The sequence below is a fragment of the Bos indicus genome, chromosome 8 (genome assembly GCF_029378745.1).
Source record: "Bos indicus isolate NIAB-ARS_2022 breed Sahiwal x Tharparkar chromosome 8, NIAB-ARS_B.indTharparkar_mat_pri_1.0, whole genome shotgun sequence".
NCBI classification, from domain to species: Eukaryota; Metazoa; Chordata; class Mammalia; order Artiodactyla; family Bovidae; genus Bos; species Bos indicus.
Window position 1 is genome coordinate 82,793,951 of NC_091767.1, and position 72,089 is coordinate 82,866,039.

Sequence of the window (72,089 nt, forward strand, 5' to 3'; positions counted from 1 at the left end):
AGATGGATTCTTTACCACTGCTGCTGCTGCTGCTGCTGTGTCACTTCAGTCGTGTCCGACTCTGTGCGACCCCACAGATGGCAGCCCACCAGGCTCCCCCATCCCCGGGATTCTCCAGGCAAGAACACTGGAGTGGGTTGCCATTTCCTTCTCCAATGCATGAAAGTGAAAAGTGAAAGTGAAGTCGCTCAGTCGTGTCCGACTCTTAGCGACCCCATGGACTGCAGCCTACCAGGGTCCTCCGTCCATGGGATTTGCCAGGCAAGAGTACTGGAGTGGGGTGCCATTTACCACTAGCAACACAAATTTACCATTTTAAAGTTAAGTAGTATGAAGTACATTCACATTATTGAACAACCATCCCCAACATCCGGAACTTATCTTGCCAAATTGAAACCTGATACCCATTACACAGTAATTCCCACTTCTCCTGCCCCAGCTTCCGGTAACCACTGTCCTCCTTGATGACTTTGCCTCCTCTAGGTACCTCACACAAATGGAATCATACAGTATTTGTCCTCTGTGTCCAGTTTTTTAGCATAATGTCTTCAAGATTCATCCATGTTGTAGCGTATGTCAGAATTTCATTTCTTTTTAAGGCTAAATTCATTGTGTGTATATACAACATTTTATTTATCTATTTACCTGTCAACAGATATTTGAATTGTTTTCATTTTTTGGCTATTGGGAATAATGCCTCTATGACCGTGGGTATACAAATACCTGTTCAGGCCCTTGCTTTTAATTCTTGAGGGTACATACCCAGAAGTGAAATTGCTGAATCATATGATAATTCTGTTTAATTTTGGCGTTTTCTTTGAACTAACCATACCATTTTCCACAGAGCCTGCACTATTTTATATTATACCAGCAAAGCACAAGTTTCCAATTTTATCTTTTGTTTTGTTTTTTCTTAGTAAAAACCTTAATGAGTGTGAAGTGGTATCACAATGTGGTTTTGATTTGCGTTTGATTAATGATTAGTGATGTTGAGCATCTTTTCATGTACTTTTTGGTCATTTGCATATTTTCTTTGGTGAAATGTCTATTCAAGTTCTTTGTGCTTTTTTTTTTAAAAAGAAGAACTTGGTTATTAGGGTTTTTTGCTGTTAAGTTGTAGGAGTTATTTATAGATTATGGATATTCATTCATTATCAGGTATCTGATAAATATTTTCTCCCATTCTGTGGGTTACCTTTTCACTCTGTTTTCCTTTGACACACAAAACTTTTTAACTTTGATGAAGTCCAATTTATCTATTTTACTGCCTCTGGTTTTGGTGTCATAGTCAAGAAATCATTGCCAAATGAAGCTTTTCTATATGTTTTCTACTAAGAGTTTGATAATTTTAACTCTTAAACACTTAGATCTTGGATCCATTTTGAGCTAATTTTTTACATATGACATAAGGGAAGGCTCTAACTTCAGCCTTTTCCATGTAGATTTCCTGAGCACCATTTGTTGAAAAGAATATACTTTCCCCATTGAATGGTCTTGACACCCTTGTCAAAAATCATTTGACTATATGTGAGAGAGTTTATTTCTGGGCTATCTCTTCTATATAATGTTAGCCTTTTAAGGTGACTAACAATTATACTGAAGACCCAAAGATGGTGCATGCTACTCCAAAAGAGAAAAATTAAATTGCTTTCTGAGTAATTATAATGAATTTCCAATGAGAGAAAGTGCATTCCTTATATATTTATTTTTCTATTCAAGAATTTTTTTAAACTAAGTATAGGTTCACGAGAGATTGCAAAAATCGTACTGAAGTCCTGTGTATCCTCCACCCAACTTCACCCGATACATCTTACCTATGTGTAGTACAGTATCAAAACCAAGAAATTTACATTAGTACAATCCCAGATCTTATTCTGATTTCATCAGTTTTACATGCATTCATCTGCATGTATATGTAGCTCTTTACACTTGTATTATTACATGTGTAGATTTGTGTAATCACCATTACAATCATGGGCTTCCCAGGTGGCTCAGTGGTAAAGAATATGCCTGACAATGTAGGAGCCTCAGGAGATGCGGGTTTGATTCCTGAGTCAGGAAGATCCCCTGGAGAAGGAAACAGCAACCTACTCTAGTATTCTTGCCTGGAAAACCAGATGGACAGAGGAGTCTGACAGACTACAGTCCATAGGGTTGCAAGTTGTCAGACACGACTGATTGACTAAGCACACACACTATAACCACTAATCTCCTCTCCATCTCTATGATTTTTGTCATTTCAAAAATATTATATTATATAAGTGGAATCATATAGTATGAAACACTTTGAGATTGCTTTTTTTTAACTATTAATAATGGATCTCATTATTACCTTGAGATCCATCCTACTTGTTGCATGTATTAATAGTTGACCAACATTTTCACTTTGTATTCCGTGGCGTCAACTACAAACTGGCACTTGCCATGGGTGCTCGCCATGTATCCTTACAAGGATTAAATCAAACCTGCTGTCATGGCTGCTGATCTTCAACAAGCCCTGCTGGGAGTTCAGGGTGGAGATCAGGAATGAGGCACTCTGTGTTCCAGAAAACTGGCAGAACAGGTCTTCAGATAGTTACATATTTTCAGGAGATACTTTTATAAGCCCAGTTCTTGCATCTCTTCATATCAAGAAAAGCACCACATTCCTTCATGGCTGCAAAAATATGTGCTTGATTGCATGTACTCCCCCTCTCCCAAAATCACATATATCCTGAACTTCCCCTACCTCTTTGGAGCAATTTCTCAGAGCTCTCAGAAATGCTGTCTCCCGGGCTATCATCCTCATTTTGCCCCAAATAAATCTTAACTCAGAACTCTTACATTGTACATTTTTAAAGTCAGCAATGGTTTGAATATTCTAGTATGTTTACAGATTTATCCATTGATGATATTTGGGTTGTTTACAATTTTTGGTTACAACAAATAAAGCTAGTATAAAGACTCCTGTACATGTTTTTGTGTGGACATAAATTTTATTTTCTCTGAGAGAAATGCCCAGGAGTGCAATGGCTGGCTTATAAGGTATGTTTAGTTTTGTAAGAAATTGCTAAACTATTTTTCAGAATGGCTATGCCATTTTACATTCCCATAAGTAATATCTGAAAGACATCCAGTTTTTCTGAATTATCAACAGCATTTAATATTGTCAGTTTTTTATACTCACTCTTCTAACAGATATGTAATTCTATCTCATTGTGATTTTTCACACATATGACTTGTAATTTGCTACGTAGCAGATCAACTACTTTGCATTGCTGTCTTCTTCCTCTTATTCTCACATTCCCTTCCCTTTCCTTGCTTCATTATTCCTCACAGAATTAAAAAATGTAAAAAAAAAAACCACTTCTCATTTTCTCTTGGGTTATACTGTCCTAATGAAGTCTCAGTTTTATCATCCTTTATTTGCTTTAACTATTGGCTTTGTAGTCAGGAGGGAATAAAAGAAAGAAGCAGCTGGCCAGAGGGCTAAGAGAAGGAGGTCTGTTCTTTGTGCCTGTGTATATTCATTTTCTAGTCACAGCTCAAGCTGTTTTGCTTTCCACTGCTCAGGGAAAGAGGGAAATGGAAATGTACTCTCTGTTGTTTAAACCTCCTGGACAGTAAAACAAAGGCAGCTGTACTGCCTTTTTCCTAGATAATGTCACATAACCCCTCTGAGAGCTCTTCAAAAATGATCTACACATTTCAAATCTACACTTTTAAAATTAGAAAGAGTGCTGGACAAGGCCCTCAATAAACATTGATTATATGCCTACTGTATGCCCTGCTCTAAGAAAAGTCCTAGGTTAGAGATGTGAATCCTAGTAAGTCAGGCTCTCCATCCAGTGTCAGCAGCTATGAGTGGGATGGGTGAAGTGCTTATGCAGAGAGGTGAGCAAGCAGCTGCTGGATTCCTAAGGGCCCAAAGCTCATGGCCTGGGAGTCAGGAAACTCAGTGAGCAACTTACCCAGAGCTTCTCAAGCCTGAGTGAGCCTGAGACTCATGTAGTGTAGCTGCTAAAAAAAATTTCTGTATACTGCCCAAAACAGACCAAATTAGAACCTCTGGAGGAAAGACCCAGGAAGCTGTACTTTACAGAAACTATTCATATGTGTGATGGACTGAAATGTGTCCCCCCATCTCAAATTCATATGTTGAAGCCCTAAACCCAATGTGATGATGCATGCGTGCGTGCATGCTAAGCCACTTCATTCGTGCCCAACTCTTTGTGACCCTGTGGACTGTAGCCCACCAGGCTCCTCTGTCCATGGGTATTCTCCAGGCAAAAATACTGGATTGGGTTGCCGTACTCTCCTCCAAGGGATTTTCCTGACCAAGGAATCAAACCCACATCTCTTATGTCTTCCTGCATTGGCAGGCAGGTTCTTTATCCCTGGCACTGCCTGGAAAGCCTGTGATGATGCACTGAGGTGAGCTTTTTGAAGGTAATTGGGTTTAGGTGAAGCCATGAGGGTGGGACCCACATGGTGGGATTTGTGCCCATTTAAAAAGAGACACAAGACATGCATATACACAGATAAACAACCATGTGAGGACAGAGAGAAGGTGGCTGTCTGCCAGTCAAACAGAGAGGCCTCAGAAGAAACCAAACCTGCTGACAATCTTGATCTCAGACTTCTTGCCCCCAGAACTGACATGGCAAGAAGTCACTGTCTGCCAGGCAAGAAGAAAGTTGCCACCGGGGACCGAATCAGCCAACACCTTGATCTTGGAATTCCAGCCTCCAGAAGGGTGAGAAATAAATTTCTGTTGTTTGTCACCCAGCCTATGGCATTTTTTCATGGCAACCTGAGCAAACTAATACAATAATACAATGTGATTCTTAGAGTAATCCCAATTGAGAACCATTGACCCAGTTCAGCCCTCTCATTTGACAGGTGAGGAAACTTGTTTTTTTAATTTTAAAATGAATTTATCGAAGAATGCTTTTAGAAAGGCAACAACATTTGATTCATCATTTTTAAAATGTTCTGTTTCTTTGTGCTGTATCATAAAGGTAATGTAAGAGGGTTTGGAGTTATAAACTTCTTTCTACTGAAATTCTCTGATATTATAGCACAGGGCAAAACAAATTTTTTAAAAAGTCTCTTCTATGCTTCTCTTTTAAGAGAGGTGAATAACAGACAATGATATAAAAAACTATTTTTTCCTAGTCATTCTGGAACCAGTATTTTTACCATCACAGGCTACAATTTTCACTTTATCCACTTTAATAAGTTCTGTCACCTCTCTGAATTCAACATCATACAATACAAAAGGCCTCATATTATTGCAGAATTTGTACATATTTAGGCAGGTTAAAGAATCTCATCTGGTGCCCCCACATCTAGTTAATAGCCTAAAAGTGAAAGTCGCTCAGTTGTGTCCAGCTCTTTGTAATCCTATGGACCGTAGCCTGCCAGGCTCCTCTGTCCATGGCATTCTCCAGGCAAGAATACTGGAGTAGGTTGCCATTCCCTTCTCTGAGGGATCTTCCCGATCCAGGGATCAAGCCCAGGTCTCCCACATTGCAGGCAGATTCTTTACCAACTGAGCCATCAGGGAAGCCAGTTTATGGCCTGGTCATTAAGGCCAGGTTCTCTGGATTTTAGACCAGTGCCCATTCCACCAACTCAAAGATGACAGATAACATTATATGTATATATTGTGCATGTGTGTGTGTGCATGCTGAGTCACTTTACAACCCTATGGACTGTAGCCCTCCAGGTTTCTGTCTCTGTGGAATTCTCCAGGCAAGAATACTGGAGTGGGTTGCCATGCCATTCTCCAGGGGATCTTCCTGACCCAGGGATTGAACCTGTGTCTCTTATGTCTCCTACACTGGTGGGTGAGTTCTTTACCACCAACACCACTAACTCTGGTTAGTTGTTTGTGGCTGCTAAGAAGGCCTGGCCAGGATGGATTCTGAGTACAAGTCGAGGCTCAACTGATGTGGGCACCATGACTGGCAGGGGGAGCATGTGAGGAGTAAGAAGCATCATGACATTGGTGGGAAACCTGGACTTAGAGTCCAGCTACCCTGGTTGAATAAAGGCTCTTGTTACGGAAGCTCACTGAGAACAGTAGGGTTCAAAGGTGTGGTCCACGATCAGCAGCATCAGCATCACCTGAGAGCTTGTTAGAGATGTACATTCTTGAGTCCTATCCAGACCAACTAGATCAGGAACTCTGGAAGTAGGCCCGCTGAACCTGTCCTGCTTTTGCACACTACAGTTTAAGAAGCACTGCATTAGAATAGAAAGACGATAATGTCAGTGTCTCTGGATGGTGACCATGAAAAGATGTCATAAACTACAAAGCAGTTCACAGGCGTAAACTAGCGTCCCTCTTCCTAGCTGGAGTCTTGTTTCCATGGGCTTGCTCTGTATGTTGTATAGATCATAGTATTTAGCATAGCACCTCTCACATCTACTCCTCTGGTTGTGGGTGGAACAAATGGAAGCCCTCAGGGACCTCCTGACAATGTCAGGAAGCTTCTTCCAGCTCTCATCCCTTATAACCAATGAAAAAATGCCAGGGTTATGCATTTTTAGTTGAGGACATCTACATTTGCCAGCCCCAAGCCCGCCTTCTAACCATGTGGGCAGCATTGTGCAACTACTACACTCCTTTATGACAAAACCTTCCATTTTCTGTTAAGTAATGTGTTTGGAAGCTTGAGTGAATCAGAGACAGTAAGCATTTGATTGCTTACATTATTTTGGTTCAAACATGGCTCACAGCCCAGGAGTAATTTATTTATTTTTATATGGTACATTTCTATTTCACTTGGGAATTTGCCACCCCCCATTCCCTCTTCCAGCTGCTCTCCCTTCACCCACCCACCCCCTCTTGCCACCCTTCTTCCCAGGCCTGCCTCTCCGGTCGGGTGGAAAGTTTGTGAAAGATGCCCCCATCAGCAGCCTCCATGCCACAGACTCTGTTCTCTGCCACTGCGGTTCGCTCGCACGTTCCGCTGCCCACCCACAGCCTCAGACCTGACAGGCAGAGACCACCTACTGCTGGCCCAACAAAGGCCCACATTTTCCACAAGCAAGTCAGCCTTCTCCGTCTGAGTGCACCGCTAACCATGTGGGTGTGGGTCTGGGCTCATTTTTCCAGGAGCCACCAAGCCCAGACACAAAGATTGTAGAAGGTTTTTGCTCAGAGTCACCCTGGGAAGGAATGCCAGCAACCTGGACACGACAGAATCCATATCCTATGACAGGTCCCTTGAATCAAGCTGTCCCCTGCCTACCCCACCCCCATCTGCTAAAGCAGCCTGTTCTGCATATGTGATGGAAATTGTGTCCTGGCAAAACACAAAAAGTAAATATTTAAAGGGAAAAAAGCACACACAAGGAAACAAAATGCCTTGCGTTTATGTTTCCATGGTCTGCCGCCAAGTACCTCCCAGCCTCTCCCGGCTTGAGTTCAGCATGCCATATGGTTTGAGACCAGTGGATTAAACCCTCCACGGTTGTGAAAAACATCAGTCCATTTGGTCTGGCCTTTCTCTCCCTGCATTTGTTGTTCATTTGCAAGTTTCTCACATCCCTCAGCTGACTGCTGTCAGTGTGTTTACAGGTTTTAGATTTCTGATGGAATCTAAAACACCACACCACCCAGAGCCTGCTGCAGACCATCTCCAGAAGGAAGGGAGGTGGCCCTGGGGTGTTCAAATGGACATTTGCAAACAGGGCCCTGGGACATGTGTGACCCAACAAAACACACATTTTAATGTATCAGTGATACTTCCCCCCTGAAACTCAGGCCAAATAAAGAGTGATATTGTGCTTTAGTTCCCACTTGGCATCCTCCTGAGACATTGATGAACCAGGGCTGGAAGGATAAGTCCTTGCCAGGAGTAGAAAACTGGCTGGCACTGGAGGGAAAGGTGGCTGCACCAGGATCAGCTGGAACAAAGCCTTGTCCACTTTTCACTTAGGTAAGGAACCAGACCTCTAATTCTTCACACGGAGGGTATAGCATTAAATAGTCATAAGAAATATTCTATACAACGTCTGACACTTCCCTACTACAACTGTGGGAGTGAAAGCACAGCACTGATGTGATGATTGGGAAGGACAAGCAGATATAAGGGGATGTCTTTCCTATTAAAGAAGTTCAGATAAGTGGCTAGAGCATGATATGCAAGCCCGGATCAGACTTCCAAGCCTTGTGCCCACAACCTTTCCCTACCACCCATCATTTTTTGCCTTCATTTCTAGAGACAGAACCATATGGAGTAAATTCCAATCTTATTTCTCACTCAGTTCTATCCAATTCACATTGGGATTCTGTTTGATTCAGGCCCTGCAACACATTTAGTTGGTTGTGGGAGATTGTTTAGCAAGATTCATAGGCGACTTTCAGCTGTGGATGTACGGGTGGGCTAAGGGGCCAACAGATGTGTGCTCATCTTTGAAGACAGAGGAAGACATAATATAAACTCATTGCCTTTATTTTTTTGCAGCTTCTAGCCTGGGTTCACAGAGAGGCTATCACTATCCTGATTTGGAAGAATATGAACTACACTTTTTCATTGTAATAAATCATGCCCTGAAGTTGCATAATTATTGGAGCAAAAGGCTTTAGGGACCTTAAGAAGTATTTTGCCCACCCCTGACTCCATCCTCACCTCTGTTCCTTTGAGTACTAACTTTCAGCTTGGAGTTTTATAGGACCCTTTTTTGATAAAATGCCCTAGAGTTGCTCAGATAATGAGTGCTGTTTGTGAGACCAGAGTGATTGGACATTAACACTTGGATATGCCCTGGTAGAGAGGCACAAACTCTTAGCAGGTAACTTCATGAGCCAATACCACCAATGTTGCTACAAAAGGGTAGAACCACATGGCACAAGACAAAGTAAACCCCAGAATAGGCATAAGAGACAAGTAAAGGAAAGCACATAAAGGAAGTACCCTGGAAAGGCCCCCCTTCAATCAAAGCCAGAAAGCACCCATCCTCCTGAGGTCACAAAGAGACTAGCAATCTTAACTATAAGACATATAAAATAGAAATGGAGTACAACATTCTTTTGAAAAACATTAATATCTTTTGAAGACTATAAATGTTGCTCAGCACACAGCCCTGACCATAATTCATAGTTTTTGATATAAAGTATCCTTCTTTTCTTTAATTTCTAGATAATTTGTCATTTTAAATTTGTCCTTTTTTTCATTTTAATAGGTACCACCAAATTATTTTCCCAAAATGTGTGCCAGTCCAGGCCCCACTGGCATGATAAGACATGAGAGAGAAGTTTCCCACACCTTTACTGGCATTGAACATTACCACTAATTTTTGCCAACCTAATCGGCAAACTATTGGGTCTCTTTATTGTTATATAACAGTCTGCCTGCTAGTAATGTTGGGCATATTTTCAATTGTTTGATACTTATTCATTGAACTGCTCACTGTCTTATTTTTTTCTGCTTAATAATTTATGAAGCTATCAGTAGTATTAGGGAGATTAATATTCTATCATCTGTGTTCCAAATATTTTCTCTAGTCCCATCATATTTCTGTCAATATTTTTGTATTATCTTTGGCCACACAAAAATATTGAATTTTTGTGGAGTTAGACTTGTCAGATTTTTCCCTTAAGACTTTTTAGTTTCCTGCCTTGCTTAAAAGGGTGACCCCTCTGAAAGGCTGAACAACATTATCCTAAATTCCTGATTAGAACTGCATTAAATGAGGCATTAATTTAGGAAGTTTTATGTTTATGATATTTTCTTCCTCCATAGCAGGGGTCAGCAAATCACAGCCTGTGGGCTGGCTCCAACCCATTGCCAGCTTCCCTAAATAATGTTTTATTGGAACCCAGCCACGTTCATTCATTTACATATTGCCTGTGTCTGCTTTTGCACTGCAATGGTAGAGTTCTGTAGTTGTAACAGAGACCCTAGAGCCTTCATAGACTAAAATATATGTTATCCGATAGTTTATTTTAATGCCGAAACAAAAGAGTTGCAATAGGCGGTAAGACATAATTCTTGCCATTCTGAATTTCTTGATTACCTGTAGATTTTCTTTAAAATCATCTGCTGACTTATTAGAATTGTTTTTCTGGACTGTAAAACTAATACAATTCATTCTAGAAATTAAAATTAAAATCTCCCCTGACCTTCTTACCTAGAGAAACTACCATCACTCTGTTGATCTGTATATAGTGTGGTTTCGTCTGTACATACTACCTGTCACATGATAACAATTCCTTGACATTTGGCTTGTAGAGATGTCACATTTCTTTTTCTAAAGCAAATTCTCATTCTGGCTGAGCCTGGTGAGATGGCCAAGATCAGTCCCTTGGGGTCTCTGTCTTATGCCTTATAATGGGATCAACTAAGAACTCTAGGCTATTTTGCTTTTGGAGAGAAGGGCAGGTACGGTCCTTGCTTCAGGGTGGTCACTGCTGTTACTAAGAACCGTCAACTAAAAGCACTAAAGTTGCCAATGGACAGAATTTCTTCACCACGGGTAGGCACTGCTGCCCCAGATAGCTCCAGGAAGGTCCTCCCCACTGACTACTACTGAGCCCTGAAGACCCTGGCTGCTGTTCCAAAGCCACGGCTTAGTGACCAACCCTCACAGGTACCCAGGCAGCCATAAAGACTTTACTACTGAAAATTGTTTTCAGTAGATGAAGACAAAGGACTTTGTGATTTACTCAAGTGATTAGGTACAAAGTTCCTTCCAGGAAACATAATGTTAAAAAGCTCTTTTTCCTGAATTATATTCTGCTGTGTGCATGAAGCATAATGGTGTTATTAAACATGCTACTTTTGTACTTTTTACAAGAGTTGACAGCATGGTGGATTAGTGATGAAGTCAAGTGCATTTCATCTTTATTTTGGTGCCAAGAGGTTCTGCTTCTTCCCAGCATAGTGAATCAGATTGAAGAAATATTTATGAAATGAAAAATCCATCAAGAAAAGTGTTGGGCAATTGTCTCTGACAATGGAACAAACACAGTGAAGGCTACGAGTGATTTAAGGATCACAAGCACCCCACGTTGTTCACACTCTTCAGCTGCATGTTGAAAAAGCTATTATGGCACAGAATTGCTGCCTGTAGTCACCAGGGATGGGCCCCCTTTCATCGTTCTTTTTCATCCAAAGATAAACTACATGATATAGAAGAGATTTTGGAACTGTCTTATCACATAAATTTACAAAACGTTCCAACGAACTAGAACAGCAGCTATTGTGTGTTCAAAGGCTACTTGTACCAAAAAACCTTGAAATTGTACCTTGCAGCATGCCAGTTCAGCATGGGTACTAATAGTGAAATGTTGCTTCCAGAGAAAGTAGTTCATTTGTGAAACATGCTGAAGAAGTAAATCACCTAATGGATTTTAAGAAGGCAAGTATTTCATTCTTGAACTTGCTTTAAGGGCCTCTTATGTTCCTACTGCTGTAAAGGTGCTGGACTTAGCACGGGAAGCTGAGGAGCAGGTGGAAATTCCCGGATGATAGTGTTATCTTGAAAGCCAATTACAAGTTTCCCCCGCTATCCAAAAGTAGAGCATTCCTATGAAATCTTTTATAGCATGAAGCTAAGAAGTAATTACCCCAGGACATATCACACTAATGCAGACATAGAATAACTAGAGATAAAGCACAGAGACTCACAACACAGCTCAAAGCTATAGCAACTTGAGGCTGAGATGCAGAGTGCAGTTCCCTGGGGAGGAGCGTGGCGTACCCGCCGACTATAACAACTCACTGCAAAACAAACACTGACACCACTTTGCAGTTTTACTTTTTTCCATAAAATTGAAAATCCTCTTCAAATCTCTCTCGGTTGGCTAAAGGAGGTACTAATGCAGGTCTTCCATAAAAGCAAAGTGGTGAGAAGTGAACTCTGGAAGAGCTGGGGTTACTTACACATTGTTCCATTTTTAGATTGAACATTTAAGGACAAAATTTTCCTGAAGTCCAAGCAGAAACAAAGATGACCAAGTGAAGGCAACAGTCAAAGTTCTGCTTCTGAAATACTCAGAAACTCTCTTTAAGAAGTGCATACAGCTTTGGTTTGAGTGTTGCTTCAGCTCCCTAAGCCAAATCTGCAAGCCCAGGAGATGAAGAGGCGGAAAGACTTGACTTTAGTTGGTTATTAATGTCTAGAGCAAGTTTTCTTAACATCTGCACTATTGATATTGTAAATCAGTAATTCTTTGCGTGAGCTGCTGGCTGTCCTGGGTGCTGTAGCATGTTTACCAGCATCCCTGGCCTCTATTCACTAGATGTCAGTAACACGTCTCCCTTGATTATTACAACCAAGATTGTCTCTAGACATTTCCTAATGTCTCCTAGGGGGTAAAACCTAAAATCACCCTGAAAACCACTGGTTTACAGGAAAGAAGTCTTAACAACAGTACAGATGTTTCTAAAGGTACATGATAACCCTTCATAAAGATGCTGCCATTAATTCTCCTCAGGCCCTAGCGACTTCTTCAGAACACAGCACTGACAAAGCTGCCAAATACACCACACTCCCCACTGATTTCAGTTGGAAACAGGCTTCTGTTTTGCTCACATGTGTGAGCACTGCACCAAGGGGCCTTCTGCCGGTTGATAGTGCTGGGACATCATTGATACTCTACTGTACTATCCAACTTAAAAAATTTAACTCCTGGATGTCCCTGGTGGTATGGTGGTTAGGAATCTGCCTGCCATTGCAGAGGACACAGGTTCGATCCCTGGTCCAGGAAGATTCCACATGTCATGGGGTACCTAAGCAGGTGCACCACAACTCCTGAGCTCATGGGCTACAATTATTGAAGCCCACACACCTAGAGCCTGTGCTCCACAAGAGAAGCCACCACAGTGAGAGCCCACGCACCATAATGAAGGGTAGCCCCCGCTCTCTGTAACTAGAGAAAACCCAGCACAGACAAACGTAATTAATTGATCTTAAAAATTAAAAAAAAATTTTTAACTGCTAAAAAATTTAACTACTAAAGTTCTTAAGTGAATATCGAAATGTTATTTTCATTTTTAAATAAAATTTCAGATGTATCTATGTAACCTGGAAGTTCTAAAATGGCAATATGTGGCCTTGACAGAATATCCATTTACAAATGTGTGCGTTCAACATTGGGTCACAATTCACAGTCAGGCCACATGTCTGAGAAGAAGCTGCCTGAAGCAGGACCAGGGCTGGAACAGCAGTGGGCACTGTGGTGGGGTGTTCAACAAATGATTCGCTTGGCCAATCCTACGTGGATGAGCATTGAAGTCATTTGCAGTATTTTGGCCTTAACATTACTTTGTGATGAACTTTCCTATTTAGAAAACAGTGAGGTCCTATTTAATTATCCCCTCAGAAATATTCCTGTAAGTAAAATTATGGCATCAAAAGGCCAGAACCCTTTTACGCTTTTTTATACCTATTATTGTGTCCTCCAGAGAAATCCCATTTGCACTATCAGCAGTAAGGGTCTTGGCAGACCCTAAATGTTATCATTTTTTCAAAGAACTTTATTATTATGACAGGGGAAGATCATAACTTCTTTTAATTATTTCACAATTCTCTGGTTTAAGGAAAAAAAAACAAAAATTACACAGTGTCAAAATGACCATTGATTACTGTTTCTTTAATTAAGCCCCTGATGACACAGTTGAATTACAGAAAGGGCACATGAGATATGAAATGTACACAGCTTTAAACTCTAGAGTGACACTTGGCATGGTAAGACGCTTACACCGAGGGGGATGTGGGAACTGAGCTCTGTTAGGGAATAGCAGACGCTTATCCCCCAAATACAAGTTCATTGAGTGAAAGAGCAAATAAACTCAGGAGATTTTCAAGCTGCCTTGTTTGAACAAGATTTTTACACAAACTGCAACTACTCATGTTATTTTAACTTATTCCACACTCTTTCTTTGCCAAGTATGAGCAGTTGAATTTGCAAAGTTCTAACTCACATGTGATATGACTGATTTGTAATACTTATTGAGTTGCTGCCATGTCTCATAGATGTCAATTAATCCCATTCAGTCTTTGAAACAGTTTTGCCAGGTAGATAACATGTCTATGATGTGAATAAGGGACTTGAAGTTTTAAAACTGGGCCTGAGGTTCAAGGCTATTGAGTGGCAGAGCTGGAATTCACACCCAGTTCTGCCTGATTCCAAAATTTGTATTCTTTTATTTCCCATACCATATAGTGTACCAATATCAGTCTCAAATATTCATGTTTCCTCATGAACCCTCCCTCCCCTTAAGAATGAAAAATACATGATTCTCTCCAACTTGACTTCAGAGAGAACTATTGAACTTATTTAATTATTTTGATGACTATTATAGAACACCATCATGTACAGATATGAGAGTTGGACCATAAAGAAAGCTGAGTGCTGAAAAATTCATGCTTTTGAACTGTGGTGCTGGAGAAGACTTTTGAGAGTCCCTTGGAAAACAAGGAGATCAAACCAGGCAAGCCTAAACGAAATCAACCCTGAATATTCCTTTGGAAGGACTGATGCTGAAGCTCCAATTCTTTGGCCACCTGATGCCACGAGCCGACTCACTGGAGCACAGGAGAAGGGGGCGGCAGAGGATGAGACAGTTAAATAGCATCACCAACTCAACGGACATGAATTTGAGCAAACTCCAGAAGATAGAGGCTTCTCTGGTGGCTTAGATGGTAAAGAATCTGCCCACAGTGTGGGAGACCGTGGTTCTATCACTGAGTCAGGAAGATCCCTGGAGAAGGAAATGGCAACCCACTCCCATATACTTGCCTGGAGAATTCTGTGGACAGAGGACTCTGGTAGACTACAGTCCGTGAGGTCACAAAGAGTCAGACAGGACTAAGCAACTAACACTTTCACTTTCCTGGAGATAGTGAAAGACAGAGCAGCTTGGTGTGCTATAGTCCATGAGGTCACAAAGAGTCAGACACAATTTAGTGACTGAACAACAATGCAACATCTGGGTCTCTTTTTGCCCCTGTTTTATAGTGGGGGGGAAATAAGTAGGAATAAAAGGGGAATTGGAGAAGGCAACGGCACCCCACTCCAGTACTCTTGCCTGGAAAAATCCCATGGACAGAGGAGCCTGGTGGGCTGCAATCCATGGGGTCGCTAAGAGTTGGACACGACTGAGCGACTTCACTTTCACTTTTCACTTTCATGCATTGGAGAAGGAAATAGCACCACTCCAGGGTTCTTGCCTGGAGAATCCCTGGTGGGCTGCCATCTATGGGGTCGCACAGAGTCGGACACAACTGAAGCGACTTAGCAGCAGCAGCAGCAGTGCAAGGAAGCACAGCATATTACAACAGCAAGCACGCAGTCCCTTGTTGTCTTAAAAGCCCTCTTGTTTTCAGTTTGTGTCACAGCAACATGACATGGCAGAGCCTGGCCTAGGCTGTCATTTCACATTCCCCCTCTGAAAACATTTGAAAAAGTGTAATCATTTGTTCCCTCCCCAATAGGACTCTTTCTGGCTGAAGGGCAGACTCTGCCTCCTGGGTGCTGTTGCTCTGATGCCATCCTTCTGTGGTTATTTCTGCTTAGCCCTCACGGGCCCTTGCAACTAAAGTCAGCATTACTGAATGACCCTAAAATTCAAGTCTCCAGTGAGTACTAAGAAAAGACAGGCATTTGAATTTCTGTAGTTAAGTTTTATAGAAGGGGAGGACACTGAGCATCCCGTGACATGCATTCTAATTCCAGAAAAGTCACTTTTACTCATGTGAACCTGAGGGATTTCTGTGATATTCCAGGCAGTTTACTCTTGTGAAAATCACATAGAATATACACGTCCTGGCCCATGGAAATGAAGTCGTCTCATGTAAAAGCATTTTAGTGCTACTCATAATAGCACTTTTCACCATTTATTAATAACAGACTCTATATTTGACTCACTTTTGTTTCTTTTCTAGCCTCACGTTTTCTAAATTCTTCCCTCCCCCCATTTAGAATGTAAGACCCATGAAGGCTGGGATTGGGGCACTTAATTAATTATTATATCCCCAGAGCTCAGAAAAAGACCAGGCACAAAGTGCACATTTGATAAATATTTGTTGAATGAATTTATGATAATCCCTCTCGGGAATTAACAGTGTAGCTTGTAAATTTTTATTTCCTGGAAAGCTTTAAGAGAAGGGCAGGCAGGGACTTATCCAAATGAGTTTAGCGATAATACTACTTGGAAGACAAGACTAGGACCAAGGAACTCAGTTACTTAGGGTCCTGATTCTGTGGTTTTATGGCTCTTTGTCTAGTGCTGGTTTCATTGAGCCTGCCCACTCACCATGTTCAAGTCACGGGTCAAAGTTTTCCATTAAAATGTGTAAAACTCTGGCTCAGTGAATCTTAAAAACTTGGCATAGACTGATCCCCTCCTCATTATCCCTAGGGAAAAACTGCTGTTATTGATCATACATTTAGCTACTGGCCACTCGGATACTCATGAGGCACTGATGCTGCCCAGGACTTTCCTAAATAGCCTTCAACTTGACAGACTGGCTAAGGTCTTTCCAGGATCCTAGTGACGAGCTGCCAATGGAATCCAGGGCTGCAATATTTAGTTAGCATTCAGCTTGTACATTCTGTCCCCTCCTTCTTCCCTCCAGGAAAACATATGGTGAGAGATGCTTTTTTTGGAGCAAACTCTTAAGGGAAAACAAGCTTTTCATCTTAAAAAAAGGTTCCAGGAAACCCTCCTTACTGATTTCTAAGGAAATCACTCCAGAGCTTAATTTTGCATTTCCCATCAGAGTAATCACTTCTGTTACTGGAGAAAGTGCTAACTGACAAGGATTGTGAGACAGCACTGGGTGGGCTTTAGTGCCTACCTGCAGGTGTGTGCACACATACTTGTGTATACAAACCAGTGTACATGGTACACTTAGTGATCACTGCTCAAGAATAGTCTGTTTCCTTTTCCAAAAATGTTAAAACCATGACATTGCTGACAGGACAGCTGGGCAAAATCTGATGAAATTCTTGGCCCTGGAAATGCCAGGTGTTGATGCCTCCAGCCTCCATCAGCACCTCTGAATATGAAAGGGTCTCAGTGTGCGTGTGTCAGTGTGGAGGGGCAGGAAGTGCACAAGCAGGAACAGGGGGAAGACAAGTGTGGGTTCTGTGGGTCTTTACTTCCTTTGCTTCTCCTAACAAAGGCAGGAGTCAAATGCCAAGGCCAGAGCTGGGGGCAGCCAAGCCTAGCATCAGTCCTGAAGACAGGAATGCATTGTAATTAGTGCAAATGTTAATTATGTTGAAACAGAATCGGGCCAAATTTGCCCTGGGTATGTGGATCATGTCCCATAGGAAAGCCCTGTTTCTCTTTTTATTTGCAGTGTTTAGTGTAGGATTTTGTTTTTCTTAAAAAGTAGATGGAAGTATAAAGAACACAGTTTTCTTTTTCTTTCCCCAGATGCCTGCAATATTAGCTCTATTAATACAAGAGCAGATACAATACAAGTAAAAGAAAGTATTCTTCACTTTCTAAGAGCTAAGACATCTCTGCCTGGGCCCAGGGGTGCCAGCTCTGAGAGGTTGCCAGGTGTCATCTCTCAGTCATTACCTGAAGGGGAGCTCAGTCCTGGTTCTCACTGGAGCCCGGAGCTGTTCAGAAGTACAGCTCTTCAGGAAGGGAGAAGCATGTATCTATCATTGAGCAGGTAGACTCTGTAAGGCTGTGTGGAAGAAGCGGTATCAGGCGCCGCAAACTGCAGGAAATGGAGAGAAAGGCCCATGTGGAGAATTTCACAACATGTCTTAGGAGCAAAGAAGAAGCACTGAGCATTTGAGAGCTCCAGTTTTTATCAGAAGGTATTACACACTTTGGCTTTTATCATAGTTCTCCCTGAGATAAAAACCTTGATGCCTTTCCAAATAATAAAACAGAGCCAGAAGTCAGAGAAGGGAAAGCGTGTGTCTGTGTGTGTTCTCAGCGCAGCTTTTGAGAAAACCCAGGAATATTCAGGTCTCCACTTACAGTTTTCTGCCTCAGGTGACACACAGATATCATCTGCTTCTTTATTTCCCTGTCCAGTGTTTTCTAGGTAGCTGGCTAACAGGAAACTTCAGTGAATCAAATTCAAAGTCACTAACCTGTGGCGTCCCTCTGGGAGAATGAGAAAAAGTGCACCCTATGAGCAGACCCAGACCCTCACAGAGCACACGGCTTTGCAAACAGCCGCCGAAGTCTAGCCCTGCTCCTCTGGGGGCCCTTTGTATCATGCTTCAGGTGTAGACAGAGGCAGAGCAACACTCACCAACTTGAAATTGGGGCTAAGAGAGGGGGAGGGTATGACTTTTCTTTCAGCTTGGGATGCTACCAGCTCGGGATGGCCCCTTCAAAGAATTCCAAAGCACGGAAAACTGTTCTTCAGTTACCACCACAGCTGTGGTCTTCAGTTTCCTAGCTCGGTGGTCAGACTCCACCTGGCTTTCTCTTTGCCTTCTACCCATTGCTTGCAAACAGTCTTACACAGCTCTGGTATCCAAAAGATGCTCCATAAATATTTGGAGTTGGCTGATGGCCTGGCTACCAAGCACCCTCCGAGGATATAAGCATTTCCTTTGGCAAGCCTTCTTCCCACTGCTGGCTTCATTGACCCCTTTGTTTCAGAGGATTGCATGCAGGGGATGGCTCTCTGAGATGCATCCCAGGTTTCATGAAAATCCACAAATAACAACAGATGAGGTCTTAACGTAATTAGCACAATTCATATCATTCAGACTCCCAAAGAACAGAAAAAGAATTCTACTAAAATAAGAGACCAAGAGAAATTTGAGTTTGTTTCACCCTGGCAAGACTTAAGATCAAGTTAGAAGAGAATTAAATGTCTCTAAGGCAAGAAGTCGGAGAAGGCAATGGCACCCCACTCCAGTACTCTTGCCTGGAAAATCCCATGGACAGAGGACCCTGGTAGGTTGCAGTCCATGGGGTCGCTAAGAGTCGGACACAACTGAGCGACTTCACTTTCACTTTTCACTTCCATGCATTGGAGAAGGAAATGGCAACCCACTCCAGTGTTCTTGCCTGGAGAATCCCAGGGGCGGGGGAGCCCGGTGGGCTGCCATCTGTGGGGTCGCACAGAGTCAAACACGACTGAAGCGACTTAGCAGCAGCAGCAGCAGCAGCAAGGCAAGAAGTGCTAGTGACCTCTCACTGGTCCTGGAGGTAATTCAATCACAGCTCCACAAGAACCCTTCCTCCACCACAACTCCTAGCAGTTGCCTCAAGAGCCTTCAGCACAACTATAGTAGGTATTTTTTGTGGTTTCCCCTGAAAAAAATTAAGCTCAGATATGATGGGACAAACGGCAAAGATATTTATTGGCTACAGAGAATCTTTTCCTTTTCTGCCTAGAGCAACTCCTCTAAATATTAAGTTGTTGATAGAAATCACTTCAATAAATGTAGTTTTTAAAACAAGACCAACTCTGCAAACACAAGCTCAGACCTTAGTACTATGCCATATTAACCCCTGAGCCCACTGCTTATTATAGCTTTAAATTTTAAGCCATATTGAAATCTGGCTAATCATCTCAAGGTTATACAAAATTATGAACATTGTTATGAATAAAGAAGCGACAAATCTACTCTTCCCTTGGGAACCAAACATTATTTTCACAGCATGTTTAAGGATTTAAGCATCAAACAGATTGATTTACTTTTTAAGATAAAAGTGGTTCAATAACCATCTCTTGATACACTGTCTAGTCTCCCCCAAATTTGCCTTCCCTCTGGTGTTAGCATTGGTGTGTGAAGTTGTTCTCTACAATAAGTCACCTGAGAAATAAAAGTTTCCTATATATCTTTTGAGGTAGAATTCTCCCAGAGAAACACAATTAGGCTGGTGACTCTATAAAGACTGTTGCCAAGGTGATGGACAAGCACCTCTGGATGTGAGAGACTTCCTCACGGGGCACTGGGGAGAGGCAAGGGCCACAGAGCACAGGCATGCTTCCAAGAAGAGAGAGGAACTTGCTGAGACATCCAGGATGGAGGGAAAACAAAATGAAACAGGGAGAAGATGCAAGCATGCCCATTTCTCAGGTAGGAAGATCTACCCTCAAGGACTTGTGAACAATAGGGAGAAAGAAGGTAGGAAGGAAGGAAGGGAGGGAGACAAACAGGAAACAGGAGGTGAGTAATCCCACTTTCTCTGTCTCATGTTATCTTTATACAACCTGCATTCCAAAAGGTGATGTCTCTCTTTCTCCATCTTCCTGTTCCTAATGGAGTTTTTAGATACACCTTTTAGGTGGTTCTTGAACTAAACCTTACATTATTGGATCCAAGGCCCCACCTACACAGAGTTGGGCAGATCCATTTCAAGATAAGAATTAGAAGAAATCAAGAGGCACAGCTAACTAGGAAGTCAGAGAAGAAGATAAAATAAAAAATAAAAATTAGCCTTCATTGCACATAAATGGAGGCCAGAAATATAGATTTCTTGGGAATCTGTAATGTTCTCATTGTTTATTATTTTTGTTAATATCTGTCTATTCCCTATAAGTACAAGCAGTAACAAATCTTGAAACAAAACAAAATTGGCAAAAGGGTTATGGGATTTATTTTGGAGGTCAAAAAAGATATATCTTATCTCACTGCTCTTTTGTACAATCAGGAGAGAGAATCCTGAGAGGAAAGCAGATGAAAAGAGATTAGAAAGAAAGGTAACCCCTTAAGTTCTCTGGGACAAAAATAAACAGAGGAAATGTAAATTCAGCTTGGGGAGAACTGTTTCTAGGGAATTAACCTCCACAATAGTCACTTTCCTCCTGATGTCAAGTCATAGAAACTTGCTATGCTAAGCATATGATCACTCAACTAGAGCCAGACATCCTGGAATGTGAAGTCAAGTGGGCCTTAGGAAGCATCACTACGAACAAAGCTAGTGGAGGTGATGGAATTCCAGTTGAGCTATTTCAAATCCTAAAAGATGATGCTGTGAAAGTGCTACACTCAATATGCCAGCAAATTTGGAAAACTCAGCAGTGGCCACAGGACTGGAAATGGTCAGTTTTCATTCCAATCCCAAAGAAAGGCAATGCCAAAGAATGCTCAGACTACCGCACAATTGCACTCATTTCACACCCTAGTAAAGTAATGCTCAAAATTCTCCAAGCCAGGCCTCAGCAATACATGAACCCTGAACTTCCAAACGTTCAAGCTGGTTTTAGAAAAGGCAGAGAAACCAGAGATCAAATGGCCAACATCCACTGGATCATTGAAAAAGCAAGAGAGTTCCAGAAAAATACCTATTTCTGCTTTATTGACTATGCCAAAGCCTTTGACTGTGTGGATCACAACAAACTGTTGAAAATTCTTCAAGAGATGGCAATACCAGACCACCTGATCTGCCTGTTGAGAAATCTGTATGCAGGTCAGGAAGCAACAGTTAGAACTGGACATGGAACAACAGACTGGTTCCAAATAGGGAAAGGAGTACGTCAAGGCTGTATATTGTCACCCTGCTTATTTAACTTATATGCAGAGTACATCATGAGAAACGCTGGGCTGGAGGAAGCACAAGCTGGAATCAAGATTGCCAGGAGAAATACCAATAACCTCAGATATGCAGATGACACCATCCTTATGGCAGAAAGTGAAGAAGAACTAAAGAGCCTCTTGATGAAAGTGAAAGAGGAGAGTGAAAAAGTTGGCTTAAAGCTCAACACTCAGAAAACTAAGATCATGGCATCTGGTCCCATCACTTCATGGCAAATAGATGGGGAAACAGTAGAAACAGTGCCTGAGTTTATTTGGTGGGGGGGAGCTCCAAAATCACTGCAGATGGTCACTGCAGCCATGAAATTAAAAGACGCTTACTCCTTGGAAGGAAAGTTATGACCAACCTAGACAGCATATTAAAAAGCAGAGACATTACTTTGTCAACAAAGGTCCATCTAGTCAAGGCTATGGTTTTTCCCGTAGTCATGTACAGATGTGAGAGTTGGAGTATAAAAAAAGCTGAGCACTGAAGAATTGATGCTTTTTAACTGTGGTGTTGGAAAAGACTCTTGAGAGTCCCTTGGACTACAAGGAGATCCAACCAGTCTATCCTAAAGGAGATCAGTCCTGGGTGTTCATTGAAAGGACTGATGTTGAAGCTGAAACTCCAATACTTTGGCCACCTGATGCGAAGAGCTGACTCATTTGAAAATACCTTGATGCGGGGAAAGATTGAGGGCAGGAGGAGAAGGGGACGACAGAGGATGAGATGGTTGGCTGGCATCACCAACTCAATGGACATGAGTTTGGGTAAACTCTGGGAGTTGGTGATAGACAGGGAGGCCTGGTGTGCTGCAATTCATGGGGTCACAAAGAGTCGGACACCACTGAGCAACTGAACTGAAGCATATGTTGGATTATGCAGAGCTGAGCTATAGTAGTTTTCCATCATACTTCAGGTTTTCGGGATAGCTTGTTAGTTATCACTGAAGTAACATCAATAATACCCAAGTTCACCGGAAGTAGAATTAATTTCCAGTGAAAAATTTCAGCGAACATTACAAATTTCTAACTGCCACTCTCAACCAGTTTCTGTCTTTCGTTCTACATCTGTCAACATTAGCTATTAAGCTCCTGCAAATGTCATCCTTATATGAAAATTATAAATGTAAGGATGGTAATAACAGCAATAACAATAACATTAACATTTATTGAACATTTAATATGTGCAAGGCAGTATTTTGTGTGCTCTGCATATAGTAACTCATGCCTCACCAAATCCCCTTAAAGAAAAAAACCACTCTCATTTTACAGATGAGAAAACTGAGGCTTAAAATAACTCAGCTAGTTAGCCAGGAAGCCAGATGTGTTTGTACAACTCCTAACCTCATAAACAAAGAACATCTAAACACTAAGCATCCTCCATCAAATACAGACTCTCCCAGACCACCCACACTCCTGTGGCTTTTGAAACATTTAACCCCACGCACTCCTTTCTTCAAGTAAAACCTTGCACAGAAACCCCAAGTCTACATTAAACGGATAAAATTGAGGTTTGCTGATTAAATCAGGTGGAGAAACAAAGACCATTGCCTGTCCCATCTCCACTCAGCCCTTCCTGCTGCCTCAGAAGGTTCTGCAGAGCCTTGGAGCTTCTGTGAAACACAGAAAACCCTTAACAGTCTTTAGCTGATCTCCTTCCACCTGTAAAATTGCCAACTCAAGAGCTGCTTTCCAATCTGCTTTCAAAATTTCAAGGTTTTTGTTGCTTCTAGGATAAGTTTTGAAATTCTGCATTCCCATGCACCCAGACACTCCCTCTGTATCCCCATTCCATCCAGCTGGCCTGACCTCCTTGTCATCCCCTAAAAGGCATCATTCTTTGAACCATTTGAAGTGACTTCTGCTTTCTCTTCCACTCTTGCAAATTCCAGCATCAGAAACTGAGTCAAGTGTGAATTCTCCGTAAAATCTCTGACTGCTGTAGTCCTGTTCACCTTGTCACCATGTTTAGCGCTCACTCAGGCCCTGCCCCTTCCTGTAGTACCTAGTAGATGGGTTCCACTGCCAGAAAGAGACCAAAACAATGACTTAAGATACAAGTTTCTTTCTCTTGCAAGAATTGTCTGAGGTGTGCACACTGGGCTAACACAACACCCCACAGGCTGGGACCCAGGCTCCTTCCGTATTGTCACTCTGCCTGACTCTATGATGGCTCACCACTGTATCCCCATCAGAATGAGGAAAAGGGAAGGAAGGACATATTCTTTCCTTTTAAAGACTTCTCCCTCTACTTTGAGCATCACTTTTCGCCTTCATGCATTAGAGAAGGAAATGGCAACCCACTCCAGTGTTCTTGCCTGGAGAGTCCCAGGGACGGCGGAGCCAGGTGGGCTGCCGTCTATGGGGTCACACAGAGTTGGACACGACTGAAGTGACTTAGCAGTAGCAGCAGCAGTAGCAATCTCTTCCACTTAACTATTTCAAGGAGAAATTAGGAAACAGCATTTTGTCTCAGCTCTCATACACTCCTGAAATAAAGAGACTTTGTCTCACACATTGCATCCCCAACAATACCTATCTAACCTGGGCATCTTAAAAGTACTCAATATTAAAAGTAAATTATTAAAGAATTAATATATAGATATAGGCTTCCCTGGTGGCTCAGACGGTAAAGTGTCTGCCTACAATGTGGGAGACCCAGGTTTGATCCCTGGGTTGGGAAGATCCCCTAGAGAAGGAAATGGCAACCCACTCCAGTATTCTTGCCTGGAAAATCCCACGGACGGAGGAGCTTGGTTGGCTACTGTCCATGGGGTCGCAAAGAGTCGGACACGACTGAGCAATTTCACTATCACTATGACGATCACTATTAGTGCACGAGAAAACAGATGTGCAGACATTTTTGGAAACCACTTTGGAAACCAAAGATAATGTTGACTTTCTTTACATCAGTGATGAATTAAGTTTCTGATTACTGGGTCCTAAATCTGAAGGGGTTTTAACTTTTAGAAAAGTTACCCAAAGAGATTATTTAAATGGGTGATACTCTTCCCAACTATCTTCTTCACACACACACACACACACACACACACACATCCAGCTTATTAAAATACAAATTCTAAGAAACTGCTTCACTGATACTCATATTTTTTCCCCAAGATAGTTAATACAAAGTCAATGAAAGGTTTGGAAAGCTAGACTTTAAAACATTAAAGTATAAAGATAAAATTACCTTTTCAGATACAAATCTATTGTGATAACATCTTAGATAATTCACTGAGCTCTTTACCAAGCGATGAAAACTTTGGCAATACTTTGAGCCAGGTGATGTTACTATATTTAGGAGTATGAGTTTCATTGTACCTCCTTTTCAAAGACAATTTATTTTTAAGTATGTATTGAACTACAAACTATCATATTCTTTTATTTTAGGCAATAATTGGGTTTATGTGTTGATTAATTCATCTGTACACATATATTACCAATACTACTAAAAATTTTAAGAAGCTTTAAAGCAAATATAGTTAAGGAACAGTGACTAACTACAGGAACCCTACTGGCCAGTTGCAAAAACACTGTGTCAGTTCAGACTTCCCCAGCCTTGAATGAAGCCTGAGAAATAATAACAGTAATAAAAGCAGCTTCCTTGTGTACCCGGTAGTTTGGGCCAGATAATGTACTAACTGTGTCGCATGAATTCTTTCCATCCTCTAACAATACTGTAAGAAATTTAAGATAAGAAATCTAAGGCTCAGAAAAGTGTAATGATCTTAGAGTATTAGAAGCCCTTCAGAACTGGGTTCAAATTGAGCACATTTATTTCCAAAGACCTTTGTTTTTTCAAATGTAGATAAATCAGATTAGCAGTTGTCACTCTGCTGCTCCATGCATGCGTGGTACAGAGTTCTATGCAACTATCTACAAGAAGGCGCCAGCTTGTGTCACTGGTACTTGTTCTCACGTCTCATGGCAGGATTAAAGGGATTAGTTAGAATGTGTCCACAGATGCCCCACCAATGAGCTCACACAGAAAAACCCCCTTGCTGGCTGGGAACCTCAGGAGACTCTGGATAGAATGGGCAAAGGCAGTCTAAGGATCTGACCCAGACTAGACATAGAAGGAGGCACTTCCCTCAGAGGAGGCCCCCTGGTCTTTCCCTTGCTCATGTAGACTAACCCTCCCTCGATGAGGCATTCTCCCATCTGCCTTGCCCCTGAAATCCCCAGTTCTTGTGGCTGGAAATCTGGGCTTCTGGCACCGCCTGAGTAAAGACAGACCAGTCTACTTTATCCCTGGCTATCACTGCAGTACAGTTACCATTAGGGGCACTGAGAGAGCTAGTTTGTGCTTTGAATACGATGTTTCCAGCAAACGAAGGCCTGATCCTCAAGGCCTCTAGGTCTAGCCACACTCAGCAGGAGTCTGGCAGCATTCCAGCTAACATATTCTTCCAGGTCCCTCAAGGAAGTAGTGGGGATTTTCACTTCCCTTCAGTATAGAAAATCATCCAATACTTCTTCAAAAGACCTGGCTGGGAGACCCTGGCTCAGAATCACATATGCATGAAAATATTCTAGGATTTAGCTCTCCCCTGATGCTAAATTTGCAGAGTAGGACACAGGCCAGCACATCTCAAGCAGATTCGGGTGGCTTGTGTCTGCAGTGCTTTCCTCAGTGGAATGGAATCTTGCATAGACCTCCTGCATCATTCTGGCTCTCCCACATGAACCTTGTCTTCAAGTGTTTCTCAAGAAGCTCTCTCTCCCTGTTCTAGCCCAGAGTTGCTCAAGAGCAGTACAACTGACATGTTAGGTTGGATAATTCTTCATCATGCAATTTTCCTGTGGATTGCAGGAAACCTAGCAGTGTCCCTGGCTTCTACCTACTAGTTGCCAGTAGCACCCACCTCCCCATTTGTGACAACCAACTGTGTCTCCAGACATCGCCCAATGTCATCTGGGAAGCAAAATCACCCTGTATGAGGACCACTGGTCTAGCCAGTTGAAACCCAGCCAGTTCTGATGGTCTCACGCTGCTTCTTCCCAGGGCAGCAGGCACACTCATCCCACCAGAATCTCTCAACACAATCTTCAGATACTAAAACTCTTGCATGTTTGAAAACACCTGTAAAACAGATGTCCCAGACCTTTCTAGCAATTCAAGTTTGCTCTTCCCCACTAAAGTTCAAATTATTGTAATCTGAGTACCTTTCCTGAGGAATTACAAGAATATCCTTTCCTGGGCATTTCTGCAGTCCCACTCTCCCCCAGCCCTCTCATCACTACCTTGCTGCTCCAGAATGCCACTCAGTCCAACCACAGGGCCAGGGTCTTCTCTAAGCCATAACAGAATGAGATGGTCATGCTTAATGATGTTAACCAGCAACCTTGAGAAATTACAAAGTAAAAGGGGAAATAGGCATTAGATATTAGCCCTCACAGCTCCCGAGCACCAGTGGCCATGTCTTTTGCACGGGCTCATCTCCCCACCACCCTCCCCGGCCCACCCCCCCCACCCTCCCCGCCCCACCCCACCATCCCTCCAGCCCCCAGACTCTCCTAGACCACAAGCCTAGCACATTTCTCCCCACCCCTGCCACTCCCCACTCCAGAGGGTCAATAATTCCTGCAGAGATGCAGCCAGCCCAGTGAAGGCCAGCATTTGCCCTTCATTACACAGAACACTGCATATTCTAGCCTGAGGTGTGAACCAACCGCATTTGGACTCTTCATCTTCGGGACTCCCACAGAGGAAAATGAGCAGGTGCTTCAGGTGCAGCTGCATGACCAAAGACCAAGTCTCACGCGATAAGCTGCATGAAGAAATGGTTACAAAGCCAGTCCACCCTGCCCAGTCTTTCAGGACTTTGTTCCTTCTCAGCATCACACTAGGGACCAGAATCAATGTTGATGCACCCTTAAAACATGACTTCCCTTTTTAATCACTTCTATGATGTAGGGCTAAGAAGCCAGGAAATTTCTAGTTTTAGAACCATCCTGGTAAGGGACACTAGTCATATGAGTGGCAGTTACTCATCACCATTCCAGGAATATCCCTACTCTGCCACTTTCAAAGAGCCAAGTTAGAGTCAAAGGATTGCTAGTGGTGGTTTTCAAACTTCTCTCATTGTCAAGATCCTTCTGACACATGAGTCTGGCTAAGGCCTCAGGTGGAGCCATACTGGCTGATGTGGGATGGACCTAGAGACCCTGAACACACCTTAAGGACTGATGACCTGAAGTATGATCAGAATAAAGATGACCTGGGAATTTGGTATCTAGAAATCTGGTCTCAAAGGCTAAAGAAAATGAGGTGTGAGTCCATGTCCCCTTCTACCTAAGCCAGGTCAGATTTTATTGTCACAAATAAGGAAAAGGAATGACATGTCTGGAAGGCAGAGGAAGAGCTGTGCTGGCTGGTGGACGAAGAGGAAGGAGGAGAGCCCTGCAGTTTTGCTGGGCTGTTAGCTTCCTTGGTTTCCCAGGCACTAGCTTGTTAATCGGAGAAGGCAATGGCACCCCACTCCAGCACTCTTGCCTGGAAAATCCGATGGACAGAGGAGCCTGGTGGGCTGTAGTCCATGGGGTCACTAAGAGTCGGACACGACTGAGTGACTTCACTTTCACTCTTCACTTCCATGCATTGGAGAAGGAAATGGCAACCCACTCCAGTGTTCTTGCCTTGAGAATCCCAGGAACGGGGGAGCCTGATGGGCTGCCGTCTATGGGGTCGCACAGAGTCGGACACGACTGAAGCGACTTAGCAGCAGTAGCAGCAGCAGCTTGTTAAGAGGAGGGTGTTGCAGGGAGAATCCAAAGGGTTTCCCTAGACCAGGCTTCTCAGCCCCACACCATTGACATTTGGGGCTGGGTAATTCTGTATTTGGAGAAGGCAATGGCACCCCACTCCAGTACTCTTGCCTGGAAAATCCCATGGACAGAGGAGCCTGGAAGGCTGCAGTCCATGGGGTCACTGAGGGCCGGACAGGACTGAGCGACTTCACTTTCACTTTTCACTTTCATGCATTGGAGAAGGAAATGGCAACCCACTCCAGCGTTCTTGCCTGGAGAATCTCAGGGACAAGGGAGCCTGGTGGGCTGCTGTCTATGGGGTCGAACAGAGTCGGACACGACTAAAGTGACTTAGCAGCAGCAGCAATTCTGTATTGGGGGTGGAGGCTGTCCCGTGCACTGTTGGATGTCAGCAACATCCTTGACCTCCACCAACTAGATGTCGATAGGACCTTGTTCCCAATTTGTGCAAGTTGTAACAACCAAAAATGTCTCCAGATGCTGCTCCAGCAACATTACCCCAGCTAGAATCAATGATATGTACACAAAGCCTACCAGGCTAAGAGGAGATAAAAGGATGTAAGACATTATTCTTATCCTCCAGAAACTTAACATCCAGCTGGAAAGACAAGAAGTAAACATGTTAAATTAGTGAAATAGGTAAATAATAACAGATCAAGATAACAAGAGATGTCACAAGTTGGTATGTAATTAGAAGGATCTTAAATAACACTGTTGACTGAAAGGAAATCAAAACAGTCCATCCTAAAGGAAATCAATCCTGAATATTCACTGCAAAGACTGATGCTGAAGCTGAAGCTCAATACTTTGGCCACCTGATGCGAAGAACTGAGTCATTAGAAAAGATCCTGATGCTGGGAAAGATTGAAGGCAGGAGGAAAAGGGGACAACAGAGGACAAGATGGTTGGATGGCATCACCGGCTCAATGGACATGAGTCTGAGCAATCTCAAGGAGATGGTGATGGACAGGGAAGCCTGGCGTGCTGCAGTCCATGGGGTCGCAAAGATTCGGACATGACTGAGTGACTGAACAACAAAATAATACTCTCCTAACACTTGTTACATTGTATTTTATTGAAATTACTTATCTATCTTCCTTGATGTGAAATGAAAATACCATGAGCACAGATTCTGACTCAATTTTCTTGACCACAGACATCCTCCCTCAGGGTCTGGCACATAGTAAGTGCTCAATACTTACCAGGGACAGTCTTGTACAGGATCAGACCTGACAGAAGAAAAAGGGCACTGAAGGGGATCCTCTCCAGGTTTCACGCACTACGCGATAACCAAGTGAACTGGGCCAACCTGAATGCTTGACCATCCAAAGACATCTCTCTCTCTATGTGTGTATATATGTGTGTGTGTGTGTGTGTGTGTGTATAGTTGCTGTTTAGTAGCTAAGTTGTGTCCAACTCTTCTGCAACCCCATGGACTGTAGCCTGCCAGGCCCATCTGTCCATGGGATTTCCCAGGCAAGAAAACTGGAGTGGGGTGCCATTTCCTTTTCCAAGGGATCTTCCTGACCCAGGGATTAAACTCATGTCTCCTGCATTGACAAGCCTATTATTCACCAATGAGCCACATACTCCTATATATATATATATGGTCAACAAAATAAGAGGCAGAGTCTATGCTCATGGCAGTCTTGGAAGAGAGGTTTTCCTCTACCCCATAGCCCTCCCATCCCTCCATCACTGAACTTGTCTGTGGCATAATCCTCTCAAAAAGTTAAGTGGATGGAAAAACCCAGTGAAAAACCCTGGGCCTTCTGCTGAGATATACTGTGAAGGGCCGGGGCAGAGGTGAACTCGTGGGAAGGAAAAAAGGAAAACACCAATCCAAATCAGCTAGCTGGCCCTCCCCTCTGCAACACCTGTTCGTTTGTAAAATGCACATTGAGCACCTGCTCAGGGCTGGACAGCCCTTGGGGCCTGAGGACCCAGCCACACAGAACAGATCAAAGTCGAGCTCGTGGGCAGCCAGCAGCCAGGCTCCTTGGTTCATATGCTTGGGTGTGCATGGAGTCACCTGGATGGAGAAGCTGTAGAAAAGTCGGCTGGGCCCCTTTCCCAGCGTTTCTGATTCAGCAGGCCCGGAGCAGGGCCTGAGAACTGCATTCCTGGCCAGCTTCCAGCTGAGGCCGCGCTCCCAGCCCGGGACCACCCTTTGAGCCTCCCTGGACTCCAGCTTCCGCGCAGAAGATGCTAACTGGCCGCGGGGAAGTGTCTGGGGCAGGAGGTGGGCCAGGAAGAGAACCCAAGGGAACATCTGAAAAAACAAGATTGAACGGGCCCAAGTGCCTCCCGGTGGCCCGGGACAAAGATAGAGCTTCTCTGTTTACTGGAAAGTCCAGGGACTGCCCGCGGTCCCGCCTGCGCGGTGGGTGGCGGCGGTGGCTCCGGCCCGGGGGTGGGGCGGTGGGGGTGGGCATGGGGGTGGGGAGGCCTGCCCGGTATGGGCCGGCGGGAGAGGGCGGGGGCCGGCCAGCCCGGCCTCCGACCCGTTTATTTACTTAAACAACACAGAGCCCGCCCTCCGCGGGGCCAGGCCCGGGGCAGTTCCTGAATGGGACTGGACGCCGCGTCTTTGCAGCAGCCCACCCACGTCGCCGGAGGCGTCCTCGGCTGGGCCTCCGTCCGAGGAAATGACGGGCTGCGCTGGGGCGTCGCCGGCGGCCCGGGAACGTGGGTGAGGCCGCGCCGCCGCAGTGTCCCGGGGCGGCGCCCCCCTCCACAGAGCGCCCTTCTCCGCCCGGCTTTAAATCTCCCTTTATTTTGCTTCAGAGCTTTTCACTCTTTTCGATGGCGATAAAGAAAAGCAGATAATATTTTTTAAAGAAGAAGGGGAAAAAATGTTAAGCTGTCTTCCTCAGAAGGAAAAAAGGGGGCTGAATAAACAGAATGTCACTGAAAAGACAACAAACAAGACTGTTTCTGAAAGAACCAGATGGACTTGGAAATAGCCTTCGATTGCGGCCACAGGGCTGCTTCGGGAGCGGCCCGGGGACAGGGGACGGCTGGGACTGGGGACGGGGGCGGAGGGGCGGGGAGGCGGCTGATTTAGTAATTTAGTTCGGGAATCGAAAGCCTACAGGTCTGCCTGTGAAAAAAGAGCCGATTTTGGAAACCTCAAACTTCACTGCAGTGAAATCAAACGAAGCCACTATTACCTTCCCTTTCTTCTGACAGATCACCTATGTCTTGAATAAGAAATTGCTGACTAGATGTTTTTCCTTTCCTTTTCTTTGCAAAGTTGAGGGAGGATTAGGTGTTTGTTTTTTCATTTTTCTAAAGCTTTCTCAACTTAGCTAAATGGACACGTGCAGAGTTAGATGGGCTAGTTTGGCCTTTTCTGCTTATCTATTTAACTTATCCTTTACCCACTAAATCAACTATATTTCAAAAAATGATACCAGACTGATATCCAAATTCCTGTAATAATTTCTCAGCTGCTGGATGGTGTGTACCACATAGATGGAAGGGGAAAACATTTGTCATAAGAATCAGGTTTCCATTCTCTAAGGATAAATTCAACTTTTTAAATACACTATTTTTACAGCAATTTCAGGTTCACAGCAAAATTATGCAAAAGGTACAGAGATTACTCATGTACCCCCTGTCCCCACATATGCAGAACAAGCTCTCCTTGGGTACAAAGGAAAATAAGCCAAGCAAATGTGCAACTGTGGTGAAACCTAGGGGGCACACATGAGGTTAGAAGGCAGAAATTCTGAACAATATATAGACTCTGGTTCCATTGCCATTAATCAACTGGATCGTGGACAGGTCACTCTCTCTCTCCAAACCTTGGTGTCCTATCTGCAAAGGGAAATAGTTACAAGGCATAGCTTGTTGTGGTGATGTAGAAAGCAAGTACCTATAAAGGTTTCTTCACTATGATGTGTATTTTCTTTTAATGAATGTTTATATAACAGACCTATTCCTTTTGTTGCTTCTTTTCCAGAAAAGGAACAGGTAGGTGAGATAAATTTAGATGAGTGCTGGAGGAGGGAGACGTCTCATCAGATTTAAAATTGCTGATATAAAATAGGGAAAGCAGGAAGGGAGGGAGGGAGGAAACAAAACATAACAGGTCATGCTTTTTTAAAAGCACTGATGGAAGAGTTTTTCAGCTATAGCCTCAGTTTTCAAGTGGAGACAATCCTAAGAAGTATTATTTTCTAGTATCAAAACTGCGTTATAGGCTACAGTTAAGGACCAGCAGAAAGAGGAAAAATACTCATCAAGGCTCTTAAACTTGTTCACAGCAAAATTACAACATTGTATCATGGCTAAACAATTTCAGAATTTCCTAATATGTGGCATAGCTTCAGAGGACATGGTGACATTTTACCAAAACATAAATTCTTCATCAATGTGGACTCCTTTTCTTTGGTTGGCAACCTTAATGAATTCTTTCTGAGCAGCAGTTTGTCAGGAACATTTTATGATCTTTACCACACAGGAACAAAGCCACTGAAGTCATGCCGGGCAGTGTTGCTACTTTGGCCATGTCCCACCACCAGAACATTCTCCATTTTTAGGGTTACTCCAGAATCACCTGAAGGACTTATTAGGATACAGACACTGGGTACCACTCCTAGGGCTTCTGATCTAGCAGGTTATGGATGGGCCTGAGAGTTTGGGTTTCTTATAAGTGGGTAATGTTAAGGCTGCTCGTCTGGAGGCCACATTTGATATCCACTGGCATAGAATAGGGCTTCTGCATACCAGGTCCTTAATAAATGTGTGCTGGTTGGAGGAAAAGGCAGTGTCTTGGATTATATCTGCCAGTGAAGGGTGGAGAAGGCTGAGTGCTTTGGGTTGCTTTGCAGGGTTTCTGAAACTTAGGGAAAATCTTAAAGGTCATTAGTCCAACCACACCCAAGGTAGACATTTTTGTAGGGCCAGGCTTTATTGATCAAATCTATTCAGTGCCTAAAATAAAAGCAAGAGCATCAGGATATCAGAAATCTGTTGCATTTCTTTACACTAATGATGAATTATCAGAAAGAGAAAATGGGAGGGGAGGGGAATCTCGTTTAAAATTGCATCTAAGAAAAACACCCTTAGAATAAACCTAACCAAGGAGGTGAAAGACCAATACACTGAGAACTATAGGACATTGATAGAGGAAATTAAAGATGATTCAAAGAAATGGAAAGATATTCCATGCTCTTGGATTAGGAGAATGAATATTGTTAAAATGTTCTTATTACTCAAAACAGTCTACAGATTTAATGCAATTTCTATCAAATTACCCATGACATTTTTCACAAAAGTAGAATAATCCTAAAATTTATATGGAAAAACAAAAGACCCAGCATTGCCAAAGCAATCCTGAGAAAAAAAGCACAAAGCTGGAGGCATAATCCTCCCACACTTCAGATAATACTACCAAGTTATAGTAATCAAGACAGCATGGTATTGGTACAGACATATGGAACAAAGTAACTCAGAAATAAACTCACTACATTCAGTTAATCTTTGACAAAAGAGGCAAGAATGTACAATGGAGAGAAGACAGTCTCTGCAGCAGCTGGTGTTGGGAAAGCTGTATAGCTACATGCCAATCAATGAAATTAGAACATTCCCTCATACTATATTAAAAATAAACTCAAAATGGTTTAAAGACCTAAGTAAAAGATATGACCCCATTTAACTCTGAGAAGAGAACATAGGCAAAACTTTCTCTGACATAAATCACAGCAATATTTTCTTAGATCAGTATCCTGAGGCAAAAGAAATAAAAGCAAAAATAAGCAAATGAGCCTAATGCACAGCAAAGGAAACCATCAAAAAAAAAAAAGGAAAGAAAGAAAGAAAAGACAATTTATTTCCAAAATACACACAGCTCATATAACTCAATATCTAAAAAACAAACAACCTAATAAAAAAGTGGGCAGAAGACCTAAATAGACATTTTGCCAAAGAAGACATATAGATGGCCACCAAACACATGAGAAGACACTCAGCATTGCTAATTATCAGAGAAATGCAAATAAAAATTACAATGAGGCTATCACCTCATACCAGTCAGAATGACTATCATGAAAACATCTACAAATAATAAATGCTGGAGGAGGTATGGAGAAGATATAACCCTCCTATGCCGTTGGTAGAAATGTAAATTGGTGACATCACTATGGACGACTAGGTGACTCCAACTAAATAGTATGGAGTTTCGTTAAAAAACCTAAAATATGAGCTACCATATGACCCAGCAATCCCACTCCTGGGCATATATCCAGAAAAAATAAAAACTCTAATTCAAAAAGATACATGCACCCCAATATTCATAGCAGCACTATTTACAATAGCCAAGAGATGGAGGCAAACTAAGTATCCATCAACAGATGAATGGATAAAATTTTGATACCAAATATGGAGCTTCCCCATTGGCTCAGTGGTAAAGAATCTGCCTGCAACGCAGGAGACGTGGGTTCAATTCCTGGGTCGGAAAGATCCCCTGGAGAAGGGCATGGCAACGCACTCCAGTATTCTTGCCTGGAGAATGCCATGGACAGAGAAGCCCAGTGACCTACAGTCATAGGGTCACAAAGAGTCAGACACAATTGAAGCAACTGAGCACACGCACTCATACCAAGTACAAAATGAAATATTACTCAACCATAAAGAAAAAATGAAATATTGCCAACTGCAGTGACATGGACAGACCTAGACAATATCATACTAAGTAAAATAAGTCACACAAAAACAAATATTATCTAAAAACAAATATTATCTAAAAAATAAATATTATCTAAAAAATAATACAAACAAATTTATCTACAAAATAGAAACATACTCACAGACATAGAAAGCAAATTTATGGTTACCAAAGGGAAAAGGGAAAGGGAGGGAGGGATAAATAAGGAATAGGGAATTAAAGGATACACACCGCTATATAACTGGTTAACAACAAGGACTTACTGTGTAGCAAAGGGAATTATATTCAATATCTTGTAATAATCTACAATGGAAAAAAAATCCTTAAAAGTATATATACTTATATCTGAATCATTCTGCTGCACACCAGAAATTAACACAGTACTGTAAATCAGCTACACTTCAATGTTTTTAAAAAGCAGGAGCATCCAGTGTTTAAAGCAATTTACTCCACCTTCTCCTTCCCCAGTGTTAGTTGACCCTGAGTTCTTAACCAGAATTGTCATCCTGTTGCTCTATTTCTACAACCAAGAACTACTTCTGTTATCAGGCCTTATGTGTCTTCACAGACAACCTTGAATTCATTTCTGATCTTAGGCAAGTTTCTTTGGCTCCTCTTGTTTTAAGGATAAAGGGACTAAGGCAGTCAACTGAGATTTGGAGATTTATCCTAAGAACTGGTTCCTCACATGTCTGTGGTAGGATTATCCGCCTCTCCCTGACCAACAGCCCTCCCAACAGTTGGCCTGATGCTCATAGGTTACGTACAGGTTTGGTTACCTGATAAGCACAACTCAGCATACTCTTTTTCTTATGAAATATAGGGTGCCCCATTCAGACCTCTACGTGGTAGAGGTCCAACCATAATATTCTTCTGGATGATAAGATAGAGGTGCTATATCTCCACCTGCCCAGGCAAGATGAGAGCTGTACTATCTCTCAAGATATGTTTGTATTAAGCATATTAACCCTGATCATTGGGTTGAACCATTTCCATTGAGGAAATAGCGCTGAACTATTGATTTTCCAACCAATTCAACCTTGATTGAATCCAGCTGTGCTTTTCAAGGAGCAAATCTTTGACATTGAGCCTGAAAGCTTTTAAGGGCAAGAGGAGAGAACAAGTGAAAGCTTGATAGTAAGCCAAAGAATTGATCCTACACCAGGCCAAAGAGAAATACTTGCAACAGCTTGGGAGGATAAAAAGGGAAAGAGGAAAAGAAAAATTAGGTTAAGTCCTATAAAATTACTACTTTTGTAGGTCAAAAGTGGTGCATTATGGACAATTTCATGTGGTTCAACTTAATAGGTAAGAGAAGTCCTGACTTATTACCCACCTGGTATACACAGCTTCCCTTTCCCAAAGTCCGGGCAGTTCTACTTTCAGCCACTTCCTTTCAGCCATGTGAACCCTATCTCCTCAGTGGAATAAGAGCAAGAAGTGTAATGGCCCTGGATCAGCTAACTCAGAGCATAGGCAGGAAGCAACATATGCTAACTCCAAGCACTTTTAGCTTTTCCCTTTCCTTTGCCCTCTAAAAAATCAACCGAGGTAGATAGAACATCTCTTTTGGTTAATTCTCAAGTCACTAGCATTGTCCATTAAGATAAGCCAACTCAAAATCAGTCATGAGCTGAGCAGTAAAGTGTCCTTCATGGAATAAAGCCTGAAACTTTTGTATTTGGTAGACATTTTACACTAGTGAAGTTAATATTCTACAACTATAACTGTAATAGAGTAACACGATAAGGACCCATAAAATAAGGGATTGTAGTATTGAGAACATCATTCTTTTTATGTAGACTAAGAGGAGACTAAAGCTGGAGCTTTGTGCCCATGGGAGTTCATTTCACCTCTCTGAGCCTCAGATCCCTCAGCTATCAAAGAAGGGGGTTGGGATTTAGATCATTTAAAGCTGAACCTCCCCTGTTTACTGAACCTCACTGGAGTCTATGACTTTCTGGAGCTATGGATACAGCATGACTCTCCTGAAGGACAATATGAAATAGTGAGAAGGTACATAAGGGGGTTGGGCAATAACAACATAAGTGACAACAAACCTCACCATTTAATTTATGCTGTTTCAAAATAATTAATTCCAGCCTGGATGAAGGAAACTTCCCAGACTTCCAGTTTAAGGTGCTTATCTGAAAGAAGCAAAGGCAAAAGGTAACCATCCCCATTGGGGTGACAGGTTTTCCTCTATCGCACACATCCAGTGTTTTTCTGTTTTATAGGGATGATCAGTCCAGTTTGGTGCAGCAGAAGATCATCAGTAGAGAGCAGAGACTGGGGACCTCAGCTGATGGGATAAACTGACACTGATGATAAAGGTGCATGTTATGAAAAGTTTCCTTTCAAACTTGAATAACTTAGGTCTTGGCTATGATGATAATCACCTCTTACTGACAATTGAAAACAAATGCACGGCGTGTCAAAGCTGTCTTACAATTGAAGTTAAAATGTGATAGTGAGTTTCGGTGTTGTAGGCTCAGTCCCTGCATGGCTGAACGCTGTTGACAGCACAGGGCAGGGCCTAAGTCTCTGCCCTTCCTGTTTTGTCCACCACTGTGTAGCTAGCCTGAAGAGCAAATCCTCCTCAACATACACCTGTGGAATGAATGTGCTACCTATGTTTACAAGATTGTACACAGTGCACAGGACTCATGCACATGACTCTCCAAAGCTTTAGAAATAAGATAACTTGAGTGGCTAGCAGAGTCAAAATCTTTCTTAACTATGAGAACAAAATTCAACTGATACTTGAACAACACTTTCTACGCCATTTGCAGACTAAATTTTTACAATTTAAAAAATTATGTAATAGCTGAAAGTAGATTCAATTTCAAAACAAGTAAGTAGGTTGTAAGTAGGTTTGGAAAAGATGACTAGCCTATGCTTTCACTTTTGCTACCTTGTCCCAAAGGATGCAAATAATAAAGTTAAGCATTAAGTAAGGAGAAAACTTTTGGCCCTGTGTTTAATATCATTTTACTGTTTTGCTTAAGTCTATTTTTAACAGAGTACTCATAAGGTTGGGGTTTTCCTAATTCCAAACTCTTTAACAGAAAACAGAAACCAGTTAAGAATAGAAGGCTCTATTTGTCCTGCTTAAGGGGAAAAAAAAATACTTTTGAGGAAACAGATGGTATGTAGCTAACCCTAACCACGAAAGAGAAGTGTTGCCGAACCTCAGCCTTGGTTCATCAAAGTCGAATAGAAACTCGGAGACAGAGTTTTGGGTGAAGTAGAAAAGAGTCAGGAAGCAACAGTTAGAACTGGACATGGAACAACAGACTGGTTCCCAATAGGAAAAGGAGTTCGTCAAGGCTGTATATTGTCACCCTGCTTATTTCACTTCTATGCAGAGTACATCATGAGAAATCCTGGACTGGAAGAAACACAAGCTGGAATCAAGATTGCCGGGAGAAATATCAATAACCTCAGATATGCAGATGTCACCACCCTTATGGCAGAAAGTGAAGAGGAACTCAAAAGCCTCTTGATGAAAGTGAAAGTAGAGAGTGAAAAAGTTGGCTTAAAGCTCAACATTCAGAAAACGAAGATTATGGCATCTGGTCCCATCACTTCATGGGAAATAGATGGGGAAACGATGGAAACAGTGTCAGACTTTATTTTTCTGGGTTCCAAAATCACTGCAGACAGTGACTGCAGCCATGAAATTAAAAGACGCTTACTCCTTGGAAGGAAAGTTATGACCAACCTAGATAGCATATTCAAAAGCAGAGACATTACTTTGCCAACAAAGGTCCATCTAGTCAAGGCTATGGATTTTCCTGTGGTCATGTATGGATATGAGAGTTGGACTGTGAAGAAGGCTGAGCGCTGAAGAATTGATGCTTTTGAACTGTGGTGTTGGAGAAGACTCTTGAGAGTCCCTTGGACTGCAAGGAGATCCAACCAGTCCATTCTGAAGGAGATCAGCCCTGGGATTTCTTTGGAAGGAATGATGCTGAAGCTGAAACTCCAGTACTTTGGCCACCTCATGCGAAGAGTTGACTCATTATAAAAGACTCTGATGCTGGGAGGGATTGGGGGCAGGAAGAGAAGGGGACGACAGAGGATGAGATGGCTGGATGGCATCACTGACTTGATGGACATGAGTCTGGATGAACTCCAGGAGTTGGTGTTGGACAGGGAGGCCTGACGTGCTGCGATTCATGGGGTCGCAAAGAGTCGGACACGACTGAGGGACTGAACTGAACTGAACTGAACTGAGAAAAGAGTAGCCTTCATTGCTTTGTCAGGCAAAGGGGCCATAGAAGGCTAATGCTCTCAAGACTGTGTGACCCACAGGAGGGTACTTGGAGAGGGTAGCAAGGAGTTCTATAGTGTTCAAAGAGCAGGGCGTGATCAGTTCAGGGACAATTTGGGGGTTGGTTGGCATCATGATGAAGTTTCAAGCATCATCAACCTTCCGGTTCCAACCAGTCTAGGGTCTGTGTTCTTGTGGTCAACTGTTTTCATCTGGGGGTGAGGTGGAGGTCTGCTTCCTGTAAAAACAATTTAGGAATGAGTGTCAGGTCTTTATCTGTATCTGTCAGGGAACTGGGAGTTCAGTGATTCTGCTCTGTGGCAGAATCCTGGTGTAAATTGTTTCCAGTTCCCCAGCCCAACAGCTATTCTTTGTTTCTAGAGCTCAGCATTTCCCATCATTAACTCTTAAGTCAGCCTTTTGCTTCAAAACAAGGACACAGAGACTCTTACATGGTTTCAAAAAGAATCCTTGTACTTCTTGGAATTTAGAGATAACTAATTCTTTTCTAAAATTAGCAGAAAGCAGTCAGGGAAAGATTATCCAAGGACATTTGAAGATCCCAAGGGAACTTTCAAGAGATGAAGAGCTGCAAGATTTACAGATCTACTGCATTGAAAGTGAGAGAAAGAACTAAAAAGTATTTTAAACAACATAAGAAAGGGAGGAGAAAAAGTAGTAACTCTCAAATTTTAATTTTAGATTTACACCAAAGTGCTTGTATTCCTTTACATTTTTCTCTACAATACATTATACTTTAAAATTAAAAAGTTTTAAAAATTCTAAGTACAAATATTAGTAAATATTATGTTTTGATTTTAATAAGTTTCACTCGATTAAGGGAAAAAAGTTTAACTAAATAGGAAAATGCTTTATATTCTAACATCTCAGTCAAACATGACTATGGAAAGTCACTTCATTGGATAACAAAGCTTAATGCAGAAACACCCACTCACCTGCATCAATACACACAAGAAAATAGTTTCCCTTAAGCATGTCTCATAAAACTAGGAATGATGAGAAACATCTTCTGTGCTATCAACATGGCTTTGAAATTTCCTAGTCTTCCTAGCTAAGGACATGAGTCATAATTCTGAAGGCAAATATAAAATGTGATTCAAATGAACATCTACTGAGTTTCTAGCATTAAGTTTTATCTAATACTTATTGAATGTCTACTATATACAAGAGACTTGCTGACCATTTCCAGGGAAACAAAGTTGACCAAGACATAGATCTTCATCTTCAGGGAAGTTACATGCTACCAGAAAAGAAAAATGTATGCACAAATAATATCAAACACAGAAGTATTTTCTGTAAAATACTTAAAACATAAACATTTCCCTTAAAGAAAATACTTATGTGTTCAGAGCCATTTTTTTAGTGTTCAGAAGATAACTTTTAGATGGACAGCTCTGGGATGAAACATGGAGAAACTATCATTTAAGCTAGATTTTGAGGGGAGGAGGGCATTTAGAGAAAGAAACAATAACACAAAGCAATGGAGTTTATTGGCTGAAACTAGAAATTACAAACTGGCAGCCCATGGCCAAATTTAGCCAGCAGATGTGGATTTTATTTTATTTTTTGGCCTGAGCAATGTCTTTAAAAATGTTTGAATCTGTTGCCAGTGTTTAAAAACTGAGATTTTACATAAAATTCTGGATTTTGCAGCTGCTCTTAAAGAAATCAGAAGATGTTAGCACTGGGCCTGCAGCCCACCTAATACAAAGAGTTTTGTGGCCGTTGCTCACTTTAGCAAGGTCACAAAGCCCACACTGTGAGCCCCCTCAGCCAGCCTCATTCTTGGTGTGTCCCACAAGTACCCTGCAGGAGATTACATCATGACTTCCAATTTAAAGTGAACACAGGTCAGACCAGTGCTAGATATGCTAGTAAATGTTTAACAGACTCTCTAAGGGGGGTGGGGGAAAGCCCCAACAGTAGTATTTGGCAATTTCTGTGGTATAAATACTCTTACCATGGTCAATTTCAAGCTACTAACTTTATGGCACTGAAAGCGGAGTCGGGAAGAGATGAACCCAAAGGGTTCTCCCAGGTGACGCAAACCAGCCCCAGCATGCTGCTGCGTAGAACAGATCCGAGGTGCCCTCCTGAGAAGGTTTCCTAACTCTTCCTGTGTTAACAAGGACAAACAATTGCCTGCCTTGAAGTGTCACTGTAGGTTTCCTGATTTCCCCATGTCTGCCTCTCATTCATCAGCTCATGCCGAAGGTTAGCCTCCTGTTTAATCCTTATCCTTCTATGAATATCACTGTTTTTAATCTCATAATTTTCATTTAGTCCTTTTTATAAATTTTCCTGTTATTTTAAAATGAAATCTCAGTTTTGCCTTATACAGGGTTGTTACTGCTCTCATCTCCCTAAGCAAGGGGCTCAAGATGTCCTACTATTTGCATTTTTAGGGTGCGAAATCTCTGTACATTATTGCACTGAGAGCTTGTTTTCTATGCAACTGGAAGTTTCTTGTGAGGGATCATCTTCAGGAAGAGTTTTGCAGGAGAACAATTGTCTCTGTAACAATATGATACAGTTATGCAGGTCTAGCCTACCGTTTTATATTAACTTATGGGCTCAGGATTCCCACAGTGCATGAATAATGTGGACACCCAACTGCACATGGGCAGCCTGGGGTTTACATTTTTGCTGAAGGTTTTTTTATTCCCCCATATTGAATGAGCAACCCTTCCTTGACACAGCCTTGAGCCAAAGAGTGGAATTTTCCTCTAGTGGTGGAGGCACAATGCTTAGAGATCCCTGGCTTTGTGTAGAGGGCACTTCTAGCTTCCCAACCCTGCCTGGACCTAAGGTCCCCTATGGGACATTCTGAGTTCCAGTCCTCTCACTGACTCTGGATTTAGCTCTTGCTCACCTCTCTGGAGTTGCTTCTAGCATCTTGGATTTCTCTTTCTGACTTTCGTGCTCACTATAAATTTTTTGTGTTACATTTGTTCCATTTTAGGCAGTAAAAAGGGACTGACTGGTTGTCTGTAAGAAGTAAATGAAATCGTGTAGGTGAGGTACCTAGGACAGCTCCCAACACACACTAGGTGCTCCTTAACTAGGATTATCTTCATGGAGACAGGACAGGCGGCAGGACAGCTTGGTTTGCAGGAACACAGGGCCATAAAGGGAGGCCAGGGATGAGGGTGAAAGGAGGAGTTTCATCCATATCATGGGATGTTGGAAGTCAGAGCCCATGCTCAGGACTTCAGATGAGAGCCTCGGACAACAGGGCTCACTGAAGAGTTTCGGAAAGGAAAAGGATTTGAGTTCTGCCTTTAGAATTTGATTCCACAAGCAGAATCAAAAAGGTTAATTAAGAGGCTTTTGACACAGTGAAAGGATGAGGCCATGGGAATCTGAGCTGGGTACTCAGTGTGGGGATGAAACTGAAGGATGGAATGCAGGATCAATACATTCCAAAGCCTGACTAGCTATGTGTTATTAACAGAAGTACATATATATAGGAGGATACAAAAGTGAGGACCTTAAAATTGACTTAGACATATTTAGCTGAAGTTGGATCTTCTTTATTCTGGATAGAAGAAAAAAGGAGGGAACTGATGCTGCTGAGGAAGCTAATACCACCTGAGTTCACTCACAGTGGACTTAGAGATAGTAGGTGGCAGGGCTAATGGGCACGAGCCCGTCCACGTGCACCTCTAGGTCTATTCACTACCCTTACCCAACCTGTTCTGTGCCCTGAAGTTGACCTATGGCAACTACAAGATTTCCTCACCTTTAGAGTTCCTGTTGGGTTTGGGTAACAGGGAGCCCCAGAGGGACCTGAAGGAGTCGAGGAGAGTGAGCTTTGGTGTTTATTCTCACCTTCTCCCCTTCAATCCCAAGGAGGTTGCTTCAGGATCTCTGCTCCCCACAAAGCAGCTTCCTGTCAGGAAGGGCCCCTCATGAGCACTCTCTGGTTGGTCGTTATGGTTCCTGCCCTCAACCATTCAGGTCTCTGTTACCAGGCTCAGATCCTGCACTGTGTCTTATGGTTTCCACATCTTTGTAAATAGTCCCCTGTAAGCTTTTCAAATAGAAAAGAGCCACAGAAATAATTTGACTAGCTTCTAAATTTTATCAAAGAGGAAACTGGAGCCAGTACAGTGACTCGCACAAAAAAGGTTGATGGCAAATGAGGAATTAAGTAGAACACAGGTGTCCTGCATCTCCATTCAGAAGTCTCCGTTCTGACCGTGATCACTGGACTCCACAGTGGTGGCATCATTCTTCCAAAGCCATAGGTGAGGCCATTGTGTGTCTGCTCTTACATATACATACACAAGACCATAACCTTGACCATACGGACCTTTATTGGGAAAGTGAAGTCTCTGCTTTTTAACACACTAGGTTTGTCATAGCTTTCTGCCAAGAAGCGACTGTCTCCTGATTTCATGGCTGCAGTCACCATCCTCCGTGATTTCCTACCAAAAGGGGCCTATTCATTTAACATTCCAATTATTGAAAATCTTTTATTTCGTTTCAGGAATTCGTGGCAGTATTCTGAAAAGAAATAAGTGAAATGAAAGAAATACTGTATCTATAGATTTCTGAGATAGATCTCAGAAAATATTTTCAAGTGAAGTGTCAGATTTAGACAAAACTCCAATCACACATAGGCTGTGATAGTTGGGGTATAGGATTGGTAGGAAATGTGCTCTTAGACACAGGTGCAGGTACCTGGAGGTTCATCAGAATGCACTAAATGTTTTCAGAACAATGGACATGACAGGGAGAGCATTTAGCACACAGAATACTAGCACATCAGGGGCTTCCCTGGTGGCTCGGACAGTAAAGAGGCTGCCTGCAATACAGGAGACCCAGATTCAATCCCTGGGATGGGAAGATCCCCTGGAGAAGGAAATGGCAATCCACTCCAGTGTTCTTGCCTGAAAAAATCCCATGAAAGGAGGGGCCTGGCAGGCTACAGTCCATGGAGTTGCAAAGAGTCAGACACGACTGAGTGACTAACACACCAACCACAGCACAGACAGCATTTATCTCAAAAGACACGTCTTTAACTAGAAGTTATAAAAATCAGTTTTCCTGTAGTCTTCCTAATGGACATGAAAAAGGAAGGGACAAAGAGGGGGATAATATTGTTGAGACCAAATGGGAAGCTGCAGAGGACATGGAACAGAAGGGACTCACAGCAAAGCACTCATTCAGCACTCATTGCTCCTGAGGGAGCACTGGAGCTCAGAGGGGAAGTACTGACAGAAGCCTCCTTTTGTGTGAAAAACCATCGTTCAGTAACATTTTCTGGCTTCTCGACTTTTTAACAAGAGAAATTTTAACAAGGGACATTCCCTTCAAGCTTTCTTTATAAACCAGGGGAGCTAAGTTCACTATTTCTCCCTGAGATTAAGCTCTGTTCTAAGAGGCTTTCTTATCATCTTTCATATTCTTGTGTGTGTGTGACTTGTTTATACATATATCTTTTTATTGGAATGTAGTTGATTTACAATGTTGTCTTAGTTTCAGGTATGCAGCAAAGTAAATCAGTTATACATGTTTCCATCCTTTTTTAGATTCTTTTCCCATATTGGTCATTACAAGAGTATTGAGTAGAGTTTCCTGTACTATATAGTCACCTTTCATATTCTAAAAAAAAAGAAAAAGAAATAATTGAGTTGATTTACTTGGAGATAATTTTAAAGAGAGGGGAGAAAGAGAGCGAAATTGCATTTAAGGACTGGTATCTTCCCTGAGATTGGTCTTCCCAAGACTAATATCCCGGAAGCAGAGGCAACACAGCTCCCACAGTATGAGAGGGGCCCAGTAGCTTTTCCACGTCTCTAGCTGTGGGAGCTACTTATTATTTTTCCTCATTTAAGTTTTTTCTGAGGAAATGATTGGAAAAACCAGTAATGTTGTCCTCAGAATTATATCAGGAAATCCAAGTCACTTCAGTAGTACAAAGCAAAAAAACCAGACTCACCAAAGCAATGCCATTTCAGAGGTGGCCATTTTGCAAATGACTGTCACTCTGACTTGGTGCTTCATTGAAATTCTGGACCAGAGACAATCTATTAGCAGTCACCTCCCTTGAGAATCTAGCCTGTCCATTGGGTGGTTTGATGATAGAAGCCAAATTTTGTCTTGGATTTTTGGTTTCGATGTGATCAAAAGCAAGCCATGGCCTTTCTGCCGAACTTCACGTTCCTCCCTTGTCAGTGAAGTCATGGTTCTGAGTCCATCTCAATACACTGTGAAAAGAGATAGGGAAGAAAAATGCCTAGTAAAACTCCTTACCTAGTAAGGAACTGACAGCTACTCACCCAGTGATGGTTTTCAGGCTCACTGAAGAATTGCAGAATCACTCCAAATGAGAAATTGTCCTGTATAGTTGAATCCTTCTTTTAAATCTTACTTCTGATCACCAAGTCTGTACAGTTATTGCGGGCTCACCAGCAATATGCAGATCATTGTGACAGGACTGTGGGAAGTACAAAAAGAGTAGAGACACAGTTGTGCCATCCCCACTTGGGTGGGGAACCTTTCCCACTCGTACCTACTCGTTGTTCTCAGGGTCCTTACACCCTCTGTTTCCCACTTTCTCATACCACAACCTGCTTTCCACCAAAAGAAAAAAGGAACCCAGTGCTCATTCACAAGATTCACAAGTATTAGGGTGGAAACGACCGATAGCAGCTTAAAACCCACTAGGGAGACTTAAAATTTCCCAGGGCATAGTAATGAGGCTGCTAAAGTGAGATTTCAGCCAATACAGTGAATGCAATGTGGGTTGGAAGTTCTATTCAACATCCAGGAACCCTACTACAGAAGGCTCTGCCAAGACCAGCTCTGTCCAGTAGAAATACAATGGGAGTCACAGATATAATTTAACATTTTCTAGTAACTATATTTAAAAGATAAATAGCCGAAATTTATTTTAACAATAGATTTTATAATTTGGCTATAAATATAGCCAAACAATCGCTTCAACATGTAATCCATATAAAAAGAAATAGAAATAATATTGTACATTCCTTTTTTCATACTCTGAAATCCAGTGTGTTATACAGTTGCACCACTTGTCAATTTGCACCAGCCACGTTTCAGGGGCTCTGTAGCCACCTGTGGCCAGTGACCACTACGCTAGACAGCAGAGTCTAATGAATGACTATGAATGAGACACTCATATCTCTGAAAAACTTCATAGTAAGTAGTTGATGAAAACCATTTATCTCCCTTTCTTCCCCTGCATTCACCCACCCTGTGTCTTTTTATAACACCTGCCATTCAGTGAGTACCCACAATACATGGGATTTTAAGCCTCATAACTTCCCTGCAAGCCAGGTTCAGGTGAGGAAGGAGGCACAGAAAGTGAAACTCTAGCTAGCAGTTCCCTAGCTCAGAAGTGGGGGAGCTGGAAAAAGCAGGAAATGATCACAAAGGAAAGAGAAGAAAAGAGGACAAAGGCCATAGGCTGAGCCGGCTAGATCCATTTGAAGACAAACGTGTGGGTCCCAGGATGGCAGAGATGAACTTAGAAGTGTCGCATCACAAAGCCTGTCTCCCCCAACCACCTGTCTGTTCTTCCCCAAAAAGTCAGGTAAAATGGGATCTCCAGTTTCACAGCCTGTGTGGCTCTATGCCTGCAGCCCACTGACTTGTTAGACAACAAGTACAGAATATGGAGAAATATAGGACACAAGCCTGCCTTCCAGGGTCTTATAACCTACTTGGGCAAATAATGAAAATGCATTATATAACTCAACTCTTAAAGTCAATATACAGACTCGAATTTAGAGCATTTAAGCAAGGCTTCATGGAGGAGAGAGTATGAAGCTGAGCTTTGGAGAACAGGAAACAGCCCTGGGAGGCTATTCCAGGCAGAGGGAACTGTTTAAGTGATGGCTTGAAGGTGAAGTAGGAGTCAGGCTGCCACTGACAGAAGGTGAACCCCTGGATACCACAGATACCAACCAGCGGTCGGTAGGTTGTAGGACGGTCACCGGTGCTAAGATTTCCATCACAGTAGGAAAAAGGCCAGAGCTGTTCGTGACAGCCAAGCTTCATTCCCACCCACCCTGAGGAGAGCTGTGTTCCAGGATTCCCAGAAAACATCTGGACATTCCTTCTGCTTTGGTCACATGCCCACCTCTCAGTAACAAGTTCCACCCCAGGATCTGGGGCGACATTTGATCTTCGGAATCTCCTGGAGATCCAGACGAAGCTATCCCCAAAAGGGAAGAAAGAATGAATTCAACAATAGCGGGAAAGTAACCGTAAATTGTCCATGACATTGAGTCCCTTAGGTGTGCACACCTTGCCCAAGTTTTAAGGAAAAAGTATTGTGGTTTTGGTGCGGTTTCTGAAGAGTTTTGTGCATAAAGGCACAGGCTGACATTGCAATTCGGTAACAATTTATGGGAGCTGTTTTATTCTCACTCCACTGTTTCTTCTCTTTACAATTATTCACAACATAGTAAACCGCATTAAACCTAAATGTCACGAAATAGAAAAAAGCATCTATGGCAGGATTTCTCAGTCTGGACACATTTTGTTTTCAGTCAGATAATTCTTCATCATGGAGGCTATCCTTTGAACTATGAATGTTGAGTAGCCTCCCTGGCCAGTTGCTAGTTCCAGCCATCAAAAATATCTCCAGACATTGCCAAATGTCCCCTGGGGGAAATATCACTCCTCAGCCAAAAACATTAAGTTTAAGGGCCTTCCTAACCTGGAAGTCATGGATAGGAGCTCCAGGGTCAGCCAGACACCCACTGGAGTTAGCAGCTGTGTGACCCTGGACAAGTAGGTCTAGCTCCTTTTCTGTGTAGCATGGGGATATTGCAGTTCTTACCTCATGGAATGGTTATAAAAACTGCAGAAGAGGGTATTACATAGGCCTCACCCAAAGGTAGTTATTGATACCATTAGAAAATATTCCTGGCGAGACAATAAAACAGGTTTCTTTTTTTTTTTTTTCAGATGGCCCATCTCGGGAGAATATTTGCAGGGGCACAGGGAGTGTTTGCTGGTTTGTTGCTTCTTTTTTTCTTAAATTGATCTCTGCTTTAGACGAGTAGCAAAGAAAACCTCTCTGGGGATAGTTTTTGTGGTTAGGCCTCCTTGAGTATCCCATCTTCAAAGAGAGCCACTCCTTCTCACTTACAAAGAAGTGGTCAGTAGGGGCAAAAGTCAAACAATCTGCAGGGTAGCTCAAGACTTGGGGAAGCTGTGTGGTGACAGAGCCAGGGGGCACACAGCGGGGCCTGAGCCTCCCACACACGCTGTCCGCGCTGGCGCTCCTCTGGCTTCAGAGGGTGGTCATCCTGCTGGTCAAGGGCTCTGCCCGTGTGGTCCCGGCTGCGGGTTCTTGGGGCTGTCTGTGGCCTACACGGTCCTTGTGCAAGAGAAGGGCCTTCAAGGTGGCGAATGTGCCTTAAATAACTAACCTTGCTTTCCAGAAGGCACAAGTTTGCTCCAAATGTCAACCCTGGCTTTGTTTCCTTGCCCCTATTTTTTTTTTTTTTTTTTTAATTATGTTTGGTCACTCGCCACAGCCCTCAACTAAGACAGATGAAAATACCCAGGGGCACTGATCACAAACTTTTGGACTTCCCACATGACATGGAAATTTAGGAAACCGGACGTGGTGACCACCCTCTAATTTTATAACCCTACTTTATTGCCAGCACAGAAGCAATAAAGAGAAATAATAAACGAAACAGCATGCGGAGCTCAGGAGACAGCAGGCTTGCCGAATCTACCCAAGACACTTAACCTTTCAGTGCAACAGTTTCCCCTGCCCAGAAAAGGAAATGCAGACCCTTCCTCAAAAGCGAGTTCCAGGTGGCTTCATAAAAAGATACGTCAAATACTGTGTTTCTGGTAACCCAGTGTATAGGTCAGCAGCATTATGATGGAGCATCAAGACTGGGAAGACAAACAAAAACAGTATGGATTCTCACAATCGTGAATCACAAGAAGATTAACATTTAAGGTCTTGGCACATAAGAACAACTAACATTCTGCCAATTTTTCTGTTATTCAGTGTCCAGAACTATTCTTTTATTTAACTCATATGTATTAAAACCATTTGTATCTACATGTTGATGATAACCTTGTAATTCTCTAAGGGAGTACGGTAAGTATGGCCTCAAGAAATGGGAAACCTATGTTATTAGTTTAAACTTTTTAAAATTCCATAGAGTCCTCATAGTATGGATACTTGCTAACTATTAAATTAGATAATCCCAAGTTGGGATCAGTGAACAATGGAAAATTTAGATAAAATAATAGGAATACATGCATATGTAGATATGTGTGTATAAAATATGTTCCCCAAAGTATTCAACAGTGGGTAATGAAGTGCAAGAGAGATTAAAGGTAAAAAGAGCGAAAGTATAGCCAATGAATTCTGGAAAGTAGAAATCTGCATTCCCATTAGTAGTTTCTACCTGTTGGCACTACCTCATTCTTGACAGAGATCTGATGGAATGACCTATGGAACTCAGGGTCTGAGACAGCACAGGCTGAACTACCTCCCGTGGTTCTTAACCAGGTGCCAGGGGAAGAACTGTGTGGACACTGTTCACCTCTGACTTTGAGTCAGCCCTTGTGCCTTTGTCCTCAGGCTCCTCACCTTTAGAAGTGAAGATACGGTTTCACGGCCAATAAGAGCCGGTTATAAAACGTAAATGAAGTAAGGGGAACCCAGTTTACCTTGTGACTAGGAATAGCCGCAGGGAATCCTTATAAGAAGTTTGCCCCAAAGCAAACTAGCTCCATTCCCACTATCATTTTGCCAAAGAAATGTTTTTCTTCTGTTTTCGGGGTTTTTCTTAAGCACTCATTTATAAATTCATTTTGTGACACAGGTGAGATGGGAGAGAGGTCCAAGAGGGGGGGATACATGTATACTTATACCTGTTTCAATTCATCATACAGAAGAAACTAACATAACATTGTAAAGCAATTATACTCCAGTTTAAAGAAAAAGAAGCCAACCCAGAGGTCATCCTACCAATCCAGAGACCTGGGACCAAAGCAGCTTTTTCTTTTCAGAAACTTTCATTATGAAAAAAGACTGTGAATCTTGATTTATTTTGTTTGGAAACAATGCCCATATTTTGTCTCAGAATGGACTCAGTTCTCAAAACCAAGATGACACAGAAGAGAAGTAACAGGTCTTGAAGCAGCTCTGGAGTTAGTATTCTGCTGCTTTTGATTTCTGGCCAAAGGCATTAGCTTCCAAAGGTAGTTGAGGGTCTTGTAAACACAATGAACCGTTTTTTCATGGACAGTCTATGAGGAAATGATCCTAAGAATCATATACTTGAGATAATTGAGGTCCTTCCTGAGTAGCCACTGGCCATTGGGCATGTCGCTGCCCTCCCCCCAGGGACTGGTAAAACCCTCATGGCAGCCATAGTTGAAGAACCCAGCCTTCTGCCGACAGAATGCAGACAGACTCCAAGGTCTGGAGTACTGGAGTCTACCCTGCAGGCCAATCTGTCCCTGTGTGGCCATTCTTTCTTGTCCTCATATCATCCTTACTATTGCTCCTTAACAAAGTATCCCAAGTCTTCAGTTCAGCTCAGTCATCCAGCCCAGCATTTCTCATGATGTACTCTGCATATAAGTTAAATAAACAGGGTGATAATATACAACCTTGACATACTCCTTTCCCAATTTGCAACCAGTCTCTTGTTTCATGTCCAGTTCTAACTGTTGCTTCCTGACCTGCATACAGATTTCTCAGGAGGCAGGTCAGGTGGTCTGGTATTCCCATCTCTTAAAGAATTTTCCACAGTTTGTTGTGATCCACACAGTCAAAGCTTTTGGCATAGTCAATAAAGCAGAAGTAGATTTTTTCTGAAACTCTCTTCCTCTTTTGATGATCCAATGGATGTTGGCAATTTGATCTCTGGTTCCTCTAGCTCTTCTAAATCCAGCTTGAATATCTGTAAGTTCACGGTTCACATAGTATTGAAACCTCGCTTAGAGAATTTTGAGAATTACTTTGCTAACGTGTGAGATGAGTGCAATTGTGCAGTAGTTTGAGCATTTTTTGGCATTGCCCTTCTTTGGGATTGGAATGAAAATGGACCTTTTCCAGTCTTGTGGCCACTACTGAGTTTTCCAAATTTGCTGACATATCGAGTGCAGCACTTTAATAGCATCATCTTTTAAGATTTGAAATAGCTCAACTGGAATTCCATCACCTCCACTAGTTTTGTTCATACCTAAGGCCCACTTGACTTCGCATTCCAGGATGTCTGGTTCTAGGTGAGTGATCACACCATCATGGTTCTCTAGGTCATGAAGATCTTTTTTGTATAGTTCTGTGTAATCTTCCCAAGTCATAGTGGCTTTCAACAACCATCATTTTATTATATTGCCTGGTTTTATGGTTAAGAAATTTGTATAGGGTTCAGCAGATCAATTCTTCAGTCTCATAAAGCAGCCATGAAGGTCACTCAGTGATATTCAGCTGACAGATGAATACCAAGTGGTATCCAGCTGACAGATGATTACCAAGCCCTTTACTGTCAAGCCCTGCACCTTGGCAGGAATGGTTGGAAGACTGGGCTCATCTGGAATTGTATCCATATGGCCTCTGTGGCCTAACGCTGGACTCCCTGCATGGCAGCTCAGGCCTGCAAGAGTATTTTTTATGCATTGGTTTTTATGATTCAGCCTCAGAAGTCCCCCAGCAGCACTCCACCACACTCTTGGCCAAAACAGTCACAAATATGCTGAGATTCAAGGGATGCAGGCACAGACCCCACCTCTCTATGTGAGGCATGCCCCAAACCTACAGGAGGCCTAATCCGCTGTTCCCGAGAGCTGCTCCCTCTGGTCTCCAGGCACTGAGAAGAATCCAGGACAACCTACCCTTTGCCTCACCTTAGGGGGGCTTCTCATGGGAGCGTGCTCACCCACCTAACCATTAGCTGTAACAGCAGGTATATGTCACCAATGACTCTTCTTCAGAAGGGCAATTTGACAAAATTTGTTCAAACCTTTCCAGAGACGTGTTAATAAAATGAGTCTTCTTCATTAACTTCAATGACTTCCCAGCACACTGAGAATAAAATTTAAACTCCTTACTAAAACTCCTAAAGGCCCTAGCTAGCCTGACCCTGCCACCTCTCCAAGCCTTCATGTCTCATTGCCCTTCCTGTTCTGTCCTCTCCAGTCACACTGGCCTTTCTTTTTTCCACCTCATCAGACTCCCTCTCCCCTCAGGGTCTTTGTATTTCTGTTGCCTCTGCTGAGAATGCAGACCTCTCATTCTTCACATGGCCTCCCCTTTGAATCTTTCAGGTCCATCACACATCATGAATTCAGGCCTCCCACCACCACCTATTTTACTTCTTATTATATCACTCTATTCTGTTGACCTCACACAAACATCTAAAATTATCTCATTAATTAATGTTAACCTACATGAGACTGGATTGCCCATATTCCATATACCCAGATCAGTTCCTAACACATAGATGACACTTTAATATTGGTTGAATGAATGAAGGAAAAAATAAATGAATGTTATTCCCCTGACTGACTTCCCAACTCCAATGGCAGGTCACAGGCTCCTTTAGGCTCGATGTGAGATTCTGTACAACTGGATCAGAGCCCATCTCAGCCCTTCACGCTGCGCCTGGTCTCAGGCGTTAGGCACTAAGCGATTCGGTAATGCCTTTCTTGGTCCCACAGGAACAAGATGCAAATGCAGTTCCAGGAAAAGTCTGAGCTTCCAATAGCACTGCGAGGTGAATACGCAGCATAAGCTGATAGAGAACCTGGCCCTCACAGAGAACCAGGCACCAAATTTGTCAGTAGGTCCCTGTTGCCAAGAGGACCGGTTAAACTGCTCAACAGTAACAAGAGGCCGTAAAGCAGAGGTGACCTCAGTTCATACCTGCTCTTCAATCTTACTCCAATCAGTTCCCAGTTTTTCAGTTTTCTCAGCTGCACATTAGTGTTGACAATAACAATATAATATGAGAATCAAAACACCTGTAAAATCTTTAGAACATTGCATCACACCTGGGGAGTGATCATTAAGTCATTAAGTATTAACTGATTGTCAACCTGATTTTTAAAGCCTTTCACATCCTAGCCCCTATCATACACTGATAAAAATCTTCTCTCCTTCATTCAGTTTAGCTGATCCTCTGTCCAAGGTAGACTGGTCTTCTCAGTGCCTGAGAAAGCCCCATATGGGTTCCAACATCTATGCGTTAATCCCCTTCTGGGAATATGCCTCATGCATATCTAGGCTGACTTCTCTGCCCAGTCCATGTTTTCGAATCCCACCTTGTTTTTCTCCCTGAATCAGTTCAAACTCCAGCCCCTCAGAACTGCAAAAAGTTCTGTCCTTCCTGCAAAGCAAGATATGTACAAGTCATTGGTTGATTACTCATGTGGCACCCATTGGTTTCAAATTATTTGAATCTTTTATCATCATTCCAATTTTCATATTTTGAGGTCCTATCTTCTTGGAGAGACTAAGTCTCCTCGAGAACATTGCTGCTGGGCCTTTTCACAGTGAGCCCTTAGATCATCATCCGGAAATTGCCGTGACTATTACCTGGGATCAGCCCAGTAGGTTTTAGACACAACTGGACAAATAGCCTTAGTAAAATTTAAGGTGCATTAAAACTTTCAAGTCCAATCAGAAGAGATTGTCTTCTGTTGAACTGTCTCCTTGTTGAGCTGTTATTTAAGCTCAACAAGGAGCTTAAATAGACCCTCAACATCTATCTTTAAATAGCCAGCCTCCCAGAATTGATCTTCAGGGTACAGAAGCGGGGGAATGTATTATATTTACAATCAATTTCTTAACTTGAGGACTTGCAGTCATCTGATTTAAAAATTAAATCTAAAAGGGTTCGTCTGATGTGGTGAAGCAAAATGTTTATACCACCCAACAATCTGAGCCTTTAAAAAGAAATACTAATCATATCCAAGTGGAAGTTTCAACAAGTGGACAGCCAGCTGCCAACTAAGAAAGGAGTGTCAATGGAGGAATCCCTGGAGGATCACAGTCCTGCAGAGTCTGCTCTGTTAGAGAGTATCCCTCTCTTGAGGACACAGACGCTTAATAGGTATCAGGAGTATGGTCAGAATATTCTGAGGCAAAATATGACTGGTGGAATTGGACAATTGCCTTAGCATATAATTGGTTTTGTTTGGGGTTTTTTTTTAAGTGTTTTTAAAATGTTAGAACTGCTACTAAACTTAGCGCCCTCTCCCTTTGAGCATCACTTTCCCAGCAGCACAGCAACTTACTCCAAGACAGAAAACTTTTTGAAGGTTGTTTGTGTCTGTGCTCATTAGTATTTTTGGATTGGAGAAAAATGTGCAGGGTGTCTATACAACAGAGCCCCCAGCTTGTGATCCACACAGTTGGATTCTGACCATGGATTAATTTTGAGAGGAGCAAGAACTGGAAGGTTCTTGGAGGTTTCCTTTTAGTCTTTTACAGAACTTTCAGACAACAATGGCTGTCCTCTATCCAACACCACAGAAAATACTGAGGCCCCATAAATCTCTGCTAGAAAAGGGTGAATAGCCTAGACTTTCATCCCCACCAACAAGATGCCCGAGATGCCCAACATTGTCACCAGGATGGTGTCAGAGAAGGCCAAGAGGCGAGCTCAAACTTTCAACCTACTGAGAGATTGAAAACCCTCCCCCTACATGCTCACACCATCTACCATGTCCGTGGGAAACCACGTAGGGAGCCTGGACTTCTACCTCTGGAACCCGCAGTAACCCTCCTCACTAGGGCAGTGTTTTGAGGCCCAATGGAGAGTCAGGCCTTCACCACCACTCAGCAGTTACAAGATCACAGTCCCCGGGGTCAGTGGAGGCAACATGGGGAACAGTATCAAGGCAACACTCCCCATCCCAGCTAGGATGGTATCAGTGGAAGCCTAGCAGGGGGCCTACATTTTGAAATTGAAATATAGACTCCGTGGCCTCTCCATGAGCAGATAGGCCTGATGATGGGAAAGGGTAGATGGTATCCTTACCACTAGGCTACTAGAACTATTTTCTCAGTATGAGCCTGTCCCGTTGTCTTACAAGACCTCATTCCTGTGGCCAGAACAGCCTTAAACTATACCCACAACTTCAAAAATAATTCCAGTGGTAACCTGGGTTTTACGACCTGTCTGCTTTGGGAAGGTGATTATCAGGGTCTTGGCCCCCTCACTTCTCCTGCTAAGTTATCAGTTTACCAAATCCAAAATCAATACCAATCAATGCCCGTGGAGTTGGGATTTTATTTTGTGTGATGGAACTGGAAAGTTTTAAGTGGAGGCTGATAAATATGATTATGATTTTTAAACTTCTCCTTTTTGAGAGCACTGTGGATAATGGATTTGGCGGAGTGGGGAGAGATAAGCAAGAGCAGTAATCAAGTGATAATTGAAGGAGGCTTGAACAAGGCTGACAGAAACAGTGGGAAAGGACTAGATGTGAGGCATGTTTTTATGGTAGAGGCAGAAGGACTTGCTGTTAGATTGAATGAAGGGTGTGAGTGAGAGTAAGGAACCAAATGTTTCTCATCAAAGCAGCTGGGTGGATGGTGAAAACTTAACTAAGCTAGGAAAGGCTAAGGCAGGAAAGGCATTGGAGATGAGGAAGGAGTTGTATTTATTAGGGCTGAAATGTCTATTAAACATGCATCCTTTCACAGAAGTTAAACACATGAGTCAGGAGTGCCCTTGCCTTCCCACCATGTAATCTAGAATCGAGAAGCACCTGTGCACATCTCTCTGTTACTTCCCATGACCACGGAGAGAGCTCCAGATGTCAAAGACAAGTCCCTCCATTTCCTCTTTCCCTTACCTCTTTTCACCTACTTGGGACTTGCCTTGCAAAAGTCCTCCGCTCTCTCTCTCTTTGAAACACTACCCTGTCCTGGTTTTACTCAACCCCCATAGCCATCTTTCTCAATCCATTCTGTTGACCTCTACTGTATTTCTAAACCTTTAAGATCTTGATTTCCTTCTCTTCTCCATCCAAACCCTATTCAAACTGTGATATTATCTAGATTTGTAATTTTAAATGTCACGTATACTTTGATGACTCTCAAATTTTTACCTCTATCCCCAGCCTTTCCCTGAAACTTCAGACTCACATATCCAGCTGCCCATTTGACATCTCTTCTCTGATGATTTGAGGAAGGAGAAAGTGGAAGAGATTTGAGGCAAAAGGGAAGGTTTGAAACTGATGATTCAGGGAGGAACAAGCTCACTGAAGCTTCGGAGAATGGTCAGATATGGTGTCCCCTGGATGTTTAAAGTGAAACCAGTCATCCCTACTTTGTCATTTTCTCCAGTGGCTCAGGGATAGGAACACAGAAACCATATGATTGGGTTCAACCAAGTGTGGGATTTTAAGTAGAATATTCCTATTTTGATTACTGGGTGAAAAATTGTCCAAAGTTCTAGTGGCTTAAAAGAACTATGATTTTTTTTTTTTTTATGTTTCACAGTCAGAAATTCAGGCAGGGCTCAGATGAATGATTCTTCCGCTCCTGAGGACATGCCAAACATCACTCAGTGGTACCCAGTTGGCAAATAGACTAGTCTGAAGCGTCTAAGACCACTTCACTTGCATGTCTGGCACCTTGGAGGCTGGGTTCACAAGGACTAATAATGATTCAAGACCCTATACATGGTCTTTTTAGCATGGAAGTTTCAGGGTGATTGGAATCCTGACTTGGTTGGCTGACTTCCTTAGAGTGATTATCCGAAAAGAACCAGGGGGCAGCTGGATGGCCATTTCTAAGCTACTTTTGGAATTTATTCATTGTTTCTACTGCATCCTTTTAATTACAATCAGATCATGAGCCAGTCTAGATTCAAGGGCAGGGAGTCTGACTTCATCTCTCAATTGACAGTGATAAGGTCACATTGTAGGAGAGCATGTGGAAGGGCTACATGGTTTGGAAAATATAATCTGCCTTTCAGAGCATTCAAAAAGAATGCTCTCACAAACAAGGCAATGACTACACATATAAACATGGAATCTAAGCAGGTAGTGAGTTAAATGCCTATGAGCAGATGTTAGGTAGAAAGTATAGGGTGTGACAGATTGCTGCTGCTGCTGCTAAGTCACTTCAGTCGTGTCCGACTTAGCGACCCCATGGACTGCAGCCTACCAGGCTCCTCCGTCCATGGGATTTTCCAGGCAAGAGTACTGGAGTGGGTGCCATCGCCTTCTCCGGTGACAGATTAGAACTCCCATAAAGAAGGCATTTTAGCAGTGAGAAGACTAAAACAATAGGGAGTGCTTGTCAGAGAACTGCATGTTTGAAAATGAGATTTGGATAAAACAACTTTTGCAAAAGACAAGATCCAGGGTGTGACCTTGGGAGCAGATGGTTAAAGTGGAAGTAAAGAAAGGCTACTTAGTAAAGTGTCAAGGACAAGTAGCCAAGGGTTTTGATGTGCCATCTATGTGGATATTGAAGTCCCTGAGAAAGAGCGTGAGCTAGGCTTGGGAGGAAGATTATAGGCCCCCATCTGTACCCAGGAGGAACCAGAAGACCAGCACCAGGAATCTCAGCATAACTGTAAGGAGGACTCAGAGGGGGCACAGATCCATGTCTTGATCTTCAAAGAATCAGGGAAACTGGCAGGAGGAGGAACAGATACACTGAGAGGCAGACAGACACGGGGAATAAGGAAGCCACAGACTCCACCTCTCTCCCTGAGGGCCCAGAGTATAGGAGAAAACCTGTACTAGCACAGCAAGCAGGACACCCTGCTCTCCATGGCTAGCCCCCTCATCCCCACCCCTGCAAAGGCCAGGTACCAGGACAACACTCAGAGGGGACTCAGGGTGCAGGGGCCCAGGTCATCTCAGACCAAGAGCCCCCCCAGAGTATGGGGAGAGAAGTCTTGGAGTCGTGAAAGTTGAGGATGACTGAGGAGGTCGTGCTGCCCGAGGTAAACAGAATATGAGGCCTGTCCCGGGTCCCAAAGGAGGATGAGAAAATCAAACTTGTGACCCAGAATGTTTTCCTCTGAGGAAGTCTGCTTTGGGGAAGACTTTGCCCAAGGCCACACTGGAGCGGTGGGTGCAGTGGGTGTGATGGGGCTGGGGTCACCCCCCTTAGGCTTCACTCCTTTCAGGAAAGCAGAACTCCTGAGCTGTTCACATTCTCTGCTCATTCTGTCTTCTTCCCTGAGAGCAGTCATCCCTCCCTTCAGGGGAGGAAGTCCCAGGCCTTGAAACCTCTCAGAGATGGCCCTAGATAGGGGAGCAAGCCCAGGGGAACAACCAGCAGCTTCCACTCAGCTGCAACTGGCTTGCTCTCAGAACATCCAAAAGCAAGCTTGTCATGCTTCACCAAGGATTGATGTCATTCCTAAGATGCTCCTTTCTAATCTGTACTAAGAGATTCATGCTCCTTCAGTTAATATGATGTTGGCCATATTTCTTACAGAACCATAAGCCTGGCATAATTTTGCTAAGGAAACAACCATGCTCTCCCTGTCCTGGTTATATCACAAAGTGTCCTCATATTAACTGTCTGTTCATTCATTCAATGGGCTTCCTAGGTGGCTCAGTGGTAAAGAATCTGCTTGTCAATGTAGGAGATGCAGGAGATGCTGTTTTGATCCCTGGGTTGGGAAGATGCCTTGAAGAGGGAAATGGCAACACACTCCAATATTCTTGCCTATAAAATTCCTTGAACAGAGGAACCTGGCAAGCCCCAGTCCATGGGGTCACAAAGAGTCGGACATGCCTACAAATAGTCGGACATGGGACACTCCTGAGCAACTGAACACACAAATACGCATTCATTCAACAAATGCTTAATGAGTGCCTGCTATGTGAGGCCATGTTCTGAGAACTGGGAATGCTTCAGTGAATAAAATGAGAATTAAAAAGAAAAGAAAAAAACAGACTAAAACAGTAACAACTTTGCCCTGTAGTTTATATTCTAATGAAGGAAGATGGGAAGTCTTATAAAATAAAACAGCAAGGAAAATATCATGTTAGCTACCTCCTTAGCACTTTCTCCAAATGCTAAGGAGAAAAACAATGCTGAGTGGGTCAGGAATATCGGTGTGGGAAGCAGAGTGGTTGGGGATGGCTTTAATGAGGGAACCTCGAGCAAAGCCTGAAGGATGTGTCCAAACCAGTTTTGTGGAACCCCTTTCTCTCCTGGCTACACCCAAGGGGAGACATCCACCCAGCACCTCTTGCCTTCTACAGGGTCCTGGGCAGAGCAGCACAGGGAGTCCACTGACCTGCCTCGTCTGCTGGTCCACATCACTCTCTATCCCTGGGCCCGTGACGCAGCACTTGTAACTGATGTTTGAACGCAGGGTCAATACAAGGACAGAGAGGGGAAATCCTGCCTCCTCAAGACCTAAAGGTGTGGTGCGCTGAGTCATCTCCATTTGCAGTGACCTCCTCCCGCTTGCTGGACTTTCCGGCAGAGCTTCCTTCTATTACCAGCAGCCACTTTCTCATGGTTTTTCAGTGTCTCTCGTCTTTCCTTCTTTTTGCTCCTCTGCCTGTTTGGTTTTCCCTTCTCCCTGTCTCTCACAGACAACTGCTTATTGTAGGTATAAGGGGGACAGAATGGTGACAAATACTTATCTCACTTAATCACTAACTTCCCTTCTGACATTCTGGGTTAAGTCATTTCAATCTCCTTCCCTTCCACACAGCTGGAAAGCTGAAAGGATGAGCAATACTTCCCTACAGACCAGAAATAACATCAGTTCCAAGCAGAACCCTCTTGGACTAATACATTTTACCAAAAAGAAAGACCTCCAGTTGCCAAAAAAGAGCATCTTGTGTCAATCACTGACATGAAGGGACTGCCTCATGCAAAGTTGGACTAAATCTTTAGGAAGAAGGAAAATCACCAGAAAGAAATGAGAACGTGTCAGAGGGAGCAAGAACAGCTCTTAGGGGAACAAGCTGAAATAAAGAGAGAATGTGCAAGAGACAAAAGAGGGAAAAGCAAAATAGCCATGAAAGCAAAAAGAAGGAAAAATGAGAGACATTAAACAACACAAGGAAATGAAAGGAAGCTGAAGAAGAAAAGCCAAAAGAAAACTGGAAAATAGGTACATAACAGTTCTTTGCCTTCAGCAGCTGAAATATGTAACAAGCAGAACAATCCGCACCCAACAAGCAGAGCAATCCACCCCCAATACTTGCTGCTATTAGTAACATGTTTCACAGAAGAGAGTTTCCTAATTGGGCTCATTTATTTATTGGTTTAATTTCAATCCCAAAGAATCCTGTTTAGGTAAACAATGAATGGTGCAGAACAGTGGTTATAACATGCCTTCGGCTACATTCTTTAGCACATGTCTGAACATGTGTATTCACATTCACACACATATGTCTCTACGTGGGGGTCGTCTCTGGAAAGAGATAAAAGTAACTGAACAAAGGTTGGTTAGGGGACAGGGTTAGGAGGTAATTTACTGTTCATTGTATATACTTTAAAATAGTGCATATTTTTTATATTATACATATTATCTATTAAATCACTTATAATTCAATTGAAAAAACAGAGTTAGAATAAAATGTGGAAAAAACATTTTAAGCCCCTGAAAAAACTCATGGATATTTTCTCAGCTTCATACAAAGATTAAAATGTATGTGTGTTGTGGGGGGCTGGTGGGGGGGAGCGCGGTGGTGGTGAAATCTACAAAGTAAGTCTCATTCAAAACCCTACATCCCCCTTGTTATCTCCAAATCTTAAAAGAATGAGCCACAAGATGAGAGAGTATGATACCACAAATGGATCAACCCCAGCCTCCTTCCTTTGATCTTCTTGAGGGCAAATCTTGGCTTGTATTATATAAAATAAAGTGATCTGCTCAATTGTGAATTTACTCAGGGTTTGGGCCAGTCCTCTGGAATAATAAATCATTCACTGTCTACCAAAAGGTATCTGTAGGAAGTACCATCGTGCCTATTTTTTTCAAAGTATCTAATTGTGGTTTTTTTCATGTCTTAAGCATCATAAAAGTTAAAATGCCCTAAACCCTCCATTTCTATAAGCATTTAAGCACATTATGATCCAGACAGAGGCCAGAGACTCCTTGTTCACCCCTATACTTGTGTTTTTTGTTAGAGGCTGCAGGTCTATCCCTCAAAACTAGCATTTTCTTTTAATTCCACACTAAACATGGCTTTGCACATTCAAGAGTGAATGAAGAATTATAAATTAGTGAAACTAATTAGTAGATTGATTCAAGCTAAGGGAAAAAATAGGTAAGACTTCTGCCTCTGCACAAACCTGAAATAGCTTGTTACTCACCAGATGCTAAACAAACCACGGACACGAAGGACAGCTGATGCACTGAGTTGAGACAAGCCTTTACAATGAAGAAAATCACTAAAAGAAAAATTCAGTGTCAGTCAACAATGTGGAAACAGACTTTAAATACATGGTGTGCAAAAGCACATGAAGGAGAGCTGGTTCTTGCTTTAGGCTTTCTTCCCACCATTACTATTTTTGGTAAGTAATGTTTCATATTATTTCCTGGAGATTTTTAGTTGGCTGTGGTGTAAGACAACTGGTCCCAGGATGTTTCACCAGGTTGCCCCTGGAGAATAGTCTCCCCGAATCGCCCTGATGGGTGCCCCCCAAAAGATCCATGGGAATCTTACAGCTCTTCCTCTGGAGGAAGTTGGCAACTTTCCGCCCTTGAAGATTTATTCAAGTACACATGCAAGACACTAGAGTTGCTTTAACTTAAGCAATGGTTGTGGTGGTTTAGCCGCTAAATCATGTCTGACTCTTGCAATCCCGTGGACTGTAGGCTCCTCTGTCTGTGGGATTCCCAGGCAAGAATACTGGAATAGGTTGCCATTTCCTTTTCAAGAGACTCTTCCCAAATCAGAGTTCAAATTTGTGTCTCCTGCATTGCAGACAGACTCCTGCATTACAGGCAGATTCTTTACGGCTGAGCCACCAGGGAAGCAATGTAATTTACCCCAAATCCTAGGCAAGACAGGCTGGGCAGCCAACCAAAATCATAGATGCAAAATGATCCCATAGAATCATATAAATTGGAAATACCAGCCACTCCCTCCACCCTTCTTTGGTTGGGCCAGGGGTGAGGGGGAAAAGGGGTAGGACTGAGTGAGGGATTCAGAAAATAAAAAAGCAACTAGTGCAAGAGTTTTCCTCTACTTCAGACACAGGTTCTCAGATAATTTTGTGTCAGCAATCACAGATGGACCAATACCCACAACCTATTCCTTAATAGTCCCCTGTCACCTCCCCAGTCAGGCCCTTTTAAAACTCTTACCTGGATTACTGCATCACCTTCTAACTGGTCCACTGGCCTGGACTATATCTGCATCCAACCATGCCCCGGCAGTACCTTATAGGGCTGATTTAGACCGCCACCCACAGTATGCAACCTTCCTATAAATTCTTGCCTGACACTTAGCCTCCCATCACCCTTTCCAGAATCGCCTCCATATTTCCTTCAAGCTGCAAACTTTTTTAAAAAGTAGCTTCTGTCTTCTTTGATGTCTGACCATTTATTGTGTGTGCCATTGATCTGGTATCTATGGGCTTCCCAGGTGGCTCAGTGGGTAAAAAATCCACCTGCAATGCAGGAGATACAGATTCAATCCTGGGTCGGGAAGATCCCCTGGAGAAGGAAATGGCAACCCACTCCAGTATTCTTGCCTGGAGAATTCCATGGACAGAAGAGCCTGATGGGCTACAGTCCATAGGATCACAAAGAATCAGACGTGACTAAAGTGATTGAGTATGCACTCAATCTAGTATTACCTTGTGCCAGCTTTTATATTTTTTATTAGCTATTTTTTAATTGAAGCATAGTTAATTTACGTGTTGATTTTAGGTGTTTAATAAAGTGATTCAGTTATACACATGTATGTTTATATTCTTTTTCAAATTATTTTCTATTATAGGTTATGACAAGATATTGAATTTAGTTTCCTGCGCTATACAGTATATCCTTGTTGGTTATCTGTTTTGTATACAGTAGTGTGTGTATGCTAATCCCAAATTCTTAACTTCTTATCCTCCCACCCCCAACTATAAATAACCATACAGTTTTTTTTGGTAACTGTAAGTTTGTTTTCTATGTCTCTGAGTCTATTTCTGTTTTGTAAATAACTTCATTTCTTTCTTTTTTTTAGATTCCACATATAAATGGTATCATATGGTATTTGTTTTTCTCTGTTGTTGCAAATGGCAATATTCCATTCTTTTTATGGATGACTATTATTCTGCTGTAGATGTGTATACCATATCTTCTTTATCCATTTGTCTGTCAGTCGACACATAGGTTGCTTCCAGGTCTTGGGTACTGTAAATAACACTGCTATAAACATGGGGGTGCATGCATCTTTTTGAATTAGAATTCTCTCCAGATATATGCCCCCAGTTTCTTTTAAAAGAACCCCCATACTGTTCTCCATGGTGGTTGTACCAATTTACACTCCCACAAACAGTGTTGGAGGGTTCCCTTTTCTCAACACCCTCTCCAAAGTCTTCTTTTTATAGACTTTTTACTGATGGCCATTCTGAAGGTGTTTGGTTTGTGTTTCTCTAACAGTTAGCCATATTGATTATCTTTTCATGAGCCTGTGGGCCATTTGTATATCTTATTTGGAGAGATGTCTATTTAGGTCTTCTGCCCATTTTTTTATTGGGTTCCTTGTTGTTGTTGTTGTTTTAATATTAAGCTGAAGAGTATATTTTGGAAATTAACCCCTTGTTGGTAGCATCATTTGCAAATATTTTCCCCTAGCCTGTATGTTATCTTTTTGTTTTATGGGTTTTTTTTGCTGTGTAAAAGTTTTTCAGTATAATTAGGCCCCATTTCTCTATTTTATTTATTTATCTATTTTATATTAAATATTTATCTATTTTATTTCCATTAATCTAGGAGATGAATCCAAAAAAAAAGGATTGCTATATGTCAAAAAGTATACTGCCTATGTTTTCCTCTAGGAGTTTTATAGTATCCAGTCTTGCACTAAAGTCTTTAATCCATTTTGAGTTTATTTTTGTATATGCTATTAGAGAATTTCTAATTTTATTCCTTTACATGTAGCTCTCTACTTTTCCCAGCACCACTTATTGAAGAGACTTTTTCTGTTGTATATTCTTGCCTCCTTCATCATAGATGAACTGACCATAATTGCATGGATTTATTTCTTGGCTTTCTATCCTATTATATTGGTCTCTGTGTCTGTTTTTGTGCCTGTACCATACTGCCTTAATTACTGTAGCTTTGTAATAAAGTCTGAAGTTAGAGAGCATGATTTCTGTAGCTCCATTCTTCTTTCTCAAGACTGTTTTGGCTATTTGGGGTCTTTTGTATTTCCATACAAAATTTTAAGTGTTTTGTCTAGTTCTGTGAAAAATGCCATTTTCATTGAATCTGTAGGTTGTCTTGCATAATATGGTCATTTAAAAGATATTCATTCTTCTAGAATCAATATTGTGAAAATGACTGTACTACCAGACACAATCTACAAATTCAATGCAATTCCTATCAAATTACCAATGGCATTTTTCACAGAACTAGAACAAAAAATTTCACAATCCATATGGAAACACAAAAGACCCCAAATAATCAAAGCGATCTTGAGAAAGAAGAATGGAACTGGAGGAATCAACTTGCCTGATTTCAGACTATACTATAAAGCTACAGTCATTAAGACAGTATGGTACTGGCACAAAAACAGAAGTATAGACCAATGGAACAAGATAGAAAACCCAGAGATAAACCTTCACACCTGTGGGTACCTTATCTTTGACAAAGAAGGCAAGAATATACAATGGGAAAAGATAGTCTCTTCAATAAGTGGTGCTGGAAGAACTGGGCAACTACATGCAAAAGAATGAAATTAGAACACTTCCTGACACCATACAAAAAGATAAACTCAAAATGGATTAAAGATCTAAACATAAGACCAGAAAATATAAAACTCTTAGAAGAAAACATAGGCAGAATGCTGTATGACGTAAATCATAGCAAGACCCTTTATGACCCACATCCTAGAACAGTGGAAATAAAAACAAAAATAAATAAATGGGACCTAATTAAACTTTAAAACTTCTACACAGTAAAGGAAACTATAAACAAGGTGAAAAGACGACCCTCAGTATGGGAGAAAATAAAAGCAAAGGAAACAACTGACAAAGATTAATTTCCAAAATACACAAGCAGCTCATACAACTCAATATCAGAAAAACAAACAACCCAATCAAAAAGTGGGGCAAAGACTTAAACAGACATTTCTCCAAAGAAGACGTGAGGATGGGTAATAAACACATGAAGAGATGCTCAACATCACTCATTATTAGAGAAATGCATATATATCACCTCACACCAGTCAGAATGGTCATAATTAAAATAGCCACAAACAACAAGTGCTGGAAAGGGTGTGGAGAAAAGAGAACCCTCTTGCACTTCTGGCGGGAACATAAACTTATACAGCCACGATGGAAGACAGTATGGAGATTCCTTAAAAAAACTAGGGATAAAACAACCATATGACTCACAATACCACTTCTAGGCATATACCCTGAAGAAATCAAAACTGAAAAAGACACATGTGCCACCAATGTTCATTGCAGCACTATTTACAATAGCTAGGAAAGGAAGCAACCTAGATGTCCATCAACAGACGAATGGATAAAGAAGCTGTGGTACATACATACAATAGAATACTACTCAGCCACAAAATGGAGAAGGCAATGGCACCCCACTCCAGTACTCTTGCCTGGAAAATCCCATGGATGGAGGAGCCTGGTGGGCTGCAGTCCATGGGGTCGCTAAGAGTCGGACACGACTGAGCGACTTCACTTTCACTTTTCACATTCATGCATTGGAGAAGGAAATGGCAACCCACTCCAGTGTTCTTGCCTGTAGAATCCCAGGGATGGGGGAGCCTGGTGGGCTGCCGTCTATGGGGTCGCACAGAGTCGGACATGACTGAAGCGACTTAGCAGCAGCAGTTTAGCAGAGAAACTTCTTAACACTGCTGGATCTACACTTCAGCTATTTATTCAACTTGAGAAAATTTAGTCATCTGTGACGTCACCTTGAATCCAATTGTAACAGTTAATTTATTAAAGTAAAAGTTTAGAAATCTAAAAATATTGATTCTTCTAATCCAAGAACACATGTATCTTTCCATCTGTTCTTGTCGTCTTCAATTTCTTTCATCAACATCTTATAGTTTTCAAAGGGTAGTACTTCTGCCTCCTGAGGTAGGTTTATTTCAAGATATTTTATTCCTTTTGATGCAATGATAATTGGGATTGTTTCCTTAATTTCTCTTTATAATATTGTGTTACTAGTGTATAGAAATGCAAGAGATTTCTGTGTGTTAATTTTGTAACCAGAAACTTTACTGAATTCATTGCTGAGACTTAGTAATTTTCTGGTAGTGTCTTTAGGATTTTCTGTGTATGGCATCGTGTCATCTGCAAACTGACAGTTTTTTCTTTTTCAATTTGGATTTGTTTTATTTCTTTTTTTCTCTGATTGCTGTGGCTAGGATTTTCAAAGTTATGTTGAATAAAAGTGGTGAGAGTAGGCATTCTTGTCTTATTCCTGATCTTAGAGAAAATGCTTTCACCATTTCTCCATTCAAGTGTTGTTATATATGGGTTTGTCATATAAGGCCTTTATTATGTTATGTTCCCTCTATGCTCACTTTCTGAAGATTTTTTAAATCATAAATGAATGTTGAATTTTATAAAAAACATTTTCTTCATCTATTGAGATTATGATCATATAGTTTTTATTCTTCAATTTGTTAATGTGGTATATCACATTGATGAATTTGCTGATATTTTTGTGACATCTTTGCCTGGTTTTGGTATCAGGATGATGGTGGGCCCATAGAATGAGTTACTCTGCAACTTTTTGGAATAGTTACAAAAGAATAGGTATTAACTCTTCTAAATGTTGGTAAAATTCACATGTGAAGCCATCTGGTCTTGGATGTTTTAAAATCACTGATTCAACTTCAGTACTGGTAATTGATCTGTTTATATTTTCTATTTCTTCCTGCTTCAGTCTTGGGAGAGTATACCTTTCTAAGAAGTTGTCCATTTCTTCTAGGTTGCTCATTTTATTGGCATATAGCTGCTCATAGTAGTCCCTTATGAACCTTTTTATTTCTTTAGTGTTGGTTATAACTTCTTTTCATTATCAAAGATTATTGATTTGGGCCCTCTCTCTTTTTTCTTGATGAGTCTGGTTAAAGGTTTAAGAATTTCATCTTTTCAAAGAACAAGCTTTCAGGTTCATTGATCTTTTTGATTGCTTTCTTCATTTCTATTTCATTTAGTTCTGCTCCGATCTTTATTATTTCTTTCCTTCTACTAACTTTGAGTTTTATTAGATTTTCTTTTTGATTTCCTCTTTGATTTCTTTGTGATCCATTGATTGTTTAGTAGAATGTTGTTTAGTCTCCACACGTCTGTGGTTTTTGCAGTTTTTTTTCCTTGTAGTTGATTTCTAGTCTCATAGCATTGTGGTCAATAAAGATGCTTGATATGGTTTCAGTTTCCTTAAATTTCCTGAGGGTTGGTTTGTAGCCCAGCATGTGATCTACACTGGAGAATGTTCCACGTGCACTTGAAAAGAATGTGTATTCTACTACTTTCAGATGGAATTCTCTATAAATATCAATTAAGTCCATCTGGTCTAATGTGCCATTTAAAGCCTGTTTCCGTATTGATTTTCTGTCTGGGTGATCTGTCCATTAATGTAAACGGGGTGTTAAATTCTCCCAGTATTATTGTGTTACTGTCCATTTCCCTTTTATGTCTATTAACAAACATTTACTTGTGTACTGAGGTGTACCTATGTTGGGCACATATACATTTACAATTTTTATATCTTCTTCTTGGATTGATCTTTTGATCATTTTGTAGTGTCCTTCTTTATCTCTTGTAAGTCTTTATTTTAAAGTCTATTTTGTCTTCTGTAAGTATTGCTACTCTAGCTTTCTTCTGATTCCCATTTGCACGGGATACCTTTTCCCATCCCTTCATTTTCAGTCTGTATGTATCTCTAGATCTAAAGCGAGTCTCTTGCAGGCAGCATGTATACAGATCCTCTCTCTGCGGCCGTTCATCCAGTCCATGTCTTTTGGTTGGAGCATTGATCTATTTACATTTAAGGTAATTTTCAAAATGTGTGTTTCTATTGCCGTTTTATTAATTGTTTTGTAGATCTTTTTTCCCCCTTTCTTCTTTTGTTCCCTTCTCTTTAGTGTTATGTTTGGATTCCTTTTTTCTTTTATGTATATATCTATTATAGATTTTTGGTTTACAGTTACCATGAAGTTTTTGTATAACAGTCTCTCTCTTTCTTTGTATATATATGCTGATCTCTTAATTTCAAATGCATTTTAGATACCTTGTATTTGTACTCTCCTCCCCTCATGATTACTGTTTCTCATGTTATACTTTACATGTAATTGTAAAATTTTACATCTAACTGTCTTATATATCCTTTAACTGTTTATTGTGAATACAAATTATTTTACTACTTTTGTCTTTTAACCACCCTAGCTTAATGTGTGGATGATTTCCTACCTTTATTATATATTTGCCTTTACCAGTGAGCTTTTCCATTTTGTAATTTCTTATTTCTAGTAGTGACATTTTCTTTTCCACCTATAGAAATTCTTTTAGCATTTGTAGTAAAGCTGGTTTGGTGATACTGAATTCTTTTAGATTTTTTTTTTTTTTCTTGTCTGTAAAGCTTTTGATATCCTCTTAAAATCTGAATAAGAGCTGCACTGGGTAGAGAATTCTTGGTTGTATGTTTTTCTCTTTCATCACTTTAAATATATCTTTCCATTCCCTTCCGGCCTGCAGAGTTTCTATTGAAAAATTAGGTGATGACCTTATGGGAGTTCTGTAGTATGCTATTTGTTACTTTTCTCTTGCTGTTTTTAATATTCTCTATTTATCTCTAATGTTTTCATTTTGATTGCAATGTGTCTTGCTGTATTCCCTTTTGGGTTAATCTAATATGGGACTCTCTGCACTTCCTGGACTTAGGTGACTATTTCCTTTGCCAGGTTAGGGAAATTTTAAGCTATGATCTCTTCAGATATTTCCTCAGGCCATTTCTTCTCTCTCTTCTCCTTCTGGTCCCCCTACAAGATGAATATTAGTGTGTCTGATGTTGTCCCACGATCTCTTACACTGTCCTCATCTCTTCTCATTTTTTCTTTTTTCTGTTCAACAGCCATGATTTCCACTACTCTGTTTTCCAGCTCACTGGTTTATCCTTCTGCCTCATTGAGGGTACTCTTGATTTTGCAGTATAGTTTTTATTTCAGTTATTATATTCTTCAATTCTGTTTATTCTTTATATTTTTTAATTCATTGTTAAAATTTTCTATTTTTCTCTCTCTGAGAATTCATTCTCCTGCTGAGTTCTTTGACCATCTTTATGATCATTACTCTGAATTCTTTCTCAGGTAGATTGCCTATCTCCACATCTCTTAGTTCTTCTTCTAGGGTTTTCTCTTTTTCCTTCATCTGAAACCTATTCCTCTGTTGCCTCCTTTTGTCTAAACTACTATTTGCATTTTTATGTATCTGATAGTTTAGTTACATTTCTCGACCTTGGAGAAGTGACCTTTTGTAGGAGACATCCTATGTGTTCCAGCAGTGCAGTCCCCTCTCATCAGCCAAGAACCCGGGGCCAGTTGGTTCAAGGGTACTGTCTGGCCTGAGTTTGCAGACTCAGTCTTAAGACTGCAAGGCTGAAGTTCTCTTTCTTCTGGTGTCTGCCTCTTGGAGAGACTGGTCTAGAGGCTTGTGCAGGGCTCCTGGCAACAGGGGGCCAGTGCCCGCCCCTCAGTGGGTGAAGCAGAGTCTTCTCCCTCTGGTGGGCAAGACCATGTCTAGGGGGCATGTCTAGAGGTGGCTGTAGACTCAGGAAATCTTTAGGCAGCCTGTTGGCTGATGGGTAAGTCTATTTCCCGGCCCAATTAGTTGTTTGGCATCCCAGGACTGAAGCCTACAGGCTGTTGGATGGAGCAGGTCTTGATGTCAAGATGTCAGCCTCCAGGAGGGTTCACACAGATGAATACTTTCTGATATATAAATCACCAGTGGCTACATCTCTAGGGTGAGCCACAGCAACCTCCTACCTCTCCAGGAAACCCTCCAAAACCAGTAGGTACATCTGGCCCAGGCTTCTATAAATTATTGCTTTTGCCCTTGGTCCTGGTACATGTGAGATTTTGGTGTACATCCTTTAAAAGTGGAGTCTCTATTTTCCCCAGTCCTATGGAGCTCCTGCAGTCAACTCCACTGGCCCTCAAAGCCAAATGTTATGGAGGCTTAGACTCCTGACGTGGGTCTCAGAACTCTCACTCCTGTGGGTGAACCTCTAATATATTTATCCTCCAGTTTGTGGGTCACCCACTTGACTCACAAAGTGTAAGATTTCATTATATTGTGAGTCTGCCTCTCCTACTAGTCTTGTTGTGGTTCTTTCTTCATGTCTTTAGGTGTAAAAGATCTTTCCTGGCCCAATCTTTTTTAACAATGATCGTTCTGCAGATTGTCCTGAGTTTGGCAGGCTCTTGAGAGGTGATGAGTTGAGGGTCCTTTTACTCTGCCATCTTGGCTGTCTCTCCCAAGCTACAAACTTTTAAGCTGAGACCTAAATGATCAAAAATGTTGATCAAGTGAAGAGCTGGCAAGAACATTCCAGGCACTAGAGAACGTATGTGAAAAGTACCTGAAGCTAGATAGAGTTTGGGCAAGAGCAACAAACTCCAAGAAGCCAGTATTGTTGGAAAGTTGTAAAAATAAAAAGGGGAGTGGCAGCAGCTCAACATGCAGTGAAGATGAGAGCCAAGGACCAGCCTGTGTGTGCCACAGAGAAGGGTTGCCTCTTCAGTCATTCTAAGAGCTCCTAGCCCGATGCTGAAATGACCTGGTTCATGTTGGAAGATCCCAATGACTGCTGCATGGAAAACAGACCTAGACAGGGTGTGGGTGGGACAGGAGCAGAAGTAAGGGCTATTGTAATGGTCTGAGCTAAAGGAATGGAGGCTCACGTGACTGGCAACCATGAAGACAAAGAGAAGTGGACTGACTTAAGGTATATCTTGGAGGCAAACTGGAAAGGATTTGCTAGTGAAACAGGTGTGTGAAGGGCAAGGTAGGTTGAGGAGAGAGAAGGAGGAAATCAAGATTGACTCCAAGGTTTCTGCCTTGAGCAGAGGAAAAGGGTGGCAAGTTCTACTGAGATGATGAAAACAGGTGGAAAAATGAGTTTCAAAATAAAAAATCATGACTTTGGTCTTCAATGTGGGAAGTTTGAGGTGCTCATAAGACATCCACATGGAGACACCCTGAAGGCAGTTGTCCATACAGGAGTGGAGCTGGAGTTCTATGGAAGTATCTGATGTGGAGATAGATACTTAGACGTTGTTGGTGCAGATGGGACTGAGTGGGAACAGCTTAGGGGTTCAGACACTAGTATGATGCTCTGCCCACAACTGAGCTTGGCTCCTCTGCTGCCCTGCCAAACAGGCTCACAAAAATCCCCCTCTCCCACCCAGTCACTGAGAAATTTTATAAGCTGTCTTTTCCAACAGGCTCTAAGCTTCTTAAAGGGATGTGAAAAAAGATTGATTTTGAAATCCAAAGTACAAGAAAAGCCTAGTGATAATGGGAAGGGTTCGATCTTACAACCCCAAAATGGTTCCCAGTTGCTGGCATGATTTCCAGGCCCGTCTGCCCACACAGGAGCTGCTACAGTGGCCAACCAGCAGAGGACAAGCCAGATCCGGTCAGGGGAAAATCTGATTATCTATCTAACAGCATTTGATAGCAGCATCCAAACACCCTACCCCTTCTCCGAAAA

The 72,089-nt window shown here is 42.1% G+C and overlaps 1 long non-coding RNA gene across 2 annotated transcripts; it reads left to right on the forward strand.

Annotated features, from left to right (window-relative positions):
- The first annotated feature begins 19,814 nt into the window (after positions 1–19,814).
- Positions 19,815–49,252, forward strand: LOC139184463 (uncharacterized). Of its 2 annotated transcripts, none has more exons than XR_011567961.1 (4): positions 19,815–20,017; positions 37,145–37,240; positions 48,151–48,199; positions 48,863–49,252. It is a non-coding gene; the product is annotated as an uncharacterized lncRNA (long non-coding RNA). The 2 variants fall into 2 exon arrangements; XR_011567960.1 differs by having other exon boundaries at positions 19,817–20,017; positions 48,858–49,252.
- The last annotated feature ends 22,837 nt before the right edge of the window (positions 49,253–72,089 follow it).